At 42.4% G+C, this 68,800-nt stretch overlaps 1 protein-coding gene across 1 annotated transcript; it reads left to right on the top strand.

The window, feature by feature from the left end:
- Positions 1-18,386: 18,386 nt before the first annotated feature.
- On the top strand, positions 18,387-50,393 carry PLA2G15 (phospholipase A2 group XV). The gene is made up of 6 exons (XM_032787685.2): positions 18,387-18,627; positions 32,007-32,163; positions 38,617-38,735; positions 40,948-41,046; positions 42,489-42,713; positions 46,191-50,393. Exons 1-6 carry the CDS (start codon positions 18,486-18,488, stop codon positions 46,700-46,702), a joined length of 1,254 nt encoding a protein of 417 aa, XP_032643576.1. The 5' UTR covers positions 18,387-18,485; the 3' UTR covers positions 46,703-50,393.
- The last annotated feature ends 18,407 nt before the right edge of the window (positions 50,394-68,800 follow it).

Genomic DNA, 68,800 nt, shown 5'->3' with positions numbered 1-68,800 from the left:
GTCCATTCTGCTACTCCCCGTTTATGACATGGATTACAGCAAATCGATTTTTTAAGAGCCTTAGTTGTTTTGAAGAAACTATACTCATTGGGTTCCGTTCATCTGCTCCCCCAGGGGCAATTAATTATTTAGCTCTGCTAAAGTCGACCGCCAAACTCGTTTGTGTTTAGACCAGGCCCCCTAAATTAGAAGATGATTTTTTCATGACAGATGAACACCTAACACTCACAAGTAATAAAATCTTTAGTGATGGACAAAAAAGCAGCGCAAAAAAAGATAGAACATAGTAGGCACGATTGATCATGATTAAAATGAGTCTGTATTTCAACCAACGACCCCGTTTTAGTCCATCAAAATCTGATATTTTAGTCTAAGTATGCTTAATTATGTTTTTGAAAAAAAAAAGGAAAAAGCCCAATAATAGTCTTCATGATCGACAGGTTTTCAACTCCTATAAAAGTGATAAACTCGCAGGCTATTTCCACTGAAAGCAAATTATTCCTGCCAACTCAAAATAATCCGGTGAGGTTAACTGCAATACAGAATTATAGTTTCCAGCACAGTTATCAATTGGGGAAGAGCTTATTCTTTTTCCTTGCCTGCACTTTGTTATGCAATAATGTAGTGCCGGTATATGCAATTCTTCATTTCCCGAGGTGTTTTAGTCATTATTTGCAAAAAAATCTTCTTACTGCACATATAGGGGTTCTAGAATGAAAAAGAATTATGAGGGGGGATTATTCGCAAATGAACTTTAAGCAGGGGCCTTAGGCCTAAAACCTGACCATGTCAGGCCTTTCATCCAAGGTTCTAGTCCTGTCGGTTGATGACAGATGAAAGAAATAAAAGCAACACACTTTGCAGGCATTATATCTTATATGCTTGGTGAGAGCACAGCTAAAGTCCTATGAACAACTAAACTAGCGTTATCGGAATATGATTATTCTCAACTGGCTCAAAACGAAAACTCATCTCAACGTGTTCCTCCTACTTTTTAGAATGATACAATATTCAATGCCATATCAGACTACATTTTTCCTGTAAGGAGATTTACTCTGTGCCGCTTTGGAGGATATTACGCATTATTTGTAGATACCTATGTACAAATGGATGCATCGACCCTTCCCGGCCTTGATAGCCTCATGGGTTTGGGGACATGTTATACTGCTACATTAACGCAGACAATAGACCCTGGTTCAGGTATCTATTTCCCAGCCTCAAAGCTTCCCACAATTCGCAGTACTTAGCGTCCCTCACGAGGAACGCTCCTCCGTTAATTTCATGGCGAAAAAGAGGGACTGTAACAGTTACTGCTCCGAACTCGTGTAAGGTACCATAACATAAGGCCCTCTATAGAATTAATAGTGGGCTTTAAATGTACACTTCTTTATCAACTGTGGAGGAGCAATTACACCAGGCAAAAGTACTCCTGAGTACAAGCATGGTTGACATTGCAAATAAAACGGAGAAAGTCTAAAACCCTGGCCAAAGAAACCAGGGTGATCAGAAGGTGGCTCTCCAAACGTCAAGCCATTAGATATAGTTGCTGGCGGCCAAAGGGAGCGTGGCTCGTTGGAAAGCATGTTGTGTGTCTCTATACCTGACAACACCAATGAGGTGATAGGTCTCGCTGACCACATAGACAAATTGCATATACTTCCTCATGAAAGCAGCCCATGTTTCTTTGATGGAAGTGGTTAAGTAACTTGTTCAGTTTCTCTGGCATAGGGACTGGCTGTTTCAGGGAGCCCGTAGCTATGCCTCGTTTGCAATGCTGGATTTTGTCTGCTCTTCAGTTAATCCCTGTTGGATCCAGAAGTGGTCCATCAGATGACCTGCCCAAACCACACGCAGTGTCCCCTATGATGCCTTTTTGCAATCTCACTGCATGAAAAAGAGATAAGGACGTTAATTTGTGGAACCCCAGCTATGATGGTATGTATGGTATGCGTACGCCTGACGCCAAAGGGATTGTGAACTGTAGAGTAATCTAATTATTTGTATAGGTTGATATCAGAATTAAAAATGTTGTCTGCCCTTTAAGGGACCTAGTTGCAGAATTCGTTGGATCCTATGGTGCCAGGAACACCGACATTTAGTATAAACATTGCATCGTTTAAGGCTAATTTGAGAGAAATCGAATGTTTCAGCCTTTAGATCCATACAATCAGTAGAAGATGGAAATATTGCATGCATGAGATCCTACTGGTGTTTTTCCTGTCTTTTTCACTATTTTGTTTATTTGTGTCTAACTCCTGCTCTTTTTAGCCTTTAATAAATATGCTGTTTTTGAAGGGCCTTGCATGGCACTCCACACATTCTGCAAATGTTTAATTTGGCGGCTGATGCGCTAATAGACAGAGTGGTCTGACCAAATTGTGAGTTCCTGAATCTAACTTTGGTCAGTGTAGTGTCGAGATGGAGTTATGTTATTATGCATTGACGCGCACATGTATAAGCACACGATGAAGTGTTGGTATGTAACGGATCTTGAGCACGGCTTGAGGTACATCTCTCTGTCATAGCTCTCGTATTGCAAGTATGTGACAATAGAAACACTATAGGAACTATTGAAGCTTCAGTGGAAAGTTGAGGATCTCATGACGTGACCGTTTAAGTGAAAAGCAGCAGAGATCCTGTTGCACCTTATAAGACAAATGAACTAAGAGACGTTTTTGCGCTCGTGGATGGCAGTTTTCTGGGGCTGAAGTATTCCACTTTGCATTTCAGAGCTTGCACATCTTTAGTTGTGAGGCCTATCCCAGGGGCAGGTATTACATTAATCTCGAGTCTCATACGTGCACTAATATGCTATTGAGATACGCATGTATAGTTCTTATCAGCGAGGATGAGGCCGATTCTAGCAGCTGAAGGATGTTCGAAACCAGGAGGAGAATTGCACGGTTCTGTACTGGCAACGCCCTCACAGCTTTGTTCGATTCCTGAGCTGATGGTGTCAGATTGTATGATGATCTGAGATGGTATTGCCAGCAGTTTCTTTGAGTTGAGCTTCATACTAGACTCGTCATTTAACTTGGGCAACACAGAGGTTAAGCAATGCGTCAACTCTTATCAGGAATGTGTTTGCATAGTTGTGGCCGGAGATGGTTGAAGGGTGTCTCCTCCTACTAGCACATGTTTATTCTGTTTATATTGCCATTTCGCTAATAAATCTTCGAATTTGTGATTGCCATTATCTTTTTCCGTGGAGACGTGTCACTATTGGTACCCAATGTGTCATTAGCACACTGCAGAGAGGCTCTTTTCTGCTTGCTGATGTATACAAAATAGACGCCGTAATTTGATCGGTACATTCGTGGCCGGACGTGCAGCGTGAATGAAGACAGGTAAATGTGTGGCTTGATCTGGTTAGGGTCCTGTGATGGTGTCCCGCTTGTGTATGATTATGTGGCAGATGTTGCTATCTATTGTTTGTTTGGCATGTGATTTGGTCCTGAGCTAGTTCTATGCGTGCTCTGCTGCTGCAGTGTGGCGACTAGGTAATATGTGTATGCGGATGCAGGTTTGTCTGTGGCGGAGGGGAAAGTGGCTCTGACTCCACTCGGACCATGTGACAGTGTAGCTGATCATTGATCACAGGGACGTGTTGTATGATCCCTTGATGATGCTCTTGGAGAGGTTTTAGCTGGAAACGATAATTGATGATTGGCCTGTGAGTTCACTGGTTAGTTTCATTTCATTCAGCACGGTATGTGTTCGTGCTACTAGTAGCTAATACCCTTACCATCTGTTGAGGTACATGATGTCTTGCGCCTCTCTTGTCTCGCTATGTTTGTCCTTATCCTTCCTCGTGCAGTATTGGTGAGTTCATGTGAGATTCTATTCCTGGTTGAGGAGAGATTTTATTGTTACGTGTTGGTCTACTGTCTGAGGCGGTTAGAGCAGATGCAGCTGTCACCTCATGCATTGGTTGTAGACCATGGATTTCGTCTCGTGACATGTTTCACCGGAGCATATGGAAGCTGGCAACGAGCATTGGAAACTGTGGACATAACGTCTGGGGTCGGTAGGTTATTCCACGTTATAATAGAATGTGTTAACATCGTCCATCCAACTCTATGAGCGGACCCTGTGTGTGAGCTTTTTCTAGGAAAGGTGGTCCTCTGCCGTGTGTAGATTGTACTATAGGCTATGATGAAATTTATGGCTGATCCTTTATGTTGGGTATAAGGGGGCCCGCTCCGACGGTAGAAATATGCTCTGTTGATGACAGAGAAGTTTTTATGTGTCTTTGCGCCCTCGCCTTTGTCATTTTATCCGCTCGAGGGTTACTCCCTGTACTCATATCGAGGGGTCCGCAGGATGGGATCTGTTTACTTGGCACCTACCTGTCTATATTTCAATATGGTGGGGTAGACGTAGGTGAAATAAGAAGGCTAATTTGGGCCCCTAGTCGACTTTCCCTTTGTTGTACCGAGAAGTCTGTATGAGCGTGTTTTTCCCAGGTTGGGCGCCCGTGCAGTAACACTATTGAGTTTTTATATTGTGGGGCGAATGGCGAGTAGGTGGCCAATTAATGGATAAGCCAAGCTAGGCTCTGCGAGCTACATGCAGTAAATAGTCATGACAAATTTGGAATTAGTCTGGTAGTTGGTGTCGAGGACTAATAAGCGCACAGCCACTCTCTCACCGCAGGCCACTCCGTGTTGCATTGAGCCATCGTAGTCGATACTGTCCTGAGCGCTTTGTAAATTTTTGTCCATCAGTTATGTGTGGAGATGTTATGGTTCGTGCTTAGAGCGCTTCTATTACAGGTGGGCCCTAGGTGGTGTTTTCTGGCCTCGACGCTGACCAAGTGGCATTTTGTATGCTGTCCATCGATAGGAAAAATCTCCAGATAGAGGTAGTCTCCACGAGGATAGTAGGGACTGGTGCTCGTCGGCATAGGGTCTCAGTTAGACGTAGGGGTCGCACACTATGGTCAGCAGCCGCTTCATTGGAATGCACGGAATATAACATGGAAACTCACGAGGACATGATGTAAGTGTCCGTACCAGGATTTTACTTTGGGATTTGGAAGCTAACAGAGTAGAGAATAACCTGGATTCATGTGGCTCTAAGCGGTATGTACTGATATTTGTTGCGTGATAGCTCTAGGAAGTGTTTCCGTGATGTAGATGTGCTGAGTTTCTACATATGTGCAGTCATGAATAAGATGCGGCTCTGAGGGATGAGTTAGACCTGTACGAATTTTTTAGTTATTGGAGAGCTTTGTCGCTGCGTGCGCCTATTTTATGTCGGTCTTACCTGTTCTTGTAAGTATAAAGAGACCAGCACCTCTCTCTTATCAAGCGGTCTTTTGCTCAATGTCAGGGCGGTGGTGCTTGTCTGGAGGTCTTACAGATGCGAATTTGGACAAATCCTCCGCCAAAATCAGTTTGCTACTATATCGAGACCAAATGATACGAACTATAATAGTCTAATGTATGATGCAAAGCATATGGTGCTTTCACGAAACTAGTGTTCTTGTCTGGATAGAAAGTTACAGCGGAAGGGATTGTTCGATGTGTATAATCTTGAAATGAGTCCGAGTCCTTCATTTCTATCTCCTCCTTGGGGAGCAAGACAGGACGGTGCATGGTGGAGTTGTTTACTGTGCTGTTGGTGGAGGGTATCTGTAGTGTCACAGCCAGCACTGAAGGGTACATTCCGCAATCTCCTCTAACCCGTCAGACAGGACCAACAGCTACGAAAGTCTCCAAAGCAATTTCTCAACAGATTCCCGCACAAGAGAATAAGGACAACAGACACAGAGCAACGTGTAGCCAGAAGCCTTCTACTGCAAGCACAAACCCAAGAGATAATAAACTCGCGACAGGACTCTCTTGGCCATCGCATACTAGCTCCTCCCTTTTACTGGCATTAAACCCTCCACAGCAATCATCAGGGATCTAACCATTCCTGGACAGCTCCACACTTCCACAGTCCTTGGTGGCAGGCTCAAGTCTCGGCCACAGACACCTGCCAACCGTGAAGACTATTTTCAGAATGTGCCACCGCCCATAGCATAACTCCTACCTCAGGAACCGTCCATGCAAACTTCGGATGGCCACTTGCTCCTAATATCGAATAGACCTCTAGCGCCACAATCACAGAGCCCTATCAATGCAGTTCCACCATCACTGCTTCATTCACCAGCACGTCCTACCAATGTAATATCACGCGCATCATATGTCAGCAATGCCCCTCTCGCTCATTACATCGCCAGACAAGTTTCTACCAGTCTCCATCTGGAAATTAGATGGACATTCTCTGGATCAGATATCAGGAATGCAACCTACATCACAAACTGTGTTATTAGGCAATATATTTGCAAGAGCCTGCTTACTAAAGCCCTCCTAATATAGGGCAACTAGCATTTAGAGGATGTTACAGGTCGCCGGTCCAGCAGTTTAATAGCTATGCACTAAAGTGTGAGAGACCTATGCGTATCCTAAAGGTAATCGGAATACTTTCCTCGCCAGGTCTCAGCTCAGTTTGCCTAATTTTGGAATGTTCCTATCAGGTTCAGGATTGAACAAGAGCTGTGAATGTGTTCCAGACTACTGCTGTAAGGTCTCTCAGTTTCTCTCGTGCTCTTGGTTTCACTACCTCATCTGCCTCCGTGATACCAGGCCTCCGTCCTCGACTATTGAACTAACCTCGTTATCTTAGCTTGCTTGCTGTATGATATACCTTGCCCCCTGGAATTTGCCACTACATGCATTGACAAATGCGGAGTACCTCACCAACGCGCATAGTAATCATCACTGCTCCACGAACGTCGGTTAGTCTATATAAGGGGTGAATAAGGTGCCACAGGATTCTCTGCTGCTTTTACAGATCCAGACTAACATGGCCACCCCTCTGATACCTGTTTAGTGTTTAATTACTGCTTACTGTCAGGGTTGTCTTATCTGATATGCATGACACATCACACAACAAAGTGCTGTTATTCCCTCCCAGCAGTTGCTCAAGTAATTGTTCCCTACTGTTTACTGCACCCATTTTTCCATGATAACATCAGCATTTCTTCATTGTCTCCCTGACTAGGGAACTTGGCTCTTTCTTGAGTCTGAAGACAACACCCAGCTTGTCTTACCATCCCCATGAGGATGCTTTAACTACAGCCAGAAAGACGAGTTATGTTCAGGACATACTATTCCTGGTAAAGTCATATCAGCCAGATGAAGCTTGAACATATTAATGAATGTACACTTGCAGGCTGCACATCTATTATGATGGCGCATTCAGACCCGGACAATTCATTTTATGCTAGCTCTAAATCTGGCCCTTTAAATTTAGTCTTGAATAATAGTCATTTTTCTGACTCAGGTCTAGATTTTAATGTTTGTTTGGCTTCAAAATATCTTGGACTATATATTAATCTATTTAGTATTATCACAGATGTACACATCTCCAAAGTGAGAGATACTGCAGTACATATTTGGGTAAACACTATTCTTTCCATATCAAGCAGACACCTAATAATAATTCTCTCTCTCATTTACCCTTCCTACCCACTAAAGAGGAGGCCAGAAATTATCTTCCCATAGGCTGAATGAAAAGAGTCTTCAAAAAATTAACATTATCAGAGTCAGATCCTTCTCCTCCCTCAGCTTCAGCATTGGAAAAACCTAGCAATAAAAAAGAAGAAATGGAACCTTAATGACACTCAAACATCAAAGTTCCAATGGATGAAACATTAATGACTCATTGACACCATTCTCTGCTCTCCTAGATACATTTGTATTATCAGGATATGAGTTCCTCTTTCACCAAACAATTGCATCTGCTCTAGATAGATACATTTTATCTTTATATATAGATGAAAATCCTAGTTCACTAGACATTCTTGACACTGGTGAAACCCCATATGCCACAATAACCTCCTTGATTCTGAAATCAAGTGGGACACAGAACTGGGTGCCACCCTGGATCAAGATACTTGTTAAATATCTATAAGAATGTAAGACTAACGACCTCCTCCCCAGACCTAAAGAAGAGCTCTGTGCTGGTCTCCTGAAGAAGAGTTCTCTGTAAATTCAAAAGTATGTCCCCTCACCAACAGAAGTTGGTCCAATAAAATATATTACCTCACTGACTTTCTGTCTTTAGGGAGATGCTGAGAGTCATGGGAATTCGTGCAAGATGTAATCTGTCCCTGAGGGCTCAACCCACTCATTCTACATAAAAGCACAGATTAAACTTGCAGCCCTCACTCAGCTCTGTCCCTCCCACTTGCATCTTTCTATTACTCCTTTTCCTTTTCTGCATACTCCTAATTTTTTATTATTTATTTATTTATTTGTATTACTGTAGTATCTAGGAGCCCTAGCCAAATACCAGACCCCCATCATGCTAGGGGCTGTAAACACTGATTTCAGTAAAAACTCTTTAGGATCCCACTTCACCATCTTTGCTACTGCAAAACTCCCAATAGGCCCAAATCTAAAGTTCTTACTCAGGTTTTACTTATTCCTGACTGTGGCAAAACTCCCACTGACTTATTGGAAGTTTTGCAATTCAGGATATCAGGATTTGGCCCCTCGACTCACTGTCTGTTTTGCAAGGGTCAGAAATGAAAATAAGCTGAGTAAAGAGTTCAGGATTTGGCATTTAAAGATTAGAATTGTAGTGTTCAGTCAAACCTTACTACACAGTGAATTCACTTGGTGAACAATCCTTCTGTACTGGATGAAAATGAATAGATTTATTTTAAAAACAGTTCTTTGTGGAAAAATCTCTAAAAGGTAGATGATGTCAGTACAGAAAAATCTGTCAAACTGAGGCTCAGGCGGATGACCTCAGATATAGCCAGGGCCTATAGCATTAATGGCTTAAAAGATCAAAAAGTCCAACTTAAAGTGTGGGTCTACTTTGAAGAGTAACTCTGAAAAAATGGCCTTGTGTGGTTTCAGGATTTCTGTCTCTCAGTGACCTATAGCCCTGCAAAGTCAGCCTGGGATTTGTGTCAAGCTGGCTTATTTCACTTTCCTGCATCATAAACCGTAATAAAGGTTCTGAAGTCCAGTTAGGCCCTATGTAAACCCTGTGCTCAGGGTTTAGATCAGATATAAATGATTGATTGATCTTGTAACTGTAATTTATTAAAGAATTCTGTTCATTGTGATGCCCAGGAAGGAATAGACACTAGCTTGCTCTGATTGTATAGCTGTGATAGCTCTACATTGCTAACAGGAATCAAAAGCAGTAGAATTTATTTTTGTCACTAAATCAAACGTATGCTGCATGATTCTTAATACACCTGAGCACAGGCCAATTGAGTCAGAAGACTCCATTTTTAAATAGTCACTTTTCTAGAACAGAATCATTCTTGAAAGCAGTCTGCCACATTAGGCTCTATATCTGGACCAGATCAGGCCACTCATAGGCAACCATTGTAAAGAATGCAAGGCAGGAATTATAATGGAGCTGGTAGCATCACCTGTCTTATTAAGGTTTCCCATTAGAAGGCCTTGTTTTCAGTTGTTTAACTGTTTGGGCTGAAATTTTCCATGTTGGATGCTACCTGAGGCTGAGTATTTTCTGGACAATTTCAGTGAAAATGGATCAGCAGTTTCTGAGAGAGAGGCTAGGGGAAAAGACATGGTTTTGCCCAAGATAAAAAATTCTTGAGGCCTTTTCTTTGAAATCGTTTAGCTCCCTCCTGACTTTGAAATTTGGCAGTGGGATGGGGGTGGGGAGGGTGGCCTTTGTGTCATAGATGTGCTTTTTGCCATTCTCATGAAAATCCACCCAAGTCTGGACAAGTTATAAGACTGAAAAATCTCAGTTCACACATTTAGTAGAGACTTGCTAGAGTTTTACAGCTAAAATCTCTGGTGATTCCATCCTCACTGAGCATGCTCCAGCCTCTTGCAGCTTGCAGTGCTGCCCAGACTCTGTGTGTGCCATCTGCACAGAATGACTAAATATGGTCCAGTCTAGGGTTATGGGTGCAAAGCCCAACTTTCCTTGTAATGGTTTCTTGCGGGTGGTGTAGGCTGGGGTGGGGCTAGGCACCATTACTGAGAGCAGAACTCTCTCCTCTTTGCTTTCAATTACCCCTTTGTGGTGCCCATATGAAGGAGGAAGCCATCTGATTTTAATGCATAGAGGATAAATGAAAGCCCAGGGGAGGGACAGGAGTAGATGGGGACAAGGTGTCTGATGAGACGGGGATTGGATGGGGGGGGCAAGGAGAAACTATTACTGGAAATGGGGATACTGGGACTGCTTGAACAAGGAGAGTGGGAGCCGGACAGTGTCAGGGAGGCTGGGACACTGAGATGGACTGGGGAGAGTGGAACTTAAATCCAGTGAGGAAAATGGGAGAAGACACTGAGCTTGGATGAGGCGATAGGCTGAGGAGGAGACTGGGACTAGGAATTATTGGGGGCAGTGGGAAGGAGAGACAGATCTGACAAGGAGCTGAGGTGTAGGGGGAGAGTTAGGACTGACAAGGCAGAGAGACTGGGACAAGGAGCTAGGGAGGAAATGGAAGAAAAGGCTGAGTTGGAAGAGCAGCCTAAGGAGGGAGACTGGAGCTGGAAGCCAGTGAAGGGTGCGGGGGGAGCAATAGTTTGGCTGATGACCTGGGAGGGGGAAATGAGACTGGCTGGGCAAGGAGTTTAGGACTGGGTATGGACATGTGGAGAGACTGGGAGTCCGGAGGGACTGAGATTTGGGATTGTGTGAGGGAATCTAGAACTGGCTGTGCAAGGAGACCAGAACTGGGACGTGATGCCTGAAGAATGCAGACTGGGACTGGGTGGGCAAGTAGAATGGGACTTGGATTAAGGGGTCAGGGATGAGGTAGAGACAGAACTGGAACAGCTTGTAGGGAATGGGGCAGAAGGGGGTCAGACATGCGGGGAATAGGCAGAAGTCTGTGCCTACTAGACACATTTCCATCTGGAGCCTGGGAAGGACCCCAGATTCCTAAATCTCACAATTCCTGTGTTGCAGCAGGAGGCTTCTGGGTACACGTCTGGCTCTGTTGATCTGTTTCCTTATTTCCTCGTGTGGGTATTGTAGTTTTGAGAATGCTTGGTTGAGATTTTGTAGGTGTTGGTCTCTGTCTGAGGGTTAGAGCAGTTGCGGTTGTACCTCAGTGCTTGGCTGTAGACAATGGATCGTGTGATGTGCCCAGGATGGAAGCTTGAGGCATGAAAGTAGGCATAGCAGTCGGTAGGTTTTCGGTATAGGGTCGGTGTTAATTGGACCATCACTATTTGCAACCGTGGTTGTTAGGAAGTGGATCCCTTCCCATGTAGATTGGTCCAGGCTGAGGTCGATGGTGGGTGGCAAAGCTGTTGAATGTGGTGGAATTTTTTCCATGAGTCTCCTTCCCATGGTCCAGATGATGAAGGATGTCATCAATGTAGCTAGGTATGAGAAGGGGCGTGAGTGGAGTGAGAGCCGAGGAAGCATTGTTCCAGTTCGGCCATAAAAATATTGGCATATTGTGGGGCCATGCGGGTGCCCATAGCGGTGCCACTGATCTGGAGGTATATATTGGTCATCAAATTTGAAATATTGTGTGTGAGGATAAGGCAAGAGCTCAGCAGCCTGTTGTGCTATTGGCATCATCAGGGATACTGTTTCCTGACAGCTTGTATTCATCTGTGTGTGGGATGTCTGTGTAGAGTGCCTCTACTTCCACGGTGGCTAGGATGATGTTTTCTGGAAGGTCACCAATGCATTGTAGTTTCCTCAGGAAAGCAGTGGTGTCATAGAGAAGTTGGGAGTGCTGATGGCATAGGGTCTGGAGTAGAGAGTCCACATATCCAGACACCCTTCAGTGAGAGTGTCCAATGCCCGAGATGATGGGGCGTCCAGGATTTCCGGGTTTGTGGATCTTGGGTAGTAGATAGAATAACCCTGGTCGGGGCTCTAAGGGTATGTTGATTGTCGGTGTTATGTAAGGGAGTGTCCTGAGTAGATTGGTGCAGTTCTTAGTGTATTCCTCAGTGGGATCTGAGGAAGTGGCCTGTAGAATTTGGTATTGGTGAGTGTCTGGCGGCTCCTTTTAGTAGTCTGACCTGTTCATGATGACAACAGCACCTCCTTTATCAGCCTCTTTGATGATAATGTCATGGTGGTTTCTGAGGCTGTGGATGGCATTGCGTTCTGCACAGACTTGGTTATGAGGCAGAATTGTTTTTCCATGATTTCTGCCTGCGACGTCGGACAGAAGCAATTCAATGTATAGGTCCAGACTGTCATTTCGACCCTCAGGAGGAGTCCATGTGGAGTTCTTCTTCTTGTGCTTTTGGCTGGAGGGTACCTGTGTATCCGTAGTGCTGTCAGATGTGTCCTGAAAGTATCTTTGAGTCGTAGACGGCGAAAGTAGGCTTCCAGATCGCCGCAGAACCTGTGCATTGGTGTGGGTGTGGCAGGCGCAGAAAGGAGTCCCGAGATAGGACAGACTTCTTCTGGGCTGGTGTGTGGTTGGATAATTTGCCATATTGTTGGTGGGTGGGGTACACGATTGTGGCCCCATGAGGCAGAGGAGTTTAAACAGCTTTACAGTCCTTTTTCTTTGTAGAGAGGTGAGTGAGTAATGTAGATCCTGTCTTATTTTAGTGAAGTCCGTTTGTATGGAAGTTTGGTTATTAATGAGAGCTCCAGGTTGGAGAGCTCTTTTTTGATGTTCCTGTTTGCTGTATAGGATGCTGATCAGGTGGTTCCTCAGTTTCTTTATAAGTATGGCATAATCTCTCACTGTGGTCTGTGTAGTATGTAGATAACAGTGGATTTTTTACCTTTAGTCCATTAGGTATGATGTCCATCCGTTTGCATTTGGAAAGGAAGATATCTGTCTGTATTTGTGCAAGTTTCTTCATGAGGTTGATGGATTTCCACTCCATATGGCTAAATGCAGTGCCTTTTTAATTTTGGTTTCCCTTTTTAAAATATAGGAAATTACACACCAAAAATATGTCAAAAGAAAATTATTAAGGTTACAAAGTCATGCATCATGCCTCATAAATTAGGAAAACCAGAATTAAGGTTGCCTGCGCAACTGCCTTTCAGCCCCCTTGTGCATATGCATTATGATATAGTTTTTAATGACATGATCACATACTATTTTGTCCACATGAACCCTGCCTCATTCAGTGTACAGGATGGACGATGCTCACTGAAAGAGCAGCTACTAAATATTTTGTTTTCTTCATCATTCAGTGGATAGCTCCAGGCTTTATTTACTGCACACTATTGAAACTCTGCTCTGAAGACAGAATAATTAATTTCCTGTTGGGCTGTGTTACAGAGCTCATTGCTACACTATAAAGTGCTTCACAAAGATTAATTAAAAGCAACAAAGAATCCTGTGGCACCTTATAGACTAACAGACGTTTTGGAGCATGAGCTTTTGTGGGTGAATGCATCTGACGAAGTGGGTATTCACCCACTAGAGCTCATGCTCCAAAACGTCTGTTAGTCTATAAGGTTCCACAGGATTCTTTGCTGCTTTTACAGATTCAGACTAACACAGCTACCCCTCTGATACTAAACATTAATTAATTGATCTTCATAAAAACCCTGTGAGGCGAGAGCATAGCATTATCCTTATTTTACAGATGAGAAGCTGAGGCAGAGAGATTAAAGTAAAAAATATTCATTAACGTTGGTGTTTCCAATCTGAGAATTTAAGACCTCATTTTTTAGAGTACTTGGCATTATATATTCAAGAACAACATCCTCTGACTTCAGTTGTAGTTATAATGGCTCAGCACTTCTGTAAATCAGGCCCCAGGAACATACCGTTAGTGACCGCATGTAAAGAGTTTGATTTAAGTGACTTGTTTAGCATCACAAAGGAACTCTGTGGCAGCAGCAAGGATAGAATCCGATTTTCCAGTGCAGCATTCAACTGTCTTACCCTACACACCTTCCAACTTCTGTAACAAATGAGGCAGGGGTCCTACAAAGAACAGCCTCCCTCACAACCCTCAATCATCATCTGCAAAGCAAATCCACCCTGTTCTTTGAAAGAGACAGGGTTCATGAGGAAAAAATATGTGAACATGTAATTAATGACCGTATCATCATTAAGGCTATGATTTAATAATGGAGGTCACTGGAAGTCATGAAATCTGTGACTTCCAGTTACCTCCGTGAGTTCAGCCTGTGGTGGTCAGGAAAACTGCAGGGTCCCCTATGGCCTGCAGGGCAGGCAGCTTTGGGGTACCCCTGTTGCCTCTGGCAGTCCCCGGAGCTCCAAGCCGCCATGGGCGGTGGGGTACCCCCAAGGTCCCATTTGTCACAGGCAGTGAGGGTGGAAAGGAGGTTGCATAGGCAGCTTAATTTTGGCTTTCCTAACTTTTGAGTGCTTAACTTTGCAACCTTAACAATGTTCTTTTAATATTGTGTGTGTGTGTGTAACAATTTATACAATGGGGCTTTTAGAAAATCTTTACTAACTGCAAATAATAGAATTAACTCTTCAAAAAGATCTTTCCATGAGGATTTCAACTTGTGTTTTGTTTTGTTTTTTTTTTCCCCCAATCAAGCTTGGTTAGAAGATTTAAAGAACAAGCATCTACTTCTGCTTCCTTACATGACTCAACAAATACAGGCACTGACTTGCATTGAAAGTCTGGTAGGATTTTATTAGATTCTCCAATGAGTCAAGGAAAGAAATAAATGTGTAGAATGTTTAAGATAAAATTTTACTATAAAAATATCTATGCAAAAATGTCAGCTTATTATTCAAGAAATCTGCCCCCTACACATATTCAGTCAGAACTCCTGACTTTAGTGACAAAAATAAATTTGTCATCTTACCTTTCTAATTAGAGAGAGAGTTACTTACACCTGTGCAAACCAACTAATGATGAGGTTGCACAGATGTGTCTGAGGGTTTAGCTGGGCCTTCAGAGCCTTTTTATTGATGTTGACAGTTGAAAAAAAAAACTAATCTGTCATGGCTTTCAGATCCAAAGTGGAATTTTCCAGGTTGGTAGTTAGATACACATATTTGATTTAGAGTCACTGAAACATCATGTACCTTGCTTTTTGTTGTTTTTCAGTGTAGCATAACATTTAAATTACAAAGGCAATCTAATTGGGATTCTTACTAAAGTACCTTACTAAAAATCTCCCTCTTCTAGTAGAGGGGCTAGATGCCTGCATATTATTTGTGAGGTAGAAGTGAGATGTATAAGCACAAATATTTTTTTGCTTCCTTAAGGGAAAAATATATTCTTTCTGTTTCTTGAAAAGATACTCAAGGTCAGCTAGATAAGCTTGCTGCTCTGAATGTGAATATCATGGACTTTGAGCCCTTCTAGTAAAACTGTAAATGTAAGCTATGACTCTTTTTGAATTCAGAAAAGTTTTGCAAAAATCTAATTTCAATTCTCCTTTGCGAGGGTGGAAATTATAATCTGGTCTCTCAAATAACCTACTTCTTGCCAGAACCTAGTAAAACATTGGTTCTGGCAATCAGGGTAGTATATATTAGTTCAAATAAATTTTACTCTCTGAAAACTGAATATTGCTGAAAGGCAGCTTGCTAAAATCTTGTTATGTTGGGATCTAAGTAAAATAGGACTTTCTTTTGGAAGGATGGATGATAAGTAGTAGTGTTCTTTGTGGCCACATCAAATCTATTCATTAAATCTTTTCATTAATTGATAGTAATATTTCACATTGGCTTTAAAATCGTGATCTTAGTATAACCCAAACACAGGAAAAATGGGAAGTCTTCCACAGTTCTGGCATGCAGCCCCAATGTCATATCAGGCCTGCTGAGTCTCTGAATACAGCCTACAGGAATAGACCAGGTCCAGTAAAAACAATCAAAGCTAATACTTTAACCTTCAAATCTATTATCATGGGTGTCTGGTGTCTGGCAGAATGGGATGCTGATTGGGGCCTGTAAGCACTGCCACAATATAGATACTACTATAAAATTTCTGTGCCCCTATCAAGGAAAATGCAAATTCAAGTAAATATTAGTTTTATGGGAAAGATTATTTTTAAATGATCAGCATTTAAATTCAAAGTACATCAGATGTGGCCACTGGGATCCTTATAAGTTTCCAGTGAAATCCTTCATCTTGAAAATGAATAGAAAACTCTGAAATCCTAGTTTTAGTTGCTTAAAGAAACATATTTATAGGGTAATTTGTTGGAATGGGACAAAGAAAAATCTTAATTAGAAGGATGATCAGATATGCATGCTACGTTATTAAATACATTATAGAGTCAGTTTAGGAGTAGGGACAATTCATCTGTTGTCTTGATAAATGATTCTATCTACACCAGTTCTCTAGTTATTTCCTCAAAGACTGTAGGGTAAGGTTTTAATGTAGAAGCTCAGAAAGAAACATTCTGGAGTCATGTGGTTTATATAATGTTCACTGTGCTGCTTTGTGCTTAACTGATGTCTGAAATTGGCTGGAGTCAGTTCTTATATTTCCTAAATTGTCCTTGCAGGGTGATTAGCTAAATCTATCACGTGGATGTATGCTGTATTGGTCAGTTAATCAGCAGATGCCCTGCTGTCAAGCCATTCTTAACTGAGGATAAGAACTGAGCTGGCCTCTTGTTACTGGGCAGTTATAAAACACCTGAGTTTATCTTCTAATGGCCATGGACCGCTGATTCAATTGTGGTGCTGAGGAGAGTCACATTACATACCCAGTTCTGCTTACTATTTACTAGTGAGGTAATGGCAGCTGCAATCACTATATGGTGGTCTTTACTGTTGTTTATATAAAGCCATAAAGATTATTTGCATATAAACACAAGTAGGAAGGTAAGGGGCCGACTTTATTGGTATCCCATGGTGTAACTGGAATGGAAAATCCGTAAGTCTGAATAGTCTTGAACTCTCAAAACAGAGCAATGGATATTATTTGGGATTGCAATGAGGTATATGTACTCTGGCAAGGGGAGGAAGGAATCACTGATCTTCCTTGTGGAGGAAAAATATCTTCCCTTTCCTGTGTGAGAAGAAGTTGACATTCCTGGAAAGATGGGCAAACAGCTGGGCCTTATTAGGGAGACAAACTTTTAAATGTATTCAGGTTGCCGCTGAGTCCTTTGGTTCCGGAAAAGTACACACTCTACCCACTCCCTGGGCTGAGAAGATCTCTGTCCACAGCACAAAGGGTGAGACACTGTGTACTTGGTGTGCTTTAGACTCAAAGGCCTATTGATGTATTATCCCTCAGAGAAGACTGATGGGTGTGTGTTTGTGAATTAATACCTCTGAACCAGGGGCGGCTGTAGACATTTCGCTGCCCCAAGCAGGGTGGCATACTGCGGGAGGCGCTTTGCCGGTCCCCAGGAGGGCGGCAGACGGTTCCGGTGGACCTCCCGCAGGCATGCCTGTGGAGGGTCCGCTGGTCCTGCGGCTTTGGTGGATCTCCTGCAGTCCCGATGACCAGCAGAGCACCTCCCGTGGCATGCTGCCCCAAGCACGCGCTTGGCGTGCTGGGGCCTGAAGCCATCCCTGCTCTGAAGAGTGTTGACATATCCTTGTTTTGCATACACTGATGTCACAGTCAGTTTTACTGGTGTTTGTAGACTCTGAAGACTGAGCAGGTGATGGTTTCAGCAGGCTATGCCTATGAACCTTTGGGATCAGCCTCCATTAAATTTGTTAGATGTTGTCACACTCTCTTCTTTCTCTGAGTGGGAAGATACCCTAGAAAAAAGTTTTTTGAGGTCAGACCCAGCCTCCTGGTAGGATTTGCCAATGACGTCTCCTTCCATGTGTGATAGGCTCAGAATAGCTCTGAGGGAGGTTAACCAAAAAGCCCAACTGTTGTTCTTCCATGTTCAATATCCACTGCAGTCTCTGTGAAGGCCAAGGTCTGCTGAACCTTGACAGACCTTGTGTGGTAGCTACAGCAATGAATAAGCGGATGAGTTTTACAGTTTACAATGTAACTGGTGCTGTCAATGGCCATGGGGTGCAGGACAAAAGGGTGGGGATGGTTTCTCTACTCCCAAATATTCCCCACCCTGTTTGGCATCTTTATTCCTGCTCTGAAGCAGTACTCAGCTCAGGGAGGGGCCATCTCTTGTTACAAGTCTCTAAAACACCAGGCAGTACAGGGAGCAGCTGTCTATGCAGTTAATGGACCCTGCTCTGGGGCGGCCGCCCAGCGCTCACAGGCCGGGGACACGGCCCTAGCCGCAGGCGAGGAGAGGGCGAGCAGGCGCTTGGCTCGGCCTGCGATTGGACCTCTCTTGGGGAGGGGGAGGGGTAGCTGTGTGAATCAGCCTCTCTGCGCTCGGCGGGTAGCGCCTGGCAAAGGGGTAGGGGCGCCGTGTCCCCGCTGATTGGCTGGGTGGGATCGGGGCGTTGATTGGCTGGGTGAGTCCGTTTTCGTGGCCGCATCGGGCGCGCCGCGCGCCGCTTCAGTAGGCTCTGGTACCGGCTGCGCGAGGGGCTCGTCCTGGTGTCCTCGCGCTCCCCCCATCCCTGCGGCTCGCTCCAGGTGGCTGCGGCTCGCGGCATGAGCTGGGGAGATGGGGCCGGCCTCTTCCTGCTGCTGCTGCTCCTCGCCCCCGACGGCAGCTGCCTGCCGGGCCCCCCGGCGCGCCAGCAGGGCGGGGGCAGCGCCTCCCCCAGACCCCCGGGGCCGCCCGTCGTGCTGAGTAAGGGTGGGGGCTGGGTACAGGGGGCTTAGGGCGAAGTGGGGGGAAAGGTTGTGGGCCGGGGACTGGGTACAGGGGCTGAGAGAGGCTGGGGGGGGAGGTTGGGGGCCGGGGACTAGGTACAGGGGATGGGGGGGCTCTCGGTACAGGTGGTTGGGGGAGTGGTGCAGACGAGGCCTGGGGATGGAGGAGGGGGCGGGTTGGAAGGTTGTCTGGGGTTGTCAGGTTAGTTCAGATGGTCCAGGCTTAATTAATGCTTTATTGGCGAATCCCCGTTGTGTCTTGTCCTTTACTATTTTGGTCAGGCAGCCAGTGCTGCCTGTAGGATGGCACTGCATGCAAGTCACCTGTATTAAGTGTAAACACTTACACTTACAGGGCTGCTCTGAGTTAGGTCTTGTGTAGACCAGGGCGTAAGGAGTGATGTTCGTAAATGTAAACAAACACACTTTAGAAGTATCTCAGACAAGGCACACTGCCTTGGGGCAGCCTAGGCTTTAATAGAGACAGTGTGCCTTGTCTATATTAGGCTTTTGAAACTTTTTTTGGCTAATGCTTGTTAATTTCATATATTTAAATTCTGCCCTAGACCAGGCTTTACTGTGCTTAACTGAACATATTTAGATGCATATCGGCAGACTTGCAGTATAGTTGAATGATCTCAGAAGTGAAAACTACAGCTGTGGTGTGTAATTCACTATACATAGGACCGGACTGCACTGAAAATTTTTCCAGTTAAACTGCTGACGTTATATGTTCCTGGTTGGACACACTAATTCTGGAGTAAGAGCATCCACATTGAGGAGTTACACCAGGGGAATAAGGGGGGCTTTTTTCAGTGTATTTTAAGCTGCTTCTGAAGCGGCATAAAGTAAACTGGCAAAAAGCAGTTTCATAGCAGAAAAGTGTGTCTGCACAGGGAGTTACAGTGCTATAACTAGCAGTTTAAATTTGCACCTAATTTTATATCTGATCTGCCCCACTTCTTGTTTACAGTATTGTGAACATGCCAAAACTGGGGTGTCCTTTTGTGTGTTTCCTAATATGTAGTGATATTTTCTAGTCTTAATGATTCTTCTTAAGTAGCAGAGAATTAAATAGGAGACAGTGATTCTGGCCATCTGAAAAAGCTAGGGCACATTTTCCCTCTCCTTCATTTTTCTCCTCTGTTTATGCATTTCAAAACAGTGACTGAAAATTTTACCAGACCTACTAACCAAAAGGTTAAACCACTAGTCAGGAGCCAAAGCAGAGGATGCATGGGGTGACTCATTCAGTTCACACTTAGACTGTCTTCTCAATCATATGGGTTGGAAATATTTCTTAAAATGTAAATGTGTATGCTGCTGAAGTTGATTTTTAAACCCCTCCGTTTACCAGAGCAGGCTTCCCAATTGTCAGTGGCATGTGGGCCATTAGATTTTTTTCAAACCCTAAATCAATTTAAGTCATGTTAACAAGGGAAAACTCCCTTTGCTCAAATTTTTATTCAAGTTGAAACTTGTTCTTGAGAGAAGGGAATTATAAATCAAAAAGAGGATGGTGGAGGGATCTGGCTTCACAGTTGTTAGAAAGTAACATTAAGAATTCTACTTCATCACACAACCCAGAAAATTCATGGCTGCTTGTTGCAGCAGCAAATGGGTTACAAGTCCTTGCATCTGTGCTAATAAGCAATAAAAACCTTGAGGCAGAATTTCTTGGGTAAATACTAGGTGTCAATTTAAAAAAAAAAATGCAACAAGTCTAATTGTTTGAATATTGTTTTGCTGCATTTAAAACAGTTGTCAGGCATGTTTTGCTCCTGAAACTTCCCAGTGCATATGCACACGTTGGTGTCTATTGGAGTAGAAATTGTAAAACATACCTTATGTATTAAATAGAGATGTATTTGTTATTGATTCTGATGCATGCACCTACAAGCAGTACATTGTGCATTTTCAGTATACAAATAATGCTGATGCTTTTAACAAATTATTTCCAGAGAAAAAAGCTGGGAAGAGTTTTTATTGGCTTGCCATAGATGTCAAGGTCTATTTTGATTTACACAGATTAGTTGATATGTTCAAATGCTGCTGGTCAGAATTATTAATATTCCCTTGCTGCACACATCCTGGAAAAATGTATGTTGCACATTAGTTTAGATAGTAACTTAGCTGCTCAATGGATTGTATTGCTATGAAGATACCATTACAGCTTTTAAATAGATGTCTGGACTACTTGGCTAGGATGGTATAAATAGGTGGTGGTGGGAAAAGTTTAGCATCCCAGTTTGCTGTAATTTGCTAAACTCATGAAATAAGTGCAAGCAAAGCAATTTGTTGTGAGCCATGTTTGTGAAGATTAGGAAGAAGCTTTTTTCCTCATCTGCTGCAATTTTTCCTTGTTTTTTTAATAACACTGAATCTTGGCAGTAAGCTTTGTTAGTTACATTCCAGTGCAAGTTTCTCCATGTTAAAGCTGACAGCGTAATAACCACTGATCCAAATCAGACGCCAGCCACGTAAGAAGTAAATGAGATTGGATAACAATCATGTGATAAACAGATGTTGTCCATGGGACTGTTATGTTGTTACTTATGAAACAGTTATGAGTATACAAATTCATCAAGCATGGTAAAGGAATATTCCTTAATTTATAAGATCTTGTTTCTTTTGTGAGAAGATTATAGCAGAGATTCAGTTGCTGAACATGATTTGGCAGGTGGGAGAGAAGAGGGTTTTTTTAAAAAAAAAAAAAAGTTAAAGCTCTTCTCTACATAATCAGAATGAGTTGTCAGCCAGCATTTGTAAAATTAATAACTTGTCTTGACTGTCTCTGTTCTAATCTGTTCCTTCGCTCCCTTTCTCCAGCAAGCTTCTCGCCCCATTTGCCACATGCCTGGTACAATCCTCAGGAAATAGAAGTAACCTCCTTCTAACCTCCCCCCATTAAAACAAAATGGCTAAAATTCCACCTGTTTTATGATGATATGCAATAGTTTTTTGTTGTCTATATCATAGAATTATAGAACTGGAAGGGACCTTGAGAATTCATCTAGTCCAGTCCACTGCACTCAAGGCAAGGACTAAGTATTATCTAGGCCATCCCTGACAGGTGTTTATCCAAGCTGCTCTTAAAAATCCCCAGTGATTGAGAGTCCACCACCTTCCTAGGCAATTTATTCCAATACTTAACCACTCTGACAGTTAAGAAATTTTTCCTAATGTCCAACCTAAACCACCCTTGCTGCAATTTAATCCCATTGCTTTTTGTCCTATCCTCAGTTTAAGAAGAACAATTTTTCTCCCTCCTTCCTGTAACAACCTTTTATGTACATGAAAGCTGTTATGTCCCCTCTGTCTTCTCGTCTCCAGACTAAAGAAACCCAATTTTTTCAATCTTCCCTCATAAGTAATGTTTTCTAGACTTTAATCATTTTTGTTGCTCTTTGCTGGACTTTATAAGTGTACTGTCTTTGCCATATGTGAAAGGGTACAAGGTTTTTCAGGGTTGGGACCTATTTTGCATAGCTCACTCTGGTAAAATACTATGCATTATTTTCGGGGCATCAGAAATGCTGTGTGCTTTGGAAAAACACCTGTCCAAAAGTGCTTAGTCTAAATTCAACACGATGTAGCAAGAGAAGGTTATGAACAAAGGACAAGGAGGGTGACTATAGAATCCTAGAAATATAGGACTGGAAGGGACCTCTAAGTCTTTTAGGCCAGTCTCTGATACTGAGGTAGGACTAAGTGTTATCTAGACCAGTGGCTCTCAACCATTCCAGATTGTATCCCTTTCAGGAGTCTGATTTATCTTGCGTACCCTAAGTGTCACCTTGCTTACAAAATCAGACAAAAATACAAAAGTGCCACAGCACACTATTACTGAAAAATTGCTTACATTCTCATTTTGCTTCTATGAAATTTTAGTTTGCATTGACTTCACTAGTGCTTTTTATGTCGCTTGTTGTAAAACTGGTAAATATCTGGATAAGTTGATGTACCCCTTGGAAGACCTCTCTGTACCTCAAGTGGTATGTGTACCCCTGGTTGAGAACCATTGATCCATGACAAGTATTTGTAGGCTTTTAAGAAGAGATTAGAAAATGATGGAGATTCCACAACCTCCCTAGATAATTGGTTCCAGTGCATAACTATCCTAACAGGAAGTCTTTCTGATGTTTAACCTAAATCTCTCTTGTTGCAATTTAAGACCATTGCTTCTTGTCCTATCCTCAGTGGTTATGGAGAACAGTTTGCAACAACCTTTTATGTACTTGAAGAATGTTACGTCCTCGCTCACTTGTCTGTTCTCAAGACTAAGCAAGCTTTTTTTTTTTTTGTCGGTCTTTCCTCGTAGGTCATGTTTTCTAGAACGTTGACCATACTTGCTGGCTTTCCTCTGAACTTTCTCCATCTTTCCTGGAGTCTGATGCCCAGAACTGGACACAATACTCCAGTTGAGGCCTTATCAGTGCTGAGTAGAGTGGAATAATTACTACTTGTCTTGTTTACAACACGCCTGCTAATACATCTAAGAATGATGTTCACTTTTTTTTGGCAACAGTATTGCATTGTTGGTTATTTAGTTTGTGATCCACTATACCTGCAGATCCTTTTCTGCAGTACTCCTTCCTAAGCAGTTATTTGCACTTTGTATTTGTGCAATTGGTTATTCCTTCTTAAGTGTAATACTTTGCATTTGTCATTATTGAACTTATAAGTGTCCTCTGCCATTATCCGAATTTTCTATGAAGATATTGAATAGAACTGAATGCAGGACTGATCCCTGCAGGACCCTACTTGATATGCCCTCTAGCTTGATTGTGAACCGTTGATAACTATTTTGAGTACAGTTTTCCAATCAGTCGTGCACCCACCTTACGGTACTTTTCTCTAGGCTATATTTCTTTAGTTTGAGATCGTCATGTGAGGCAGTATCAGAAGCCTTACTAATGTCAAGATATGCCACTTACTGCTTCACCCCCTCCTTAAGGCTTGTTACTCTGTCAAAGAAAGCTATTAGGTTGGTTTGATATGATTTGTTCTTGACAGATCTGAATTGAAACTGTTACTGCCTTATTTTCTTCTAGGTGCTTACAAACCGATTATTTGCTCCATTATCTTTCTGGGTACCAAAGCTAAGCTGCATGGTTTGTAGTTCCCTCAGTTGTCCTTATTCCCATGATAATTCACGTGGTAATTCTTTAAAGGATGTATACATCTTGATTCCAGTTAACCTATCATTACCTTTCTTTTTATCCTCATTTTGTATAGGTGACATGGCAAAAATGAGCTTTTAGAGGTGATTTCAGTGAAACAAAGGAGATGGGTAGGAAGTAAGATTTGGTGAGGACATAACAAGAATCAGAGGCAACATGGAGGAAGTCATGAAAATGTTTGAGGGAGGTGGTGAAAAGTGGAATTAAAATTGGAATTGGAGTAGGCGAAAAGGAAACTAATTCGAGGTGTAGGCTGGGGCTATGTAATGGAGGGCTACATAGATGTGTGATGGCTTTGTATTCCAGTTCAGAGCAGGGCATATATTGATTGACTTGCTTTCTTAGCCTTTCCTTTATGCACTTGTTTTCACCATATATATTGTGGGAGATTTTTGTTACTCTTGTAGCTTTATGGTAAGTGTGGTCATGTAAATTCACATTCATTAGGAACTTTGGGCCACTATGTTTTTGAATGCTGTAACTCACAAAATTGTGCAAAATTATGGGTTTTAAACTTTGGTTTTTTTTTGTTCACAGTTGTGGGAAGTTATAGGGGAAATTATAAAGGGAGTGTCTGAAAATAGTTATTTAATGACAGTAGAAGTTGATTCAAAAGTTAGTTTTATAACTGTTAAAACACACATTGTCAATATCACATGTCAGAATATGCAGAGTAAATATCATTAAATCAGAGTTCTCAAGAAGCATTTTTCTTTATCTATAAATTTTTATTATCAATGAAAATATTTTGTGTGAGTGATGAAATCAGCGTTTACTGACATTTATCAATAAAAATCTAACCCTTCTAAGCTGACTTGTGAACTGTGATACTTTGTACTGCTTTTGACATAATTTTGCCTTATTGTCATTGACCATGTTTAAAGGACACTGTCAATGTGAAAATTATTTTCTAAACTTTCTGTTCATGATTGCTACAAGTAACACTGAAGAGTACTGTAACTGAAAAAAATTAAAGGGTGGAAAAAAACTAATTTCAGTTTTACAGCACTTTGTGTATGGTTTCACTGTTTCCCTGCATAGCAAGGATCTTTTCATCAAAAGAGTAAAGTAACATCAACAGGGGAGCAGAAAAAATTTCTACACTTTTCAAAAAGGAATTGAAGAAACTTCAGAGCATGCTGTTTAAATGGTACTCTATCAGAAATTGGCTTTTTTTTAAAATTAGCCTAATTAAATAAGAGAATCAAGCTGAAAGTATTCCTCTAAATTCTGTTTTACTAGCTTTACCATATCTGTTGTAGGCTACTGTGTCATACCTTTTGAATGGCCCTCCTTTTATGTGACAGTCACTCATTTTAGACTCAAAGTTACCGGTGTTCCACACAAACCTTGTGTGTCCTCATTTTTATTGTTGAAAACTACTTGTATAAGAAATAGACAACTTCACAATTCTTGCTATAGAGTTGTTTACGCTAAAGTAAGGTATATCACATCCTTTGAAGTTTCTTGCATGAATAATTGTCCCTGATTTTGGAACTGGACACATGAAGGGGGACTTACTGTGGTGTTTCCCTGTCTTCTTTCTGGTTTCTTCTCCTTTTTCTGTGATCCTTCACTGGCAAAAAAAAGGTTTGCTATCAGCACATGCTGACTAAGGGCAGCATGTTACTATACTAGTATAGAAAAAGCAAGTTGTAGTTTGAATGCAAGTTTGCTAGTTGAGAAACTTGATGGTATTAGACTAGGCCTGTAAGGGATAGTAAGTAGTATTTCAAATCATATTAGCTAACTCAGTCTTTGAAAGCACCTGTATTTTTCATTTAGATAGACACTTAGTTTTACAGTCTATGCATAATCCTAGACAATAGTGCATTCTAGCCAAGTCATTTACTGGCCATGCCTTAGTTAACCTGTATGAAAATTGTAGCTTAACCCCCTCCCCCCTCCAAAATACAAAAAGTTGTGAGGGGACTTTTATTCACCTGGAATTACAAACAGGATCAAAATAAGTCCTATGTAATTTATTGCAACCTTATCTCCTCTACAATAAAACATACCTGTAGAACCAAGTCTGGGTTCTTGGTGGTTCAACTCTAAAAACAGCTGTCTGCTGCTTGAATAACAGAAGCATTGTGTGACTTTTTTGTTTTTTTACCCTGCTGGTCCTAATCATAAAACAAGCATTTTCTGTGGTAAACTGGTTTGGGGTGTACAAAGTGGCTTTAATGAGCCCTCCTCCTTGGAGAACTGTGGCAAGTTACTCACATAAGTTCTTATGGAAAACTGAGTATAGTACAGTAAAGGAAAGACGGCTTCCTGGAATAACATTCATATAAAAGTGCCAACTTCTGATCTGCAAACTGATTTATGGACGTGACAATGCTTTGGCTAACCACACTAACAGGCATTGAGAAGAAATTGCTACTGTGGGCAAACTGGGCGGGTTGGCTTATGCCCCAAGCCATGTGCTTTTACATTTGTTACATTTTTATCTAATATAATTATTTATCTCTTGCTACATAAATATCACTTTGTTCTTGTCTAACGAGAAGGTAGGTAAGGAGGAGCATCTGATTTTCTTTCTCTTTGAGGTATTTTATATATTCATTATGGCATCTCTCATTTTCTTGTCTCTAGTCCTAATCTTATGTCTTTTCTCAGAGGGCAGTCAGAAAATTAGAGAAGTCTTTGAAATACACCTCTACCAAATATAATGCGGTAAAGCAGTGCTCCGGCGGGGCTGCACACTCGGGCAGATCAAAGCAAGTTTGATATAATGCGGCTTCACCTATAATGCAATAAGATTATTTTTTTTGGCTCCTGAGGACAGCGTTATATCTGGGTAGAGGTGTATCAGTCTTAAGATCCCATCTTAACTAGCATTTTCACATTTCCTAAAACTTTACCTATGCATTCTTTTGTTAATAAAGTATTTGTTTTGGACATGCAGACTTAAAATTTTTAAGCTTTATATAACCTTTCCAGTGAAAAAGTTTAGAAATTGCATTTGTAAATGCAAGAATATAAGGTATGATAAAATAAAACCATTGGGTAAAAAATTTACCTTTTTATAGAAGTCTGTTTGGAGTTATTTTACTTTTCCCAGGTGGTCTGAAACCTAAAGGAAATGCTTCTGTCAACTACTATCAAATCTTCTTGTGAAAATGTCAAAACATTATTGGTTTTCTTCTGCAGAGCTTGTCATCATATGGTTGATTCCTGCTGATTGCTTTCTACTTGAGTCTCCCATTCAAAATGCAGCTAATGTTCTTGTAACCAAAATTTAAACCATTAATACTCTTCAGCTATGTTGGTAAAGGATTGTAAATCTGACTCTTTTTTTAATCCAAAAGTTTATCTAAATTAGCATTGCTGGCTTTGTGTACGTTCTAACTTCCCTGTGAATCTTCTCACAAGATTTATTTTGCAAATTGCAATCTATATTTATAAAATTTTAGTTGTGAGCATATAGTGATGAAACTGCTTCATTGCCAATATGGAGACCTTTTAGATTTCTCTCTAATTTGGAGAAAAGCCATCCCAAAATTGTCCTGGTTCTACCTCGTTACTAGTTTTCATATTTACTAACTTGGCAGCTGTTCCCTGATGCACACGTGTGTGTATGGGCTCCAGTCTTCAAACTGCAATGTGTAGAGTCTCAGGGTTGTGGAAATTACGCCTTCACTGTTAGTTGGAATCACCGTAAAATTTTACCAGCCTTCGACTTTGCTAGTTCTCTACTTTATGCATCCATACCCTAATTTAAAAGACTTAACAGTAGTCAGCAGGCAGTTTTTTCTTGTCTTCTACGTTGTCAGACGCTGTGGAACACAATGACGTTTCTGTTCAATAACATCAGTGGTGAATATTATAACCTAACCTAGTTAGGTTTTTGTAGTAAGAGTGTCTTCTCTTTCATAGTCACAAGTGAAACTTCTGTACAACTTACATTAACACAATGAAGCTAGTATTAAATGTCTAACTTGTTCCTTCATCCTCTGACTGTGGCCCTTCCTAATCTGTGCAGAAGTGTGACTGTTTAGCTGCTCTTTAGAAACAAGCATTCCCTAATATCTCTCACCCTTATCCAGGCTTCCAAACAGTACCTTTTGCTGAAAGAGCTTGTTTTTTAAAAAGAAGCCAAAGCTTTGAGTGAGAATAAGTATCAAATACCTGTCTCTTTTGTTTTGCACTGGAAAACACCATATCATCTTGTCAGGCCTTTGGCAGGCCTGCCACTGAAACTGACCAGCCATGAGTGAGTAACCTAAATATAGATATGTTTTTGTGCTTTTCTAGTTAAGAGCTTTGGTGCAGCAACCAAAAAAGCACAAGATTGTGGAATAACATGTGGCCAGTTAGTTCTATAAGCAGAGACTTAAACAGCAGTTTATGGGGGTCTGAGTTTGAACTTCAGTACTTCTTGAACGTTATCATTTTTCAAGGGTGTGATGCAGTGTTATAACACCCTACTACTGATGATGGCTACACTTTCCACTATATTAGTTTTTGAAATAACCCAAAATTCAACTTCATTTAGAGAGGGAGAGTGTGTGTGTGTGTGTGTGTGTGTGTGTGTGTGTCTCAGGTCTAATGAGAGGTGGGGTAGTTGATAGAGAAATACAGAGTAAAACATTTGAGACAACAGATCCAAATTCTTTCCCCCCTCTTCCTACACCTTCTTGACAGAATAGGCTAGGGCAGTGGTTCTCAACCTATTAATGTGTTATGTGGCCCTCAGGTTGAGAACCACAGCACCCTTCCCCACAGTCCGCTATGACAAGGAGCAGAGCCCTGGACATGGAGCTGGGAAGCTAGGACCCAGACCCTGACCCGGGCAGCCTAATGCCTGAGGGTGTTGTGGCACCCCTAGTTCCCAGTGTCCCACTGCCCAAGTGCCCCCCTCCCCACAAACCTGCCCAGAGACTCACTCTTCTGCCTCCTCCCCCTCTCCCCCCGTCAGCAGCCCTCTGCTGGCAGGAGCCCTCCAGCAGGTTTCCAGATGCTGTCTCCCCCTCAGCCAGCCCCATCCCCGTTCAGATCAGAGCAGCAAGTTTGCGGACCATGGGTTGAGAACTGCTGGGCTAGGGGGACAGACTTGCTCACTGTCTTGCATACCCAGCTGAAGTTCTTTATCACTGGTGACTTTGAGATACCTTTAGGAATCTATTTTAAACTATATATGTAGCCCAAAATTTCTACAGAAAAGAACTGGAGGGTGGTGAGGAGGAGGAGGCGAGAGTTTAAATTTCTCCACATCCTAGTATGAGATTGCTGGGATCAGCAATTGATGGTGGTTTGCTCTCAGTAGGCCAGCTTAAAATAGGAGCTCTTTTTATCTATCTCAACACTTATTCCTGGGTCATCAGTCTCTCTCAGCACTTTACAAGAAAGTAAAACAAGTGACTTGCACATGCAGAGTGCTGCTCCAGTGTAGCACTTCAGTAAAGTGAGCTTCTTAGAAGGTTCAATTAATAAAGGAAAAATAGAATAATGCTCTAAACTAACATGCCCTAAGATTCAATACAAATAGCTGAACCATGGCTATTTCTGCTATTTCAAGGCCCCATTCCTTAACATGTCCAACCCAAAGATGCAGAAGTCAAGAAATAGATATGCAGCTGTTTATTGACTAGAGACAGTGCCAGAACTTATATTTGCTCTTATAATAGAAGTTCCGGCTCTGCCTTGTTGCCTGGAAGGTATGTAACCTGTTCTATCTAATCTTTGCTGCTGTTTGTGAAAACTTATGTTCCGAGGCTGATTTCAGAAGCCTTCAGGCAAGTTATGCCAGTTTATTGCAGCGAGCTGTGCATGACCTTGCTTTTATTATAAGTTTGTTTTAAACAGACTATATGGCTGTCTTCACTTGGCTATACATGGTTCCCTGTTAGTCTACAGAGATGGGAAACCAATTATTTCTGCGTGTTTTCCAAAAGTAGGAAAAAGTATGTGTATACGTGAAAAATCTTTTACTGTTTTATTATTTGAGGTGTGACTTCTTTGATAGGAATATTTGGGGAGAGTACTGTGTAAAAAATTGTGTGGGTTGATGTACCACCTGTTAGCCTTTGGAGGAAACTTGGCAGCACACAGTTACTATTTTTTGGATAACAGGACACTATAAATAGTAAAATCCTATGTTTTGATTGATTAGATTAGTTTTGAGGGGTGAAAAAATCAAACTGTAAACTCTGCAGTCCTGCATTTAAAAGTCTCAAGATCCAGGTGTACATGTTGGAAAGTATACAGCTGCACACATGCTAAATGGACTGCTACACCACTAGCTGGTAATCTGCGAAACCCACTTACACTTGGAAGCTCAGTTTCAGTCACAGTAAATACACATGCATTTTTACTTGTGGTCCTGCGCTTTCTCTTTTTTTGTAAAAGTGTCCCTAATTGTTTTAACTTCATTTGCATGATGGTAGGAGGGGGAATAGAAAGTGGATTGGGAAGAGTGTAGAAGGGAAATTTCAGAATGTTCATTTTTTGAGTCAAAAAGTTTCATGATGACTGTTGAGCAAACCCACTACTGCTTTTGGAGTTGGAATATTATTTGGTTGACTTCGCCACAACTTTCTCTTTCCAAGTCTTCTTGTTTAAATTGTTGTATAGGTGGAAGTTAATCCATATTGGTTTTTGATTTTTCTGTTGTCGTAAACTGTTCCGGAAGAAAATCTGATAAGTTTTTTTTTCACCTGAAGTGCTTGAGACAGCCATATGGCCAGTCAGAATTAGAACAGCAGTGAATCTGACAAGTGTAGTAAAATGGAATGAATTAAGTCTAGTAGGAACTTGCTGTTGCAGCACATGGGCTGTTATGTCTCCAACAAAAAAGCAAATTCAGTAAATTTAAAATAGCGCTGCGTAGTTATAATATTCGTTGGCTTGGGTTCTCCAGGAGAGCAAATAATCTTTCTTGCAGAGTAAGACACACTGGAAAGTAGTAATGTAATGCTGCCTGAGCTGAGTCTGTCAGAGCATTTTTTTAGTTGCTCAATATCTTGCTTGTTTTTAGTCGTCTTTGTGCAAGTCTTGGCACTAATGGTTGACAAATGCATACGAAGGCTGACAGTTTTCTGTGTTGGAGAGAATAATAAATTGCAAAAAAAGGTAAAAATAGCAGCCCATCTGCATGCTGACTAGGGATAGATACTATAACATTAGTGTCAGACCATAACATCTGTTCTAAAACCTGGATGCAAAGGAGAAGGGATATATGTGCAGATTACTGAACTATAACCGACTAAATGAAATGAGGCTGTTATGCCAGCAGATACAAAGTGCTGAAAATAAAGCTCTAATAAAGTAAAAGAAAAAACAATCCATTCATTTTTCTGTGGGTAGTGGTGAAAATGTTAAATAAGAAATTGTCACCAGTTAGTGTTGCAGTATTCTGAAGGAAAAAATTCTGTCTTCCAAAAGCTGTTCAATTACTCTTTACGGGACACAGAGGTTTTTTGAGAAGGCTTTGATACAATTTGCTTGTGATGCTCCTGTTTTAAGATAACATCCCTCCCCCCAAATTCTAATAGGTTGGTGAGGCATGTTTTGCCTTTACAAAAGCCCCAACTTTTTGTGTTCATCTATGTGTGTGTCTGAATTCTGTTCTTTCCTATAGTTTCAACCAATTTGCCTGGTACTGAAGTTAGGCTTACTGGCCTGTAATTCTGAGGATTGCCTCTGGAGCCTTCTTAAAAAATCACTCACATTGGCTATCCTTCAGTCATCTGGTACAGAGGCTTATTTAAGTGATAGGTTACACACCACAGTTAATAGTTCTGCAGTTTCATATTTGAGTTCCTTCAGAACTCATAGGTGAATACCATCTGGTCCTGGTGACTTCTTACTGCTTAATTTATAAACTTATTCGAAAACTTCTACTGATACCTCAGTCTAGGACAGTTCTTCAGATTTGTCACTTAAAAAGAATGGCTCAGGTTTGGGAATCTCCCTCACGTCCTCTGTGGTCAAAATCAATGCAAAGAATTCATGTAGCTTTTCCGCACCAGCCCTGTCTTCCTATAATAATACCTTTCATCCATTTTACAAAATCTAGCAAGTATCTTTGCTGATGCAGTAATATAACTGCAGTCATACAGTGGTAGAAGAGCATGGAAAACAAGCATATATAATCACTAAATCAGTAACAGGTTTTTACTTGTAGTCTGATAGTAGTATATTTCTGCTTTTTATGTGTTTCTTGCAGTCCCAGGGGATTTGGGTAACCAGTTGGAAGCCAAATTGGACAAACCCACAGTGGTGCACTACCTTTGCTCCAAGAAGACAGACAGTTACTTTACGCTCTGGCTGAACTTAGAATTGCTTCTGCCTGTCATCATTGACTGCTGGATAGACAATATCAGGTAGGACCACACCCCTGTCAGGAGAAATATGGATTTCTTCAGATTTTTCCTGCACCCTTCCCATCAGGCTCAAACACCTTACATAAATATATGCAATCGATAAATCTTTCTTCCAATTCAGGAGTAGCAAGAAGATTTTTTCACTAGCTGTTCGGGTGGCATGTAGGGGGAGGGGAAGCCTTAGGTAGGATAATGGGATAAAAGTGAGGAATTTTCAGGTTGCATATCAAGAAAAGTCTCCTTTAAGTGCCTTTTGTTCTAGAAAATGGTATAACTCTACTGTCCCATAGGCTCTAAAAAATTCAACATTTGCAATGAAGGTTCTTGAAAAAGAAACCTACAACTGGCAATTAAAATACCAAACCTGCTGTCATAAACAGATAGCTAAGGGTTAATGTTTCTTTTACCTGTAAAGGGTTAACAAAGGGAACCAAACACCTGACCAGAGGACCAGTCAGGAAACCGGATTTTTCAAAGTGAGGGAGGGAACTTCTGGGTGTGTTTTGTCTTTGTTCTGCCTGTTTGTTTTCTCTCGGCTATGAGAGAAGAGCTTTTTTTTTCTATCTCCAAGCTTCTTTTGCTGGTTCCAATTGTGAGTATCAAAGGAAAAAGCATAGGTTTATAATTGTATTTTGTCTTACATGTGTGGAGTTGCTGGATGTTAAATTGATATCTTTTTGGAACTAAGGCTGATTATTCATATTTTCTTTTAAGCAATACCCTGTGTTTATGTTCATCTTGATGCAGTGATTCACGTCATGTGTTTTTTCTTTCTTTTTATATAAAGCTTTCTTTTTAAAACTTGTTGATTTTCTTTTCCTAGTTAGGCAAGGGGATAAGAATCTCTGTGCCAGGAGTACGTCCTCTCTAGGGAAAGACTGGGAGGCGGGAGAAGCAGAGGGGGCGGGAAAGGTTAAATCGCCCTCTCTGTTTTTGGTGTTCAAGGGATGAAGCAGGGAACTCTCCTAGTATCCCCAGGGCGGGAAATATCTGGGAGGAAAGTAAAGAGCAGACAGGGAAGGGGTTTATTTACCTTGGGAGGCTCCGGGCAATCTGAGTCTTGGGGTCCCCCAGGGAAAGGTAAAGGTTTGGGGAGACCAGAGAGTTTATCAGGTACTCAGAATCCTGATTGGTGGCAGTGAGATAAGATCCAAGCTGGTAATTAAGCTTGGAGGTTCATGCTAAGCACCCAGATTTTGGACGCTAAGGTCCAGATTTGGGACAGAGGCTTATTACACCTGCTTCATTTGAATAGTTTTAAATATCTGTATATGGCATTAGTGTCTTCCCTTTTTAAACTTCCAACTGCTACTAGGTGTACAAAACTATATAGCAAATCAAAATCCCCAGCTAGCAGGTGTTAACTTCTTGTATAGTGCAGTACTATAAAAATACTACACTAGCACATTTCTAGCTGTTGTCTATGTACCGGACTTGAAAGGTGCTGGACTCGGCAAAAATCCATAACTTGGTTCCCTGGGTTGGTAGATGGATTGCCCAAGTCAGGGATGGCATTTTAACATTATTACAAGCCCACATTTTAGCCAGTGGACTTTCAGAAATGTTCCTCTGCTAATGAAATAAATCTGATGTTTTAAATGCAACTTTAAAGCACCTCAGCATAATTTTTCTCAATTATCTTCTCTGCTTCAGGCAGAAGCCTCTGTAAACAAGGCATCTTACACCATGTCCTGAATGTCTCAATTGTATCTAAGGGAAGTAAATTCTAGAGCTGAAGGGTTTTCAGGGAGTGTCTGGTCTCCAGGTCAAAATGCTCAAATCTAGGAAATCTTAGGGCACCTCATTTGTCTTGGCAGGATGTAGGGGAAGGCCAGCCAAGACCCAGACCATATAGGAATTTCTGGATTGATGTTAGCACGTTCTGTTGCATGTGGAAACTGACAGGAAGCTATTTATTCTCTGTGGCTAATGCTGGGGAGGGTGGGACAAGTGGGGCAATTTGCCCAGTGCCCTGCTGGGGCCCCCATGAGAGTTTTCAGGGACCCCCAGGAGAGTTGTTGGCAGGTCTTCGGCGGCAGGTCCTTCAGTGCCGCCGAACACACCTGGATTGAGTGAAGGACTTGCTGCCAAAGACCCGGAACAACTTCTGCTCCGGGTCTTCGATGTCAATTCAGCAGTGCGGGCTCCTTCCACTCCAGGTCTTCGGCAGCAGTTCAGTGGTGGGTTCTTCACTCGCTCCAGGACCCACCGCCGAAGGGCCCCGAAGACCCAGCGTGGAAGGACCCCTGCCACCGAAGACCTTAGGCCCACTGAATCCTCTTGGCAGCCCTGGCTAATGCTACCAAGTAGGTAGGCATTTACAGTCACTTGATAGTCCTAGGTAGAGTGCCTTGCAGTACTCCAGTATGGAAGTCATAAAGTCTAAGATCTACACTAGGGGAACTGACCAGATGAAAGACATTTTTGGCCATAGTCACTTGAAGCCCCTAAATGAGGATCTGAAAGCATCCCCAACAAACTAATTTTGCCCCTTTCTGCCCACTGGAAGAGTCAGGATCCAATATTTTACAATATCCCTTTCAGTTAAAAATAGCCCAACACTAAATACTTCCCTTTTGAATGTAAAACGTATAGTTTCGATGGCCCTATTCCAGGGGCCGGCAACCTTTCAGAAGTGGTGGGCCGAGTTTTCATTTATTCACTCTAATTTAAGGTTTCACGTGCCAGTAATACATTTTAACATTTTTAGAAAGTCTTTCTATAAGTCTATAATATATAACTAAACTATTGTTGTATGTAAAGTAAATAAGGTTTTTAAAATGTTTAAGAAGCTTCATTTAAAATGAAGGTGGCCAGGACTGGGGCAATGTGATTGCCACTGAAAATCATCTTGCGTGCCACCTTTAGCATGCATGCCATAGGTTGCCTACCCCTGCCTATTCCCTTGTAGTGTATGTATTAACACCTTTTGGACACACAAATGGCCTCCTTTAGGGCTTATCCACACTGGACTCTCTTTTATTTTTTTTTTTAACCTTCAAGGGATGACTCCTACAGGTGGAGAGTGTGCACAACAGCGGTTACAAATGTGTTCAGTATCTTGGAAGTAAAAAATAATCTAGTGTACACACCCTGAGGGTGTCTTTTTACTGCTGAATTCACTGGGCTCTTACATGAGTGTTTAACCCCTCCTCCCTCTGTCCTCCTTCCCCACTACAATCCTTTAACCCAGTGGTTTTCAAACTTTTTTTCTGGCAACCCAGGTGAAGAATATTGTTGATGCCCCAGACCCAACAGAGCTGTGGATGAGGGGTTTGGGGTGTGGGAGGGGCTCAGGGCTGGGGCAAAGGGTTGGGGTGCAGGGTGAGGGCTGTGGGTGGGGCTGGGGATGAGGGGTTTGGGGTGCAGGAGTGGGCTCTGGCTTTGGAGGGGGCTCAGAGCTGGGGCAGGGTATTGGGGTGCAGGAGGGGGTCAGGGCTCTGGGCTCGGGGTGCAGGCTCTCTGGTGGGGCTGGCAATGAGGGGTTGGTGTGCAGAAAGGGGCTCTGGGTTTTGGGGGGAGCTCATGGTTGGGCCAGAGGATTGAGGCATGGGCTTACCTCTGGCGGTTCCCCATCAGCAGCATAGTGGGGGTGCTAAGGCAGGCTTCCTGCCTGTCCTGGCACTGCAGACCTTGCTGTGCCCCAGAAGCGGCCAGCAACAGGTTCAGCTCCGAGGCAGAGGTGCGCAAGCGGCTCTTGCCCCCTGACACTGCCTCCCCCCAGCTCCCATTGGCTGGTTCCTATCTAATGGGAGTGCAGAGCTGGGGCTTAGGGAGGGGGCAGTGCGCTGAGCCGCATGGCCCCCCCCACCTAGGAGCCAGACCTACTGCTGGCCACTTCTGGTGCGCAGCAGGGTGTCAGAACAGGTAGGGACTAGCCTGCCTTAGCTGGGCAGCACCACAGACAGGACTTTTGGCTGCCCGGTGGCAGTGCTGACCAGAGCCGCCGCAACCCAGTGCCTTACATTCCACAATTCAATACTCAGTCGCAACCTTCAGTTTGAAAACCACTGCTCTAACCAAGTTTGGTGCTTTTAATCTAGACTAGCTGACCTGACTTGAGGTACAGGCTAGAGCTCTGTCTGGTAACCTACCCATCTTGCAGGATGCAGACTAAAATCCCTCGAGAGCTGATAGTCCCTAACTTTCTTGAGTGTCCCTGCATAGGCATGTCCTTAGAGATGGCTTTTTTAATGCTGTTGCCTATAAGGCACCTCATGCTACAAATCAGTATATTGAAGCAGATCTTATTACAACTTGGGTAAAGTCCAGTTCTATTTTGTAATGTAAACATGACACCTAACTATGTTAATGGCTTCCTTGGTCTAAGAGTTTAAACTGGTTTTCAAACACATGTAATGACTCATCTGCACTTCACATAGACTATGTCAAAGGACAAATATTATAACCAGGTCACCCAGCAAGGTTATAGTTGTACTGTCAGTATACTCTTAAGTGGCTTATTGGTAGCTATTTCATTGTTGTTTGATGAATGACCAGAGAGAAATCTAGCAAGTAGAAGAGCCTAATAGAGAAGCATGGGTACTCAGAACACTTCCCTTTTCCTGGGGCCCTGGGCGAACAGAAATCTAGGTTTGCATTACCTACAAGAGATCTGATTTACAGTTAATTGTTTTGAGCATTTGTTCTCTGACAGATTACTCAAAATAGCTTAATTATTTCACTTATTGTAGAGACAAACAAATGTTTAGCTTGCACACTTGAACTACCAAGTAAAGCAGTTAGACTGGTTGTTGTGGGGGTAAAAAAATCTGCATTCCAGACACTTCAGACCCTCTTGAGATACATGGAACCTGAACAGGAGCTACAAAATACTTAATGTCTGTCTGTCCTTGTAGTCTTTGTTTCCCAAGAGGCCTTTGCATTACTGCTGGTTATGGCTTTTCAAATATTCCTTCCAGCTGGACAGCTATTCCTAGTTAGACATGATTAGCTTACCTCTATTTAAGGCACCTATACTGAAGTCTTTTTTAGTGCTCTGTTCTCCTCTATTGCATTACTTTACTTATATTTATAACGAGTTTCTCTGGCTTCTTGCCAGACACAGACTGACGCATCCCCTACCATACAAGGCATTTCATACTGTCTCCGTGGGACTGACGTTTGTGCCCTTTACCATACACCCAGTTTCTATAGATTGAAGATAGAGATCTATGCTCTTCTGTTCAGAAACTAAGTAGAAGAGTACAAAAAACTTTGTTTGCACTGTATGTAACCACTTGTGTATTGAAGTGCCCTTGTAGTAGTGCCTGGGCTTTGTGCTGTTCATGTAGGTAGTAGCTCTTAATCTTTAATCCTTTTTATTGTATTCGGCAAACATAAGTCCCATCTTAGTTGAGAGCTGCTAAGTTGGTGTTCTTTGTTGCAAGGCCCACAAGCCAGTGGTGGCTCCCATTGACCCTGAGTGTGGCTCCCTAAATTCCCTGTAAGCTGTGTGGCAGGCTGTAAATAGCCGCGCAGCAGCTCTAAAGGGCCATGCAGCAGGGACCTGGAGAGCAGAGAGGTAGAGGGTGGGCGGGAACTGGGGAGGGGAGCAAATTGGGGCATGCTGGGCTGCTGTAGGCCTCTCCCTTGGCCCCGGAGCTGTTGTGCTGCCTGCCAGCAGGCGGGACAGAGGGTCCCGTTCCCCAGAGCTCCTGTGCTGGCTGGGAGAGGGCTGTGGGGAGTCCTCTGACTCCAGCTCCGGGGCAGCTTGCCTGCACCCCAAACTCCTCATTCTTGGCCGCACCCCTGGCCAGAGCCCTCCGTCTTCCCCCGGCATCCCAACCTTCTTCCCCAGCCAAAGCTGCCCCCCATCCCAACCCTCTGCCTTGGCTCTTAGCCCCCTCCCAAACCCTAAATTCCTCATCCCTGGACCCCCTCCAGAGCCTGCACCCCCAGCCAGAGCCCTCCCCACTTGGCCCCTCATCCCAACCCGCTGCCGCAGCCAAAGCCTACCACCCGCCATCCCAACCCTCTGCCCGAGCCCTAAACCCCTCATCCCTGGCCCCACCCTGCATCCCTCACTCCTTCATTCCAACCCTTTGCCCCAGCCCTGAGCCACCTCCCGCACCCTGAACCCATCATCCCTGGCCCCACCTCAGAGTCCACACCCCCAGCCAGAGCCGTATCCCCCCCCCTCGCATCCCAATCCTCTGCCCCAGCCCTGAGACCCCTCTTGCATCCTGAACCCCTCGCCCCTGCATCCCAACCCTCTGCCTGAGCCCCTGCTTGCACCCCAAACCCCTCATCCCCAGCTCCACCCCCACACTGCACCCTCTGCCCTACCCTGGGCCACCTCCCACACTCCAAACCCGTCAGCCCCACCCCATGTGGCTTTCACATTGAAGGTTTTTTGCCAAAATGGCCCCACTTCAAAAATAGTGAAGAGTACTGTGCTAAGTAGTAAGATGGTACGTCTCATATTTATTATGTTTTTCCTTTTCCCCCCAGGTTAATATACAATCGAACAAGTAAGATCACAGAGCCTCCAGATGGAGTGGATGTCAAAGTCCCAGGGTTTGGACAAACATTTTCCTTGGAATTCCTTGACCCTAGTAAAAGAAGTGTTGGTATGTACTAGTTTTGTTCATTGTCACATGTTTAATACCTTTTTCCATTACATCTGATATACAGCACTTTAGAGGATTGCAATTTCAATTCAGTTCCCTACTGAAGTCCAAGGAAAGCTATGTAGCATTTGTATGAAGTAGGATAGCACATGTGTTCATTTTGCTTATAAACATTAGTATTGTGCATTCACAGGGCTTTGGAGTGGATTCCAGAGCAGTGGAGCTGCAGGTTTTTGCCTGGAGCTGGAGCGGAGCCAGAGCACAGCTCCAAAGCCCCGGTGTTTTGTCCTGTCAGAGAAATAGCCGCCTACACACCACCACCACCACTAACAAAAAAAAATATTGTGCATATGTTACGTCATGTGGCTAACCTGAGAACTTTGTCTGATGAACAAATGGGGCAGAACCGAGTGCTCGCCAATCTGTTAAAATGTATTCAGAATTAAAATTCTCAGAATGAAACTCCAACAGTCATCCTAAAGGCTTCTGTAGGAAGTGAGACTGAGTGCATAGAAAAAGCTCTCTGCAAGAGGGGCTTGACAAACTATGTGAAAATAATCAGGAAACTTTTAATAATAATAAAAAAAAACCCTTCTTTGCTGCAGCAGCCCCAGGCCAGGTAGCCCTCAGTGGAATGGATTTCCATACCCACTGTATGAATTTGGGAGATCTGGCACTCTTCCTTTTATTCCCTTTTCCCTCAAAAATTCATACAGTAATGGACTCTAAATAGAGGGGTAATTTAGCCCCAGCTGCTGTATCTCATGACTACGAATTCCTAAAAAAAATACATCTGACATACTGACAATTTTCATAGCACAATCTCATTGGCAGATGCTTAAATCTCTGACCCAAAAGTTGATGTAATGGGGGGTTAGATTTGATTTATTAGCCTGTTACTGCCACTTGTGATACAAAGATTTCTTAGACTAATATAGCAGCTCTTTCACAGAATGTGTACTTGCAGTGATGGAAAATAAATGTTGTGTTCACTTGGTGGTAGGATGATACTTGAACATCCAGTAGCCTACTTTACAAATGGGGTTTACTGGTTGACCAGAATTCATAGTGCACTTTGTCATGCAAGTCTTGGTGAGAAGAGCATATGGGAGCAGCTTGTATTTAAAAGCACAATCGGGTGCTAACTGATTTTGCTGCATGTGATTGTCCTTTCTTGGCTGAAAGGATACATATATAAAATTTTCTTTTTAAATTGGCTTTGTAGCCTTAAACAGTCTGTGAAGGGATAATAGTGCATTTACAATCTCCCTCTGACCCTTTTAATATAGGATACACTTAAACAGCAGTCCCAGTTACCTTAGAAATCAGTATTGAAATCAGCCCAAACTGCTGATAGGGCTTTTGGTAGAGAAGGTACTAATCTAAAATGAAAAAAACCCAATTTTCATGGCCTTAAAGATATTTTAGGCCTCCAGTTAAATGGGCTTTGAAGGATTCTGCTCTAATATGCAGCCCTGGGTCTCCAGGTTTCATCTTTTGTTGCAGTGTTTGTTTTGGATATAACTGTACTTACTCCTTTACTAGAGGGATAAATAAAAGGTTAAATAAAATGCAGTTTACCTTATCACTTGAGATAACTAGTCTGCAAATACTCTGTCCATTGTTTGCTATCAAAGCATTGTGTTCAGCCAACCCAAGTGGATTAAAATTCCTAATCTTTTGATGGAAATAAAACTAGTTTCACAGTAGTTTCTATCATAGAGCAAATCACAAGTGTCTGTATCCAGGAAAAAATGTATGTGGAGGGCCCAGACTAGTCTGTACAAATGTTATCTTCCTGCAGTTATTTGGTGGTCAGCTCACTGTAAAAACTCTAGTGTACACGAGCTCTTAGAATTGGGAATAGTTTATTGCACTCTTATCTGCACATTGGTAAGCCACCATATTTATGATTTAAGTGCAGCGTGTACAAAAGGAAGGTAGATGGGGGGTGGAAAAAGTTGTAGGGATTGTCTCACAACAGATTAGAGAATTTTTCAGAAGAAAAAAACCTCTTTGTATCTTTGCTACATACCTAACATCCTTCACTTTGCCTAATGCAGCCAAGCTGTTTAAACTGTGTCTTGGACTAAAGTAATCTTACATTTGTATGGAGGCAGAATAATCTAACTGGAGTTAAACTTCAGTTTCACTATTGATGGATGCCCAGTAAGGCTGTTGTGATGCTGATCTCTTCTTTTTCTGTCTACAGGCACTTACTTTTACACATTGGTGCAGAGTCTGGTAGACTGGGGCTACCAGCGGGATAAAGATGTAAGAGGAGCTCCCTATGACTGGCGGAAGGCACCAAGTAAATGAAACTTCATTACCTGAATTAGTCATTTTATTGACTTCCTAGGCAGTAAATTTGGCTGAATTTATTACCCTTTTCTTCATGAGATCCTTTTTACAACCCTAATCCTGATTAGAGTGACCGTTAGGGACCTAACTCTGGGACAGCTCCACAGGAATTTTGATAAAATGACATTACATATGGAGCAAAACCCCATAAGTAATATTGGAAAGTTCTACAGTGCCTCCCTGAAATAAACCTGGTCATCTATTAGCAAGGCATAATCCACAGGACCACAATGTTGCCTCAAAGTCTAACTCTGTTACTTAATTGCTTTGTCTGGAGAAATCAGCTCCACTGTGTGTAGTGTCATTAAAATTCAAGGCTAAGGGGTAATGTTCAAACCTGTATCCTGCATTTACACATTCCTTTAGCTGTGTAAGAAGGTCAGACACTCTGTACTCTTTATCGCACTCTAGTCTTACTTTACTGTCTCCCGTCTATAGTTTGAGATAAAAAATACACTCTTCATATTACATGTGAAGACAAAATGAAGAAGCAGCACATTCATGCAGGTAACATTTTAGTGTCCCAGGCTGTTGCCCTGCCCTGAAGAGTTGAATTCTGAAAGATCTAGAACTGAGACATGGTCTTATTTTGAAATCCAGGGAACTTCTTGATGAAAATCAACAACTCTGATTGTTTGGTAACAGACTGGTCTGTAGCTGGCCTAAAAGGATTATGAGGATAGAGAGATGCATTTTATTAGGTTTTCTTTGGTTTGATGAATATTTAGTTACATGTTACAAACAGGAGTGGTATTGTCTCAGAAGGCACTAACAGGATCTCTAAATTAGCAGTGACTAGTCTTGTTAAATCTTATTAAATCCATTGACAAAATAAAACAAGTTGGCAGGCAACTGCTGCCTATAGAATTTTAAAAAGGTCAAAAATACAGCTGGACTGAAAAGCCATGGTTTTACTCAGTGGGCAAAAATGGGAGTTTTTCTAAGGCTTCTAACTTACTGTCTTTTAAGTGAAAAATAAAAGTGATTTTCCAAGTAGCTTCAGGTGGGATTTTCAGAAGTGCTCGGTGCTGGTCTAATTCTACTCCCATTAAATTCAGTGCGAGTTTTACCACTGAATTCAGCGGGAGACGTTAGACCAATGTAGACTTTTTTGAAAAGCCTGCCCTTTGATAAATACATGCTACTGAGAGAGAAGCAGTATAAATAGTCTTCTGAGCTTGAAACAATTCACTTCTACATTTTTAGAAACAATTCTAAGGAAATGAAAAGTGAGGAAAATTTGGCTTCTAGCAACATGCTGTTTGAATTAATGGTATGAACCTGTTCCCTTTACTTACAGCATCAAAAGCTAATCTTTTAAAACACTGTATGTTGAAAGATGGCATTTGCAGACAACCTCCCTACTTAACTATACTGTCTTGATATTTCTAGATGAGAATGGAGACTATTTTGTGGCCCTTCGGAAGATGATTGAGTTGATGTATGAACAAAATGGAGGTCCTGTGGTCTTAATTGCCCACAGTATGGGTAATATGTATACTCTGTATTTCCTCAACCATCAGACTCAGGATTGGAAAGACAAGTACATAAAGGACTATGTGTCACTGGGTGCTCCATGGGGAGGAGTGGCTAAAACCCTTCATGTGCTGGCTTCCGGTAGGTAACCTGCTTAAATACTTGAATTTAAATGGAAGCTCCCACAGGATGTTAGAGTTACTGTTAACCATAGCATTAGAGAACTGAGTTGGAAATGCTATCAACTTTCAATTAAAAAATGGCTTTCAGCCCATAAGCTTATAACTGCTCCAGTTTCAGGCACGATTTCCAAACTCCATTCTCCTTATATAGAATATGGTTGAATTTTCATATCCCAGTATTGAGCTGTCCTGTTTTCTTCTTTTTGGGATGATGGAATCGGGGCACAAGGGGCTATTCCAAGCTCTCATTACTCTCAATTTTGAATGGCAAAACTGACTTGGAAGCTTCTAAATGCTCTAACTGCAGACTTGGCAGTTCTCGAGGTATGTGGAATCCTGACTGATGGCAGAAGCATGGCCACCTGCAAAAATCTTTGCAAGGCGCACACACCTTAACATTTTAAAATGGTTTTTAAGAAAACAAATCTCTGAATGTGTGGCATTATATATTGGTAGTAATGAGAGGGAATGTTTGGTAGCTGAAGTGAATATCAAAGACGCCAGGCCTGAGATTTAAATTTCTTTATCCTCATTTTGTTTAATACAGACACTGTTCTTTCACTAATCTTCAAAGAATTGCTCCTGAGTAAAAAGAACATACAGTACGCAGTATACCTTTTTGTAATTTCAGTATCATATGGTCATGCCTAAACATCTCCTGTAGCAGAGAGCTGAATTAATTTTTGCATATTGCTGCTTAACTATTAAGACCTTTGGCTTCCTCTTAGTTCACTACTAACTTATGATAGGTTTGTTTGCAGTATTTGTTCCTGAAACATTTTTACATCAAGAAAATTAGGAAGGACATATACCAAAGTGCTTATGAGGTGTGGGTGCTGCAAAAAAACATTTAATGTGCTTAAATAAGGCACTTGGTTTTGAGATGGGAATGTACAACTCAAAGCCACTAATTAAAAAGCTGAAAATGCATATATCCTTTGGGCACCTACAATTGTTTGTTTTTGTCAACGTAGCATTGCAAAATTGATTTCCCTCCCCCAAATAGCATCCTGTGGCTTGCAGGCTTCTGCAGAAACTGACTTTTTCATGTGATGTACTCTAAATATTCAGAGCAGGAGGCTTTACTGGATAGCTAACGTTGCGTGGTGTCCAAGCGATACAGGATGTGAGCAGAATGAACCAGCACCACTTAGGATCTCCCCATACCTACAGTGTTTTGCTTCTTTCTTGTTACTACATGAGCAATATTTATTGTATGTAGCATCTCATCACAAAGTGGCTGTTCGTACATATGCATAGAGAAGAATCACTTCAATTTCTACTGAAATACAGCCATCACTGGGACAGAATGTAGTCACTAACAGCATACAGCAGCAGGAAACAGTATCAACAGGAAGTGAACAATAGTGCAGGGGAAAGGTAGGTGGGCAGAGTGTAACTGTCAGTGTTGGAATTCATATGTTAGGCTTTAGCGGCAGGTGTGCCATTTGAGGCACAATTGAACTTTTTATGTCATACAAAAAGATAAAGCAAGGGAAAAGTGTTTACGCACAAGTCTACTAACTGCTTTCAAACAAGAGCTACAAGGAACAACTTCCATGTTAAAGTCAAGGTAGAAAACATTTTCCTCAGCAATGTGACAGGAGTATCTTCAGGGCCTTGTGGTGGTCACTCTACTCTTCCAGTTTTCTTTCTTAATCAGATTCAGGTGGTCGTATGTTGACCGTTAGCTGCAATTATATGGAAATGCTGGCAAGCGTAGTTAGGGCACCAGGGGTATTGTGCTACACCCCTCCTTACTGTACCAGAGAATCAGTAGTGCCATCTAGTGAGTTTAAAAATACAGCATATTTTTTGCAAATTAAAAACAATTAAAATCTTTTTTTCTTTTGGTTGTTTCACATTCTTCCTGCACACTTTGGGTGGTATTTCAAGGCATTGTATAGCTGGTGACTTGGTATATGTACTACATTTTGCAGGATGGTGGGGTTTTGTTTTTTTTGGGGGGGTACAGCATAGGTAAGTGTTCAGAAAGTGGACTTGTTCGTGTATAGGAGCATCCTATTTACTGTCTTCTGGGTTACTTACTCTCTTTGCTCCTGGGGGAATTCTGCAACAAAAAATATATTTTCAAATTCTGCAAATTTTATTTGCTGAAATAACACCATATAATCACACCAGTTTCAATTATTTTTGATCATTTATTTCAAAATACTTGTCAGTAAGCATGCCTGTACCAATATAGCCCACAAAACAGATTCCTTACTAGGCATATTAATACAGAACTCTGAGTAATTCATTTAGACTACAATACAGGACCATATATCCTGCACCCCTCAAAAGCAGTGCAAAGACTTGGGAGAGTCAGGGATAACGGAAGAACTGAGGGAGAAGAAAGTAATTGCTGGGAAGGAGCCTGCATGTGAACTTGGAGGGTTGTTGGGTGTGAATGGGAAAAGTATGGAACAGGGTTTTTTGGCGGGGGAGGGGGGGAGGGAGAGGGGTTGTTAGGGAGCTTCTCCCATGCAGACCCTGACTGACCCCTAGCCTCTCCCATTGTCAGGCACATCTCCCCCTGTCTCCACGTGTCCCTGCATCCCCTGCCCACATGTCCCTCCACCCCCACTCAGACATCCTCTCTCCCCATCCCCATGTGGCCCTACACCCCCTACCCCGTCCCCGTATGTCTCTGTGCCTCCACTCCCATTCAGCCCCTGCCCCAGTCTGTCCTCCACCACCAGCCCTTATGAGTCCCGTCTGACTGCTGAGCAGCCCCACACTGTCTGTCTCCCCATAGCATCTGTCTCCTGACCTGGCCCAACAGTGGCTGTGAAAAAGGCTGACTCTTTCTCTTCCCTCACTGTCCTGGAGCTGCTGCTCTGTTCTATCACTGAACTGTGAAAATCTGGGTGTCCACCTTGTTTCTTCTGCTGTCTCATGAGATCTCTTGAATGCACAAATGTACAGGGGGTAACACCAGCGTGTTCTCCCAACCAAAACATTAAGGGAAGAGTGTCCCTGTGAATCACTGCAAAATCTGTACCTGATTCCTTTAGAAAAAGAATTTTAAGATAGTTTTACAGATGGCCAGAATGATTGCCTAATGATTGATGATGTGAAGAACTTTTGGGCCCAAAGCTCCCAAATGAGCCCAAGTCAAAAATATTTTCTTCTTAAAGAATATGTCAGAAGGGTAGCCTCAGGAAAATGCCATTCTAGGTTGTCTTTAGCAATGTTTCTTGCCTCTGTCATTCGGTCAACTAATTTGTTCCTCTTTATAAGGTATAAGCAGTTATTGGAATTGTATCTACAGTATTTAAAACATCCAGACTGTTTCCTACTAGTGATTGATGTATTTCCAGTCAAACTCTGTAATCTTTTAAGTAAGGAAAGTAGGTTCCTCATTCATTCCATCATTATAAGCAGTAATTGATATTTCAGTGTACAATAAATAAAACAAAAATCTATTTTGTAGGTGACAACAACAGGATACCTGTCATCAGTTCACTTAAGATCCGAGACCAGCAGAGATCTGCAGTTTCAACCAATTGGCTGCTCCCCTACAATTACACATGGCCTCCAGATAAGATCTTTGTAAGCACACCCACAGTTAACTACACTCTCCAGGATTACCAAAAGTTCTATAAGGACATCAACTTTGAGGATGGCTGGCTCATGAGACAAGACACTGAGCCCTTGGTCTACCAGATGATACCACCTGGTGTGCGTTTGCACTGTCTCTTTGGCACTGGTGTAGAAACACCTGACTCATTCTACTATGAGGCCTTTCCTGATAAAGAGCCCAAGATCTATTACAGCGATGGTGATGGCACAGTGAACTTGGAGAGTGCCTTACAATGTAAAAAGTGGGTGGACATGCAAAAGCAGGAGGTGATATTGTTTGAGCTATCAGGAAATGAGCATATTGAGATGCTGTCTAATGCTACAACTATTTCTTATGTGAAAAAACTTCTTTTTGATTTGTGACACTCTGTGGACAGTGTTTTTTTTCCTCCATCACCTGTGATGCCTTCCCTTAAGTGAGGGGAAAATGCCTTTTGATCCTTTGGTTTTAAAACACTTGGAGTATTTATTTGGTCTCTTTTCAGGCCGTGTTCAGAAAGCTGTTTGTCCTTAATGATCACTTGTCTCTTGGATTAGTGTTCATAATGCGTCATAGTGTTTCACATTCTAAAGGCTTGGTCATATGTGCATTCTGGTGCTGCTAGACAAATGTCCAGTGTTCATACAGAAGTTCACTTGAACATTTTTCACACCCTATGTGCAATATGTGCAGCCTACACTGGTTTTTACTTGTGATCTTTGGAGAGTTGGGGTGAGGGAAACAATTGCTTGCTGATTACTGTCAGTTCTGTACTAAAGCAAGGGAGAGGTTGTGAAGGATTTTTTGAGTACAGAACTTTTCAAAAGGGTGACAAATTCTGAATCATTATCCATAAATAAGCTAGTAAATATGAAGGTCTAAGCAGGTGTTATAAATAGACATGGAGTTAAGATATTGCAGGACTTTGGTCATATCCAGCTTACCTGTTTCTTCATTTGTACTGCTACTGGAGAAGAGGGAAAGTGCATTAATTATCTGAAGTTCCTTATCTGATGTCTTGGAAAAATTGAAGAGAATCCAGTTGTCCTTAACTTTAGTAAGCTGATGACTTAGCATCAAGAGTCTAAGGCTGCTGGCTTCATGCTTTAAAATAAAAGGTTAGTAGTTGTCACTCCTCGTACAATGGCTGTGGCTACATGGTGTATACATTGAAATCCACAGGAACTTGGTATCAGCAAATTTTGTGAAGTGCTGACTTTGCATGTCAAAGTGACAAGTTATCTCCATTAGTTCAAATGGTAATAGAGCTCAAAAAACCAAAGCCCCCTCCTACCCAAAACAAGTAAAAATTAAAGTTTCCACAATGCGGAAAAACCCCTTTGTATGTATCTTGCTTTCAGGCAAGTACAATTCTGCTGTAATCCAGTTTCCAGCTAACTAACCATCTTTCCTATTGGATCAAAATTATGTTTAGTTGAAGAAAAAGCTTAGAATTGTAGGGTATTTATAGAGTAAAATATCTTTCCTGTAGGGGTAATGAGTTCTTAATTTGGGTTGAGAAACAAACATTTAAAAGGGGCACTATGTATTAGGCCCCAGAAAATTGTATAGCATGCAGCCCTCCATGAAACAATACTTCAGTAGCTTAACCATGGTAGACCACTTGTCATTGCATTTTTCAGAAAACTGCTATGAACACTTCCAGGGTGCAGGGTTCTTCAGAAAAAAAGTTACCTTAAGAGTTATGCTTATCAGAAATCCTACAGAATTAAGAATCCATTGATTTCTAATGTTAGGAGATTGCAGTTGTGTAAAAGGTAACGTTTTAACCATTCTTGTAGTGCATAGAGGTTGTTTGCTGCCATTGCAATCTTTGATTAGGATGTGCTGATCTGACAGCTTTCTCTCATGAGTGTTTGCAACTGCACAATGTTAACACTCTGGCACAGGGTGGATCTAGAATGCTCAAGGTTCTAATATATTTTGCATTAGCTAATCACTTGTAGAAATTCTGACTGGGATCATTGGTAAGTTAAATATGTCCCTGTGCAGAAGAGAGAATAAGACTAACTCCCTGTCTCTGAGGGAGGACCAGCATTTCCCAGTAGAATTGAAGGTTTGTCTCTTGGAATCACTTACCTAAGATTTAGTGCTCAGCAACTATATGGCTCAAACAGACTTTTCTGCCTCAGCTGTGTGTGCTAGTCCACTGCCAGATCTGAGTTGCCCACTGGCTATGTGTAACACATGGCTGACTGCTTAAATCTTAGAGAACACAAGGATGAAATCCTTTTAGTCGGACTGTTTTTTGGTAGGCTTCTGCAGATTGCTGTACCAAGAACCACAGTTCTAGTCTAAGGCTCTTCATGTGGTCTAACTCCATTGTGAACAAACTACTGTAAGACTGGTCTGCAGTACATACAACTATGCAAAGTAACTGATTCAAAAGTCCAGCTTTTTCAAATCTATGATACTTAACCCAGGTAGAATGTAAGCTTGCTAACTAGCACCATTACGGGAGGAACTGGAATCTGTACTGGCTCCCAGCATAGACTGAAGAATATGAGTAGGGCTGTAGAAAGGACTCAGGCTCCACCTGGTCTGGAGGATTTTTTTTAGAACTGGTTTATTTACGAAGCTGTCCAGCGCTGTGTGCTTAATCTGTAAAATGCTTAATCTATAGCAAGAGGTTTTTTTTGGCTTTGGTATTCTGTACACTTGAAGAAGCAGAAACATTGACACTTCTAAAAGAGCTGCACCAGATTATTTTGTTTTGATTTAGCATTTGATATTTACTGTATTTTCTCTCTTTGGGGAAATGCACAGCTCTGTGTTTCTAGCTAATTCCATCTCATACTTTTACTTTCATCCCAATGACCCTTTAGTCCACACTCACTTATCTTTCCATTAACAGATGGACCCTCCAGTCGCTTTTTGTGCTCAATAAGTCTGCTCTCTTGCTTTTACTTAACACTGGTAAAGTGGATTTGACAGCCCTCCAAACTTGTAGACATGCTGTAATTTGTCAGCATAAATCCTTGTTTCTTTCCTGAGCAGAATTGCACACTTCTTACATTAAAGTGTGAATGTGGAGGACTCACTAGTTAAAATACTCACACATCTGATGATTACCTGGTTGGGGGTGCTTTGTAAGATGGATCACAATTCTGATTTCTCATTTTCCATCAAATCCTCCTGAGCTCTGCTCTTTTGTCTACTGTGCAATCCCAGGATAGAGATGTCCTCAGTGTGAAATAAATGGAGTACCTAAAATACAGGGGTATACATCCCAAAAGGTGGAAGTAGTTAAATTGTGCATTTCTCTTTTCTACTAGAAGTCTGTTTTCTTTATTGCTTGACCCTCTGCATTAGAGGGCAAACTCAAGTCTATTTAGAATCACTTCAGTAGGGTTGGTTGCAGTGTTGTTATAGCCATGTTGGTCCCAGGATATCAGTCAAGATGGATGACATGTAATATCTCTTGGACCAACTTCCATTAGTGAAAGACACGCTTTCAAGTTTACACAGAACTCTTCTTCAAGTTGGCTGTAAGACTGTTAAAGTATGCAGTCTTAAGTATTCTACATTCTTGTGGAGAAACTAGTCTGAGGAAATAATTATTGCTGGAAAGAGGAAAATTACTTACCATTTGTGAATGTCTATTTTTCTCCTAATCTTCATTTTCAGGATATTTTCAGAAACCAAAAGTTGTTAAGGACCAAAATGTATTTTTTATTTATAACAAAATGTAAAGAGAATGCTGGAGGAACTTCAGCTGTTACTGTAGTGCTGCTGCAGGGTCCCTATGTGATTCTGCTCGGAACAGAAGATTCTAATGTCAAGCAATAATTGCAAAGGAGTTGCAGGCCAAAGGAAGGAATATTTGGTATTAAGATATTTCTTGGAGCAAGGTGTATTCAAGATCCTCTTAAATTCAGGGAATGTTTGGCAGTTACTTTGCTGCTCTAAATTTAACAGTATTTTATATGGAACATGATCTGGTGAGACCCAGCATTTTATATATTTTCCTCTTTGTGTATGAATGACTGAGTTACAGATTTTTGCATATTTTGTCAGACTTTGATAACATAATAAACTTTATCTAATATTGAATGCCTTTTGTCATGGATAACACAACTACAGATGCTGCTCGCTCGCTCTCAAATGTGCTACAAGTCGTGAATGTATTCATGTTTATTGCTGCTTAAAAGGTAGCATTTTAGCCAAATTATGAGCTAAACCTGATAGCAGCATTGTTTCCTTCCAATGTACAGCAACCTCTTGCTTTAGAAGGGTAACTGAAAATACAAATATGTCGTCATTCTGCATTAAAGTAAATGCTCAATTCAAACCAATTAGCACAAATTGCTAGTATTGAGACTCAATATGAGCGGAAGCTTTCATCCATAGTTTCGAACCTGTTCCTCTTAGGCCTCTTGTCTCAGTAACTTTTCTTCAAATACGCTGACTTGTTTATAGGCCTGTTAGATCAGTGGTGACTGATGACCCAAAAATTGTGGGGGTGCAATTGCTGGAGACATCTTCTGCCCTTCTACTTTCCTTCATGTAGTTTGACAAAACTGTCATGGTAGGGATTGGGGCAGGGGCTGCAGGAGTAGTTTCATTTGGGCAGATCAGGCAGGTGTTTAGAAAGGAGAGAAGTGTGTGTGGTTTTTTTTCCCTTCCCTCTTAAGAAATCAATGAAGGGTGGGCTGGGAGAACAGTATTTACCCTATATCCCCTTTGCTGTTTTCTAGTCATTTCAGTTTAGCTCATGGCTTGTTCCTAAATGACCAGGTTTTTAATGTCCTTTATTTTAATTCTACCTTATAGTCATTCTGTTCTCTTTTTGTAGGGCTCTGATTTCCTCTTTTATTCATTCCTCATACTGTCATTTGTTTTTTCCTAACTTTTTCCTCCAAGTTACACCTGCTTTCTCTCCACTCAACTTCAGCTGTTCACCCTCACTTTTCCTTTAAATCTGTTTTGGTACTTCCATTTAGTTTTCCGCCTGATAGAGTAAGTTTCTTGATAGCATAAATGACTACTTTTTGGAGCAGTTAGTCCTGGAACCTACAACAAGAGAGATGATTCTTGATTTAGTCCTAAGAAGAGCATGTGATCTGGTCCAAGTGATATAGCTAAACTTAACATCCCTGGTGGGAGGGGAGACACATCAAAGAAGCCCACCACAGTAGCATTTAACTTCAGAAAGTGGAACTATACAAAAATGACAAAGCTAGTTAAATGGAAATTAAAAGGAACAGTCCCAAAAGTGAAAACTGCATGGAAACTTTTAAAAACCATAATAGACATTCAAATTAAATGTATACCCCAAATTAAAAAAAATTGTAAGAAGGCCATAAAAGTACCACGACAGCTAAACAATAAAGTAAAAAGTGGTTAGAGGCAAAAAGGTATCCTTTAAAAATTGGATGTCAAATCCTACTAAGGAAAATAGAAAGGAGCATAAATTCTGGCAAGTCAAGTGTAAAAGTATATTTAGACAGGTCAAGAAAGAATTTGAATTGCAACTAGCAAAAGACTAAAAAACTAACAGCAAAGTCCATCAGAAGCAGGAAGCTTGCTAAACAATGTGGAGCCACTGGATGATCAAGGTGCTAAAAGGAGCCTTATCTTCCTTGAGTGCTATCGTGGAGAAGGTGTATGAATTCTTTCCATCAGTCTTCACTGCAGAGGATGCGAGGGAGAGTCACACTCCTGAGACATTCTTTTTAGGTGACATATCTGAGGAACTGTCCCAGATGGAGCTGTCATTAGAGGAGTTTTTGGAACAAACTGATAAATCAGAGAGTAATAAGTCACCAGGACCAGATGGTATTCACTCTAGAGTTCCTTCAGAACTCTGATATAAAATTGCAGAACCACTGACGGGGGTATATACCACAATCATTTAAATCAGTTTCTGTACCAGATGACAGCTAATGTGACCCCAAATTTTTAAAAAAGGCTCCAGAGATGATCCAGGCAATTACAGGCTGATAAACCTAACTTCAGCAGGCAAATTGGTTGAAACTATAGTAAAGAACAGAACTATCAGACACACAGGTGACCATGATTTGTTGGAAGAGTCAGCAGGGCTTTTGTAGAGGGAAATCATGCCTCACCAATCTATTAGAATTGTTTGAGTGGGGGTCAACAAATTTGGACAAAGGTGATCCAGGGGCTATAGTGTAATTAGATTTTCAGACATTCTTTGACAAGGTCCTTCACTGAAGGCTCTTAAAGTAAGTAGTCATGGGTTATGAGGGAATGTCCTCTCATGGTTCGGTAACTGCTTAAAAGATAGGAAATAAAGGGCAGGAATAAATGGTCCATTATCAGAATGGAGAGAGGTAAATAGTGGTGTCCCTAAGGGGTTTGTACTGGGACCAATGTTGTTCAACATATTAATAAATGATCTGGAAAAAGGGGTAAACAGTGAAGTTGAAAAATTTGCAAACTAAACAAAATAAATCAAGACAGTTAAGTCCAAAGGAGACTGCAAAGACTTACAAAGGGATCTCACAAAGCTGGGTGACTGGGCAATAAATGTCAGATGAAATTCAATGTTGATAAATGCAAAATTATGCACATTGGAAAACATAATCTCAAATATAGACCCCATCATTTTGTATGTATATTAGCTGTTACCACTAAAGAAAAATCTTGGCGTCATTGTGGATAATTCTCTCAAGACCTCTGTTCAATATGCAGCAGCAGTCAAAAAAACTTAAAAATCTTAGGAACTAATAGGAAAGGGATAGAAAGTGTGATAAAATAGCATCATGCCTGTATATACATCCACGGTATGCCCACATCTTGAATACTGCATGCAGATCTGGTCACCCCATCTCAAAAAGATAGAACTGGAAAGGCTATAGAGAAGGGCAACAAAAATTATTAGGGTTATGGAACAGCTTCCATATGAGGAGAAATTAAAAAAATCTGGGACTTTTCAGTTTGGAAAAGAGATGAGATAGAGGGACATGATAGTGGTCTATAAAATCTTGACTGGTGTGGAGAAAGTGAATAAGGAAAGGCTATTTACTCCTTCACACAACACAAGAACCAGGAATCAGTCACCCAGTGAAATTAACAGGCATTGAGTTTAAAACAAAATGAAGATGTTGTGAAGGCCAAAACTATAACAGGGTTCAAAAAAGAACTAGATAAGGTCATGGAGGATAGTTCCATCAATGGCTATGAGCCAGGATGGGCAGGGATGCAAAAGTATTCTCTGAAGTGTCCCTAGCCTCTGTTTGCTAGATGCTGAGAATGGGCTACAAGAGATGGATTGATTACCTGTTCTGTTCATTCCCTCTGAAGTACCTGGTATTGGCCATTGTTGGAAGACAGGATACTGGGCTAGATGGACCATTGGTGTGTCCCAGTGTGGCTTTCTTAGGGTAAGACAGGAGTTTCAGGGAGAAGACTGATGGGGACTTCATCTTGATTTTCTTTTTTCCCTATTCCCCCTCGTCCCTTTAATACAACACTCTTGTAAATTCTGCGGGGAACCATCTTGAAGCCTGAAATGTGCCAGGCATTTGGGACATCTCTTGACTATGTGAATAATGTCCCCTAGTGGCAGCCAGGTGTATTGCACCTCATTTATTGATGGGCTCTTAAGCCCCACAGGTATTTAGTTATCAAGTCCTTGCACTGTTTTTACTCTGTCTTCTGCCAAGTAGTTTAACTAATTTAACTTAAATCTCCAAGTATTAATAATAGCCCATTGTATGTAAGACTAGTATAAACACATATCTATTTCAGATCTAAAGTTTGGTTATGTTTGTAGGCCTAGAAGCCGGCTTCTTTGCCCAAAGCAAATTCAAAACGCGGGCTAGCAAATGAAAACACAAAAACATGGTTTGCTCCAAATCTTTACTAACCTTGTGTTTCAAAATATGCAGCATTCCTGGTCAGGTGTAGAAAGCCTTTATCAGAACTTGAACATACAGACCTGTCACATAAGCACAATTAACCTGCAGTGGCCACCATTCCATCCAGGTTGGTCATGCTTATCAAGCTTTATAGAGCGGATATCACCTTTCATAAATTTTAAGAGAAGAAACTGGAGAGCTCAAACTGTGATAGTTAAGTCCTTGGTACCTTCTGACAAACTTTATCCGATGCCAAACATTTAAATGATACACATCTATACACTTCAGGACAACAACTTCTGCCAAACAGAAAAGATCTCATGGGGGGAGGGAAAGTGAGGATGGAGATTGCAAGTGGAAGAAGGGGCTACAACAAGAATTAATTAAGCAATGTATACTTTACCTACTGTTCGTTAGCATCAGTATAGCAAATGACCTTTTTGATTTTAGTCCAAGAGCAAATACCATAAAAGGAACACTAAAACTACCTCTGACTGTAAGCTTTGGCAAGACTGTTGATGTAGGCTGTAGTGGTTTTTAGTCACTGGGATCTCCTCTTTTGCTGTGACAGGTTGTAAGGTCACAGTTGTGATAAAAACACACTATTCTGTTGGCACTAGGGGGCTACTATCTTTGAAGGGATCTTTAATGGCTCCTAGTGGATCAGATTACTGTCATACCAATGAAAAAGGTCCACAGTAATTATCATGCATACCCTGCAGTTTATTCAAGAAGGAATTACACAATTAGTAAAACACAAAACTCCTATGTTAGACATTAAATAACTATACACTCTTCTCAGCAAGCCTCTCTTTCACAAACATACATAAACAGGCCCTGTGCTAGCCTCACACAGTTCCTGCTTGTCAAACAGAGGTTGTGGTTACCAATTCTATGGATGATGACTTCCCTCCAGGTCTGGTCTCAGCCCTAGGCTCTGTCTCAGATTTCCCTTGAGGTGAGTCCCAGCTGCCTGGAAACCCCTCTGGTCACAGTCCTACTCGAGCCCATGGAGCAGAGTTTTGGCTACTCTGTCTAGCAACTTCAAGTGTCAGTTAAGGAATCATCTCTCTAGTAATTTACTTTGCTTGATTCTTATACTCTTTTTCCTCAAAGGAGTCACATGTCTCAAAAGCATCCCCAGTGCGTGTGTAGTTGTTAATTTTAGCTGATTAGTATTTTTGGAAGGCGTTGCAGGGGTACCAAACAAAGACCACACTCCATGTTTACTCACTCATCAATCACTCACTCTGGCTCTCTGTGTGATGTTCTTATAGGGTCACTATAACCAGGTTAACCTGTGCAGCATGCTGGAACTTTATGCATGTGATATTTACTTTTGCATGGGCCCATATTTGCTGACTAACAGGTTCAATATCGATCATACATGCAGGCTTTGCCAGTCCTTTATCAAATCTGCTTCTGCTTAAAGGGGCCCTGCTCCCAGGATCCCTGCAGTCTTCAGCCATGCTTAAGTCATGTCAAGTTATGCTCTCACCATTCATTCAGCATGGTCACACCAATCTGGCATCACCCCAACACATTCCACAGTGACAAGCATCCTAATCCAGTTTCCCTGCACCAACCTGTAAAAATTTCTGCCTAGTGACCAAATTCTTATTCCCTTTCTTAGCAGCCAGATATCTCTGCCATCAAGGGGTCCTCATCTTTCCTTATCTCAATGACTGGCTGCTGGCAGTGTGATCCAGATGCGAGCCCCAAGCATTGACTTCCATGCTGCTTCTACTCCTCTGCTTCCTGGGGGTGAATGTGTGGCACTCTGTACCTCAAAGCAGCACCCTGAAACCTCCATATTCACCACTGTCATATAATTATATCGTTATGACATACCAATGATATATACTATGTAGTTATGTTTTGTACAAAGTATGCCTTGTGAAGTATCATTTTAAAAGTCTTGATCTGTTGAATATTAATATCCTATTGGATTTATGTGCTAGCATTGTATGTGAAGTTATGAAGTTTTGCTATGTGTGTGTTACTGAAATATGTTGTGAGGTTGGGAACACCCACAACCAGGCTTTCAGGTAAAACAATGGAATAGTTAGACATGTTGACAGCCCATTGAAGAGAATCCACTCGCCCAACGATCATCTCAGAGACAGTATATATACACATGGAGACTGCTTGACCCATGTCATAGCAAAAGATCTTAAAAGAAGAGGAAATGACATCATGACTTAGCTTCTCTCTCCCCTGCCCCAACTCAACACCTGGAAGAAATGTATGGAGGACAAAGACTTTGGACTGGGGAGGGAGTCCTAGCCTGTGTTGAGAATCTGTGATCTGTTTGTACCATCTATCAGGGCGAGACACTGCTTGATTCAAATCCTGTTTAGTTTATAGAACTTAGACTGCAAATTTATTTTATTTTTAGAAAACCAACTTTGATCTCTCTGTTTGCTACCTAAGGTAAGTGCAGTACCTGCCAGAGGTCTGTAGCTTGCCAACACCATCACAGTGTGAGGGGGATACCAGGGTGGTGTGACAGAAGGCTCTGTGGTCACACAGTCCAGGTTTCACTCCAGGAGCCCTGTCAGTGTAAATGTCAAAAAAATTGACCAATCCCACACAGTCTCTGGAGTTCATCAACATGGTCTTTGCCTACCTACCATGGGACAGGTTTCTGGCCCTATTAGAACTGATTGCTTCGGTGACCTTCAATCCTTCTATTGCCTCCAAAATTTGCCTTTCTCTTCTTGGCCACATGGTGGCATACACATATGTCACTGTCTTCGCTTCCTCTGTCTACAGCTGTGGCTAGAAGGAGCCCATTTTCTGAAGCTTCACTCCCTGGACCCTCTACTGACAATCCCCTACCCTCACCTCCAAGGTTCTTTCTTCCTTTTGGTGGTGGATGGACTCAGATCAGGTTTGCACTGGAATGCCTTTTCTTCCATCCTCCCCAAGCATGACTATTGGTACAGACTCGCTGCTCAACAGATGGGGCACCCACATAGGTGAGCATGTGACGCAAAGGACTTGGGCCACTCAGGAATCCAGGATGCACATCAACATCTTAGAACTTTGTGGGGGTACGGAGAGCTTTCCGTCCATTGCTGTCAGCGTGCTCTGATCATGTTGGACAACACTACTACAATTTACTACATAAACAAACTAGGGGGCATGAAGTCTCCAGCACTTTGTGCACAAGCAGTTCACCTCTGGGAATGTTGCATCACATTCGGTATCCTGTTGTCGAAGGCTTATCTCCCAGGGGACTCAGAATGTGATTGCAGATGCTCTCACTAGAAAGTTCGTGGCTGACCAAAAATGGGAACTACACAACTCCGTGGTCCTGAACATTTTTCACCATCGGCGAACTATGGTCAGGGATCTCTTTGCCTTCCGCACCAAATACATCCAAGTACTATTCCAGGGGTGAGCCTGGAGTCCGCTCCCAAGGCAATGCCCTAGTCATTGGTGGGTCAGACCAGATCAATTATGCCTTCTCTCCCTTACCACTTCTGTCCATATTCTTTGTAAGATTCAGTGGGAGAGAGTGACAGTTGTCATGATCACCCCATTCTGACCTCACCAGTTCTGGTTTCTTCCTCTTCTCCACATGTCAAAGCATCCTCCTCTCCCAGTACAGACACTTGCGGACCTGCTCACATAACACAATGGCAGGATCAGACATCCCATTCTGCAGACACTTCATCTGAGAGCCTGTTTTTTGTATGGGCATGTTTGCTAGCCTGGAAATGCTCGTTGACAGTGTGAGACCTCCTCTTGAGTAGCAGGAAGGAATCCCCAAGGCAGTCTTACCAAGCCAACTGGAAACACTTCATCTTCCGGGCTCAACAGAAAGGTCATGCTCTTGAGACTGTAGGCATTCCTATCCTCTTGGACTATCTTCTGTCTATAAAGATGTTGAGGCTCGTTCTCAGCTCCATCAAGGTGCACGTAGCAGTCATTAGTGCTCTCTTGTGGAGGGGCACTTGATTTTCACTCATCCATTGACTGTACAATTCTGGAAGGGCCTCATGTGGATTTATTCTCTCGTTCAACCCACTGTTCCTCAGTGGGATCTCAACCTTGTCTTCATGGCACTGATGAAGTCGCCCTTCAAACCTCTGGCCTCCTGCTCCCTTTCCCTTTTTTCCATTAAGGTTACTCTTCTGGTAGCTAATACCTCTGCAAGAAGAGTAGACGAACTGGGGACCATGATGGCAGACCCCACTTTCACCACGTTCCAGAAGGACAGTGTTCCCATTTTCACTTCAACTATCCCATACACTTAATGGCCTTCTTCCAAAACCTCATGCCTCAGAGGAGGACCAGCACATTCATTCTCTCAATGTCTGCCCTGGCCTTTTATCTGCAGAGGACGAATGCATTCAGGAAGTCTCCTAGACTATTTGTGGCTGCAGCAGAAAGGATTAAAGAGTAGGCCATCTCCACTCAGCGAATTTCTAAGTGGGCTTTGGGGTGCATTATGCTCTTATCAATTATCGAGACTGTCTCCACCCTTTGGGGAATAAGCCTGTTCCATAAGAGTGCAACTACAGCCTTGTTCCACGCTGAGCCACTCATGAACATATGTAGGGCAGCACGTGTAGTTTGGTACACCCCTTCTCTTCCCATTATGCTTTGGTGCAAGGCTCTGACAGATGCCTCGTTCGGTGAAGCTCTCCTCTTTTCCATGGTTCCATCATCTTCCTCACACCTTCCTCCTAACTAGGTTCTGCTTGTCAATCACCCTCGGTGGAATACAGTAGAGACTATTACTCGAAGATATTCATTACCTGTAACTGGAAGTTCTTTATGATGTGTGGTCCCTAGCTGTATTCCTGATTAATTTGTGGTCATGAAGGAACTGAGGGTGTGGTCGGTCCACCCTGCCCTTATTGTCTAGGTCGAAACAATGAGGCGGAACAATGGCACATGCGTGGACCAATGAACACTACTACCTTTAAAAACTCCATCTCCAGGCACATGCACATCACCCTTCAGTGGAATACAGATAGGGACCACACATCTTGAAGAACCTCCAGCTACCGGTAAGTAAGCTCCTCTTCCTTGGTATAGGTGAACTTAAATTGTGACTTGTATCAAGTGAAATCTCTCATAAATAATCAATTCTCCAGATAGCCTGAAATAAGTGTGAGAGGTGTGAACTACTCCAGTTAATCTCACGTAGGGTATGATCCAGTGCAGCTGTGCTACCATAGCGCTTAGCGAAGATGCTACCTACGCTGACGGTGGAGCTTCTCCTGTCTGCATAGATACTCCACGTCCCTGAGAGGTAGTAGCTATGTCAACAGGAGGGCTTCTCCCATCAACATATGACTGTCTATACCAGGAGTTAAGTCAGTATAATCACATTGCTCAGGGGAGTGGATTTTCCACACCCCTGAGCAATGCAGTTATATCAACATAAGTTGGTAGTGTAGACCAAGCCTCAGAATCCCAATGATTAATTAGACATGGCCTCAGTGTTGAGATTTATACTACAAAATTATGTCAACCTAAGATACACTGGCAGTATTAAATCACTTTTGCATGTTCACAGTACGTTCTTTGTGATGCACATCCTGACGAGGACTTGTACACCTGTGTATTCCATGAGCAATATTCTTGAATGGTTTAATTTGGTGATGGTTTTTATTCTGTGTGACAGTGCTTTCTGCTAGTGGAATAGAGACAGAATAACTGAGAACAAAGACTCCTGTCCTAGCCTGTACTTGATTTTGTTTTGTTTCTATGCTTTGTACACTGTCCAGCTTTTAATGTGGTTGAAGTTTAAACTGACATCAATCCACTTCATCAGGCCACAGGTTGGAAGTCCATCACTGAATTAAAAACTTAAGTTAAATATTTGTTGAACTAAACCAAAATAGGATTGATTAAAAATGAAATGTTTTCTTAATTATAACAATAGTCCAGACTACAGCGCAAACTGGCACCAGACAGGGTTGAAACCAGTTTCAGGAAGATGAATGGTATATTGACTAGAACCTATGTTTTCAGTTTTTTAGCAGCTGCTGCTTTATCACATAAGAACAATGTGTGAGGTGAAGATCCCAGATTTGACCTTCCATTTCTCATTACAACTGGGTTGCAGAAGCCTTTCCATTGTCAGCAACAAGGGAATTGAATTGTTCACTCTTATTTAGCTTTAGCTCTGCTTTGCATAGAATTATTTTAAGCTGCCCTTAGTAAACAGAAAAATTGTTCTCTGGTCTTGTTTTTCCAATGCTTTCCAGAGGCTAAATTAAAGTTTATATTACTTAGGAACAGAATGTGACAGCAACAGTAGTAGTAGATACAGAGCAGTGTAGTTGGATGGTAGGTGAATTCTCCAGATACAACTGTATTCTCAGTCTTTCCAGGAAGGCAGGTCACATTCTGTCTCTTCCATTTGGCAGACAGTTTCTCAGGCCATCTTAGCCATGTGCTGAAGTTTTGAAGAGCAATGCAAAATCTCCCCCTATCTGTGTCTTTTCCTTACAGTTCATGCCATTTGATTTGTTCCAAAGCAGCATTTCGGCATTATGTGTTAATATCAAATTCTGGGGGCTGTTAGCCGCATGTGCGTGTGTGTTTGTTTTTGTTTTTTTGGATGGCTGGAATTAGGCTGTCTAGTCTAGAGTGATTTGAAAACAGATAACGAATAGTTGTAAGATACTCACTGAAGTCCAGTAGAACCCAAATCAGCCAAATGTCCCACTTACGAATTCATGCTACTTCTATTTCATATTCTCACTTGAGTCATTCAGCTCATATTAGCTAGATTTATGCCTGCATTAAAAAAACAAATTGTTCAGCTGATTATTAATTAATATTTGTACTGCAGTGCCTTCTAGGAGCCTCAGTCATGGATCAGGACTCCCTTGTGCTAGGCACTGTATAAACACCTCCATCATAGGTATTTCTGGAGCTGTAACTTGCTCCTCAAAGCTGGATTGTGGCCAAAGGCTACATAGAAAGAAAGTCCATTTAAGTCCCATGAATACTTGATATTGCAGCACTATCCTTGTGTTGTCATAGGAGGCCAGCTAGTAGTACTTAACTGATCTATTGAAAGAAATCCTCCTCTTTTTGTGTGTGTGTTTGGGGTAGGGGGAGGAAGTTGTGTGGACAAGCTGGGTATACGTGGAGTAGATCTAACTGCACATTTATCTCTTTTACTTTATGTAACTGAGTGACTGAGACTGAGTTTTGTGGCAGCAAAATAAATGGGAGATCTTTTGGTGGGGATGCTCATCCTTTCCTACCTTAGCCTAAGCACTCAAGGAATGTAGAGAAGCCAAGCAGCTCTTCTGTAGTGAAGGCGTAGAAGTTAACTTATTATTTTGAGTCAAAATCAGGTTAATCTGCCATGATTTAGCATAAATCGTAACTGATTGCCTTGAGAGATCCTTCAACCTAAGAGCTTAGTAGGATTTGAAAAAAGTATTGGATGTCTGCAGGGATAATGAAAACACCCATGGAAACATGATGAAAGGTAAGGGACATAAATTCTATAACTGCCCATTTGGGGTAGCTGATTGGCAGGAGGTGGAGAGAGAAGACTGACATCTACCTCTGAGGCATCTGGTACTGGCCACTGTCAGTATACTTCACTAGCTGAAGTAGTGATATGGTAATTCCTATGTGCCCAGGCTGTGTTTTTGGCCACAGGAACACAAAGGACAAAATTTCAGCAGGCTGAGTGAATGTGCGTTGACTCGTGTGAGTGTGCAAGTGAGTGTGGTAGAGCACTATCTTGGGGAGAGGAGGGAAGCAGAGCAGGAGATATACAAGGTCTTAGTGCAGAGATTGGCTATAGGCAACATTTGAGAGGAGAAAGGAACAATAATAGCTCTAGGCCCACCATGAGAGAAAGTGAAAGTAGCTGGCGACAGTAGACACGGAGTGACCCTCAACTTCTTTCATCATCCATGGAAGGTGACCAAGATCTCTATTCAAGTTGATGCAAAGAAGAAAAACAACAGACTTTCTACACTGAGACATTACAACTCTAGCAGCAGCACCTCCCAGTTCTATGGGATGGATCAGCCTTCCAGCAAGCTAGTGGCCACTGTACTCTCTTCCCCTGGAGTTCTGTAAGAATTCAGACACTCCTCTGTACCTTCTCTTTCACAGTATATGGTGCATTCTGGGAAAATGTAGGCTAGGCTTAGTTTTTCCTGTTGACCTGAGGTGTATCAGTCCATGTCATGTAGGCTGAGCAAAAAGATTAAGAGTCCCAGTGGGGAACATTCTCCAATACCATACACTTGTTTTGTTTTGTATCTTTACCATCATTATGAAGAGGTTTGCACCTGCAATGCCTCTGGTGATGGGAGCTTGCATCCTGGGAGCTTGCACGATCACTCCTCAGACTTAAACATCTTTACCCAAGTATCGATCATCACTCCTAGTCATTTCCACTTCCCATTCGGGCTTGGCCAGTTCACTGTATGCCTGCATCTAGTTTGAACCTTGAGGATTCTGTAATGAGCCATCTCAGTCTCTGGGCTATATTGGACATGTGTAATGCTATTTTTGTGCAATATTATGTGGGTTTATGTAGTATGGTTATTGCCAAGGTTTCTTTTTATACAGTAGAACCTGCTTTTATTATAGTATTTTTCTGCATCTAAAACTCCTCTATATGTGGAATTCCACTCTAATAGCTGATGGCCCTTACCTGGTGTGTAAGGGCCTTTACTTCACTTCCTGTAGGAAATGGTCTACCAGAACGTGCTGCCATTCTCTGTATGTACAGCAGTTAGCAGAAGCATCTCTCCTTTTCAGAAACAGTGAGAAACTTTTCTCTTTTCACCCTGCAGTTTCAAGGGGCTAAGGCAGCTGTTCTTCTCTGTAACCATTAGTACTAGGAACTTGGTTGCTTTACTAAATGAAAAATGAGATTCTCAGATAACCACAAGGATTAGTCACTGAACAGTGAATGAACGTATACATCTACTTTGTGTGGGAATGGCTGGGTTTGGAAGCTTAACTCATAATCCACACTTTACTTTTTGTTTCATTTTTCTTGCTGTTTTAAGATTGTATGTGTTAAGGACTTCTTGACGCTGCTGAAAAGCATTAACTCTGGTTAGGTGGGTTTTTTGAGAAACCCTAATACAATTCTAAACTAAGGGACTTTTGTGAAACTTTCAAGGTAAAGGGCAAGTTTTTTTGTGATTTCAAAACTTCAGGCTCTTAAAACGGCTCCATAAACCAATCAACAAACTAGCCACTAGAGGGAGAGCACTTCCAACACATGATGCAGTCCAAGCACAGCAGAGCTTTGCCTGACACTGCAGCAAGTGGAGGAAGGAGTTGTAACAAGATCATAATCCAAATTATTTAAATATGAACATGTAGTTCTTGTTGTTTAATAAAGAATGTCCAGGCTTCAGAGGAAAGTGACATAAGGAGAAAATGTTTTGAACCACAGAGAGATCTAAGTAATTCTAAAGCGCTGCTTGTGCTGCAGAAATTCCTTTCCTATCTCATTGCTTCCCAGTTGAGAGCAAAGCACCTGTTATAACTTTGAGATTGTTTGTTTGTTTTTTTGCTGAGAAATGGTTTAGAGCCATTTACCCCAAGGTCACAAGTTCACGTGAGCCAAATTTAATAGCAACTAAAAGTAATTAGCATCTAGTTGCTTCTGCTAAATAACTGGTGATGTCAGTCCTGTTCCTGATGGATAGGTGTCTATATTGTTATATGTTTGCATACACCTGGTTGTCTGCTCAGGCATCCATTTCTTGCATTTAATGCTACTGACAGCTACAGATGATGTCCTTTAAAGATGGATATTCTTGATAGGTCAGCACAGAACATGTACCTGTTGACCATACCTTCCATATGCCTTGTGATTAAAGAAGTCTTGTATCTGAGTAGCTGCAATTGACTGAAGTTCAATTCCAATAGTCTACAGTGAACCAGTGACTGCATACATACAGACACTGTTACCAATTACAGAAATAAGGGACAGAATTCAGAATTACAGCTGTGCAAAACTTTGTTTTTTGGCACTCAGAGTTCAGATGTTGTGTTGATGCTGCAGCCCTTTGCTGGGGCTTAAAATTTTTTTTTAGGTTTTCATTGTCACCTACAAAGTCTTGTTTTGTTGTGGGATTGAATGAAGCTGAGTCTATATTCATCAAAATCCTACCAGAAATCAAGCAGAACAAATGAACCATGGAAGATTTCTGAATGTTTTCAAATGAAAACATGAGGCATCTCTTAGAATGGATTGAAAGTGAGGGGAATTTGCTCATCATCTGGCCCAAACCCTTTGCATGAACCTGGGATTCCCCTGATTTCAGGTTTTACTGTCAATGTTTTGCAGTAAGTTACCCAGGATCCAGTAATGTAGGATTGTCACTTGTACTAAGGCAGCAGCAGAGGGTAATTGTACATAACTGTACATAGTAACTACAGAATTACTTAAAAATAATATTCCTCCCTACAATTGGAACCAAATGACACCCTTGCTGGAAGTCTCAGCACAGAGGTCACGGATTGTATAGACCTGCAGACCTCACTTATTTAAAATCAACAGAATGGTTTCTTTTGGCCTATCATTCCTTGTCTGCCTATCCAATGTATATTTATTTTACTTCCCAAATGACAAGATGAGGGGAATGCATATAGACATATCACCCCCCCTCCCCCACATTCTGTCTAAAGTGACACAAGCACAGACAAGGCCTGATCTGAAATTACAAATGCTATGTTCCTAAATCTATTTCCTTACACCTTACCTCATCACTAAATTTTCAGTTGACAGTCCTCTCCCAAACCATTACCCAGCATTTCTTGGTCACATTTGTAACCACTGACTCACTCTCACTAACACTTCCTGGCTGGTTTAATTACTGACCAAATAAAAGATCTGGCAAAAATAAAAATGTCACCTTATAAGAGTAAAGTCTAAGTATTCATTAAAAAACGCATCAAACTATATGGCAGATTATGCTGAATGTTGTAAAGCAAGTTGCTGTGCCTCAAAGTTAAGCATTTTCTCCCATGATTCTAGAGTCCATATGGTATATAAAAATGACTGATGACAGTTAGAACAAGGCCTCCAATCAGCTCAGCTGCTGAGACAGGGTTGTCGTTTATACCTTTGCTGTGCTAGTTTGCACTCACACAGCAAAGGCAGGCCACAAGAACGGCTGAGTGTGGGGCCTGTGAATGGGACTCCGGCTGGCAAGGGGCTGGCAGCCACAACCCCGGGCTGGCAGTGGGCTGAGCAGGGCCGGGGGCTGGGACCCCAATTGGCAAGGGGCTGGGATCCCAGATCGGCGGCGGGCTGAGCCGCTCAGACCAGGTTCCATCCACTGGTTCCTGCCAGCCAGGGTCCCAGCTGATGGCCCCGCTCAGCCCACTGCCGGTCTGGGGTCCCGGCCCTGCCCACATAGAGTGGGTACCTACCTTCTCCCTGGTTCTGGCCCATTCTCATCCTCTTTCTGCACTGAGCTGAGAGTGGTGGTGCACTGAACACCGGGCTTGTGGTGAAGGAGCAGGCTGGGAGTTGGGATGCAGGGTCTGGCCAGGAGCTAGAATGAGGGAAGGGGGCTCAGGGTTGGGCCAGGAGGTCTGGGTGTGGAGCGCTTACCTGGGCAGCTCCCATTTGGTGCGAGGGGTGCAGGAGCTCTCATTTGGTGCTCAAGGTGGGGCTGTAGGAGTGCAAGAGTCAGAGCCTGGGGTGTGGGGAGGCTGGGTATGTGTGGAGAGAGCAGGAGTCAGGGTAGGGGGGCTGGGTATGTGTGAAGAGTGCAGAAGTCAGGGCAGACTGTGTGTGAGAAGGGTGCAGGAGTCAGGCCAGAGGGCTGGGGGCGTGTGAGGGGGATTCAGAAATAAGTGCAGCGGGCTGGGTATGTGTGGGGAGTGCAAGAGTCAGGGCAGGGAATGTGTGAGGAGGGTGCAGGAGTCAGCAGAGGGCTGGGGCATGTGAGGCGGGGTGCAGGAATCAGGGCATGGGGTGTTGGGGGGCTGGGTACATGTAGGGGGTGCCAGAGTCAGGGCTGGGGTCATGAGAGTAGTGCAGTGGGCTGGGGTGTGAGGAGAGTACAGGGTCAGGGCAGAGGGCTGGGGTGGTGGCCTGGGATTGGGGGGGGGTGCTCCCAGCCCCCTGCCCTAAGCAGCTCATGGCAGGGGGCTGGAGGGATACACCCTGATTCCACCCCCCTTCACCAAGACCCTGCTCCTGCCTCTTCTCCGCCTCCTGTCTTAGGGCCCGTTCTATTCAATGTCTTCATTAATGATCTTGATGATGGGATAGATTGCACATTTAAGTAAATTTGCAGATGACACCAAGTTGGGGGGAGTGGTGGACACGCTGGAGGGCAGGGATAGGATTCAGGGAGACTTAGAGAAATTGGAGAAGTGGGCCACAAGAAACCTCATGAAGTTCAACAAGGACAAGTGCAAAGTCCTGCACTTAAGACAGAAAAACCCCATGCACTGCTACAGGCTGGGGACTGTTTGGCTAAGTAGCAGTGCTGAAGAAAAGGATCTTGGGGTTACGGTAGATGGAAAGTTGAACATGAGCCTACAGTGTGCTCTTGTAGCCAAAAAGGCTAATAGCATACTGGGCTGTATTAGTAGGAGTGTTGCCAGCAGATCGAGGGATGTGATTATTCCCCTCTATTCGGCACTGGTGAGGCCGCATCTGGAATATTGTGTCCAGTTTTGGATGCCACACTATAAAAAGGACGTGGAACAATTGGAGACAGTCCAGCGGAGGGCAACAAAAATGATTAGAGGACTTGAGCACATGACTTATGAAGAGAGACTGAAGGAACTAGGCTTATTTAGCCTGCAGAAGAGAAGACTAAGGGGGGATTTGATAGCAACCTTCAACTACTTGAAGGGGTGCTCCAAGGAGGAGGGAGCTAGGCTGTTCTCAGTGGTGACGGAGGACAGAACAAGGAGCAATGGTTTGAAGTTGCAGTTGCGGAAGTCGAGGCTGGATATTAGAAAAAACTTTCTGACTAGAAGAGTGGTGAAGTATTGGAATGGGTTACCTAGGGAGGTGGTAGAATCTCCATCTTTAGAGCTATTTAAGGTCCGGCTAGACCGCACCCTGGCTGGGATTATTTAGGGAAAGTGGTCCTGCCTTTAGCAGGGGGTTGGACTAGATGACCTCATGAGGTCCCTTCCAACCTTTTGATTCTATGATCCTTCCCAGTCAGAGCAGTGAGGGCGCTGGGGCTCCTCTTCTCCCCTCCCTCACAAGGGCTATCGGTGGCAGGGAGAGAGAGGAGGCAGGGCACAATGCAGCACACTAGGGGAAGAGGTGGGAGAGGGGGAAGCTTGGCTGCTGGTGGAGCCTTCCCTACTGCAGCAGCCAGCAGGACCAAGCTTGCGTCTGTCCCCTGCCCCCGCCAGAGAGAGCGGTAGGAGGAGGGGTGGAGAAGGGTGGGCTGGGCCGGGCAGTATTTTTAATGGCACACTGCTGCCTGCCAGGGTCCTGGCTGTCAGCCCCGCTCAGCCCGCTGCTGGTGTGCCATAGGTTGCTGACCCCTGCTCTAGTGCATGTTTTTTGGGTGGTGCTTTAGTGCATATAATTTTAATGTCTGACACTGCTTTGTTCCAATCTGTTTGTGTTTTCTTGGTGTGCAAGTGGTAGCTCTGTTCTTGATTCACTTATGTCTAAGTTATGTCTAAGTTTTAGTACATTTCAATGCCTTAGTTTTTATTAGACTGCCTCCCAGTTACTCGATGCATCAGTACCTGATGCATTGCTACAGTACCTGATTTATTTTGCAGCTCAGCATTGAATTTATACTCATTCCTGTAGTTAGTTCATGTCTTCCCTTGGTTCATGAGTATCCTTTTTTCTTTTGCAGTTATGGTACCTAAGGAAGAAGGCTCAGGGTCTATAAATGCCAACAACACAGCAGAACAATGCTAAAGACTGGCAACCATTTTCATTGGGTGCACTGCGGACCCTAGACATTTTTCTGGCCATGGGTGGAAAGTTTTTAGACACTTCACCTCTCCGCAAAGTAACGATGCACAGAAACCCAAATGCATCTGACCAAACAGCAGTATGGTGCCCAATCAAAGCTGGTGCTAAGGATGACCAGCTGCTTGCCCGTCCATAGAACCAGCCTTGATTGTGTGGTCCTCTGCTTTGAAACAGCTCATGACATATGAGGTGCCAGATTTGTCTACAGATGTCACTCTGCCCAGAGCACTGAAGAAATATGGAAAGCACCACTAGTCCCTTTTGTGGTGCCCCAGTGAATGTAGTAGCAATCCAGCATAAGGGCAGCAAAATGGTAACTCCTTGAAGTTCAAGTTTGAGTGCATCAAGACTGCTTAATGTCATGACAGGGGCTCTGTATGTTTCTATTGTTAAGAAAATAAACACCTGCATTCTTAGAAAACTAGCTACTCCCTAGGTAGATGTTACCAAAGGGGTGCTAACTTTCTACTGTTTGGAGAAGTGATTGGGAAAGAGGGTACTCAAGGATGATATGGGGGGAGGAGGGGTGTGTAATTCTGGCTACTCAGACAGGGCTGGGTTAAGACTTTTCCTTGCAGTATGTCCTTTGAGAAGGTGACAGATTACTTAGACAAAGGAAATGCGGTAGATCTAATTTACCTCGATTTCAGTAAGGCATTTGACACGGTTCCACATGGGGAACTGTTAGT

The sequence above is a fragment of the Chelonoidis abingdonii genome, chromosome 19 (assembly GCF_003597395.2).
Source record: "Chelonoidis abingdonii isolate Lonesome George chromosome 19, CheloAbing_2.0, whole genome shotgun sequence".
NCBI classification, from domain to species: Eukaryota; Metazoa; Chordata; order Testudines; family Testudinidae; genus Chelonoidis; species Chelonoidis abingdonii.
Note: the sequence above shows the minus strand (reverse complement) of the source record. Positions and strands in the feature narration are given on the sequence as shown.

Excerpts from the sequence above, each read along its gene's own strand:
- PLA2G15 (XM_032787685.2), top strand. The coding sequence starts at position 18,486 with ATGAGCTGGGGAGATGGGGCCGGCCTCTTCCTGCTGCTGCTGCTCCTC. Across the intron at positions 38,736-40,947 it reads CCCTAGTAAAAGAAGTGTTG|GCACTTACTTTTACACATTG; the intron begins GTATGTACTAGT and ends TTCTGTCTACAG. Across the intron at positions 42,714-46,190 it reads CCTTCATGTGCTGGCTTCCG|GTGACAACAACAGGATACCT; the intron begins GTAGGTAACCTG and ends TCTATTTTGTAG.